Source organism: Protobothrops mucrosquamatus, unplaced genomic scaffold, assembly GCF_001527695.2.
Source record: "Protobothrops mucrosquamatus isolate PMUCROS unplaced genomic scaffold, P.Mucros_1.0 scaffold342, whole genome shotgun sequence".
Taxonomy (NCBI): Eukaryota; Metazoa; Chordata; class Lepidosauria; order Squamata; family Viperidae; genus Protobothrops; species Protobothrops mucrosquamatus.
The window spans coordinates 213,317-281,268 of NW_015386679.1; the positions used below are offsets into that span (position 1 = coordinate 213,317).

At 53.0% G+C, this 67,952-nt stretch overlaps 4 protein-coding genes across 4 annotated transcripts; 3 read left to right on the forward strand and 1 right to left on the reverse strand.

Moving 5' to 3' along the window:
- Nucleotides 1-767: 767 nt before the first annotated feature.
- Nucleotides 768-6,696, forward strand: BRAP (BRCA1 associated protein). The gene is made up of 12 exons (XM_015815444.1): nt 768-849; nt 1,430-1,591; nt 2,291-2,492; nt 2,829-3,018; nt 3,335-3,448; nt 3,758-3,906; nt 4,026-4,101; nt 4,224-4,362; nt 4,728-4,837; nt 5,043-5,132; nt 5,603-5,706; nt 6,336-6,696. The coding sequence occupies exons 1-12, from the start codon at nt 768-770 to the stop codon at nt 6,694-6,696; spliced, it is 1,779 nt and encodes a 592-aa protein (XP_015670930.1).
- Nucleotides 6,697-19,653: 12,957 nt separating this feature from the next.
- ATXN2 (ataxin 2) lies at nt 19,654-39,073 on the forward strand. The gene is made up of 23 exons (XM_015815445.1): nt 19,654-19,713; nt 20,941-21,012; nt 21,700-21,850; nt 23,557-23,681; nt 23,975-24,066; nt 24,391-24,588; nt 24,730-24,908; nt 25,187-25,393; nt 27,214-27,423; nt 28,008-28,205; nt 28,954-29,067; nt 29,449-29,519; nt 29,628-29,935; nt 30,609-30,672; nt 30,933-31,085; nt 31,313-31,373; nt 31,528-31,712; nt 32,216-32,348; nt 34,920-34,973; nt 36,290-36,435; nt 36,918-37,145; nt 37,558-37,729; nt 38,292-39,073. Exons 1-23 carry the CDS (start codon nt 19,681-19,683, stop codon nt 38,318-38,320), a joined length of 3,183 nt encoding a protein of 1,060 aa, XP_015670931.1. The 5' UTR covers nt 19,654-19,680; the 3' UTR covers nt 38,321-39,073.
- Nucleotides 39,074-41,931: 2,858 nt separating this feature from the next.
- On the reverse strand, nt 41,932-57,134 carry SH2B3 (SH2B adaptor protein 3). Its single transcript, XM_029284045.1, has 7 exons — nt 56,388-57,134; nt 45,612-45,713; nt 45,059-45,147; nt 44,231-44,335; nt 43,590-43,764; nt 42,748-42,919; nt 41,932-42,245 (listed from the first exon to the last, which is right to left on the reverse strand). Exons 1-7 carry the CDS (start codon nt 57,132-57,134, stop codon nt 41,932-41,934), a joined length of 1,704 nt encoding a protein of 567 aa, XP_029139878.1.
- Nucleotides 57,135-67,010: 9,876 nt separating this feature from the next.
- On the forward strand, nt 67,011-67,823 carry PHETA1 (PH domain containing endocytic trafficking adaptor 1). The gene has a single exon (XM_015815446.1). The coding sequence runs from the start codon at nt 67,011-67,013 to the stop codon at nt 67,821-67,823; it is 813 nt and encodes a 270-aa protein (XP_015670932.1).
- The last annotated feature ends 129 nt before the right edge of the window (nt 67,824-67,952 follow it).

Sequence of the window (67,952 nt, forward strand, 5' to 3'; positions counted from 1 at the left end):
CTTCTTATGGGCCACTTGAAGATGGGTGGACGTCAACACCCAGAGGTCCCTTGCCAGTGCCGGCTGATCGGGGAATTCTGGGAGTTGAAGTCCACCCACCTTTAAGTGGCCGAGAAATACTGTTATAGTAGCATCTTCTATCTATTCTAGAGGCTCTCAAAACAGCTTCAGAAGATCAGGGGTCACCCCAGAACACAGGGGGAACCCGGGGGCAGATCCCGCTTGGCATCTCCGGCCAGTCGACCCCCAGGAAGGGCTTCCCCGGCCGACCTCAGCCTTCCTAGCCCCCGACCGAGGCGCTGGACTCCAACTCCCATTGTCCCCAGCCAGCCACCTCTTCTGCCTCTCCCCTCCTCCTCCTCCTCCAGAGTCAATCAGGGCTCTTTAAAGCAAAGGACATCGTGTTTGGGGGCAACTACACCGCCCATCCTCCGCAGCCAAGACGTCCCATGCTCCACTCCCACCCACCCCCCGTCCGGGGAAACCTTTGACCCGAAGCGCGTCCACGGCGGACCAGAGGAGCCCTTCCGGGTTCGGAAGAGGAGGCGTCGTCGGCCACGGCCACGCCCCCCGCGTGACCTCACGGCCGCGCGCCCCCCTGCGGCCCACGGCGCCTGCGCGCCGCCATCCGGCCCCGTGTCAAAGGTCACGAGGGCGGAGAGGCGGAAGCGCTCGGCAGTCCGAGGCGGCGGAGGGCTCGCTTGCCCCGTTTCCCTCCCGCCCGAGCTGCGGCCCCGCAGGCCCGGCACCCTCCGCGGGGCGGCCCTATGAGCGTCTCCCTGGTGGTCCTTCGCTTGGAGCTGGCCGAGTCTTCGCCCGTGCCGGGCGGCTTCTCCTACTGCGGTGACGGTGAGGGCCGGGGGGCCTCGGGGCGGCCGAAGGGAGGCTGGGGGGGGGGGGAGGTGGGGACAGGGAAGGGGGCTAAAGGGGGCAGGAGAGCGGGCGAGGGGGGCTGCCAGGGGGGTCTCGGCCGGGTAAATCAGCGTTTTTCAAGCTGGGGAACTTTAAGACGGGTGGACTTCAGTTCCCAGAATCCCCCAGCCAGGACAGCTGGGAATTGGAGTCCACCCGCCTTAACGTTCCCAAACTGGCTGGGGAATTCTGGGAGTTGAAGTCCGCCCCCTTAACGATTTAGATTCTAAATCGTTAAGGTGGGCGGACTTCAACTCCCAGAAATTTTAGAGCAAGGTTTGTCTGGTCCTCTTTGTGTATGTGTGTGTATCTGTACACACACACACAGACACACACACACATCTGGCAAACTCGGCTCTCAGCCCTTTTATAGGCCAAAGGATGAAGGTGGAAGTGGGGGAGGAAGGGAGGTGTCCAAACAGCCTGTGGCCTAACTAGCTCGGCTTTAGCTGGTCTGGTTTGGCCAGGTTGTGTTGTGCGGAAACTCTTTAATAGCCACATCAATCCTGCTTCTCAGCTACTGAGATGTCTAATGAGGCCATTCAGGAGACGTCGCTGGCGGCCGCTTCGGTGAGCTTGGAGGGCAAGGCGCCCGTGGAGAGGGCGGCCATAATCCACCAACACATTGGCCGGCGGGAGATGACGGACGTGATCATTGAGACGATAAAGCCGGATCCAGGTACCTGTGACGTGCTGCTTTGTGCCCCGATGCCAAGCGGGAGGAACGATGCCTTTCTCTAGAGTGTAGAGGGTGGTTGGCATAAGCACTATTTGATTGGAATTATGTTTATTTCATGGTGTATATTTGTATATATGTGTATATGTCTGTCCGTCCACCCATCCATCCACCCTCCCTGCTTAATAAGCAGCAGCTGAAGGGCTGACATAACCTGCCTTCTGAGGCCAGCTTGGCATCCAGCTGCTTAAGCAAGAAATGTGAGGGTCTTTTTTTTTCCAGAGCCAGGTGGGCAGTCAGGTGGTTGAACAGATTCAGTCGCAAGCAACTTTTTGTGAGCTTGTTCGCAAGACACCATTTCAAGTGGTTCTTGAAGTCTGCTTATTAATTTTGTATGACCATAGGAATCAATGATCAGAAATTATACGTCACTCTGAATTGTTACTGGCAAGGTTTGGTCTTCTCATACAGCATCGCTCAGAAATAGGAGCTGATCTTCCGAGCAGCTGTTCTGGATTCAAAATGTTAAGGGGCTGTTTATATACTGATAAAACATTTTTAAGAATTTTTCTGCCACTCTTCTGCCCGCTGCCTCAAGGCAGTGCCTTGCCCTTTAATGAGAAAATATTTTAAATTAAATATGGATTGCAGTTTGGAAAGTGTCAGGTTTCTAACTTGCCTGTTTTTGGATTTGTGAAAAAGATGAGGTGAAATCGATGATGGAAAAAGCTGGCGCAGCGGAGGCTTCCTCCCCTGAGGATCCCAATAATCAGGACGGCCAGAGTGGAAGCATTGGGAGTACACCGGATTCTCCGTCAAAGCAGCTCCCTGACCAGATTTCCTTTTTCAGTGGGAATCCTTCTGTTGAAATAGCTCACGGCATTATGCACCTGTACAAGACAAAGTAAGAAAGCAGGACTCACCCTAAACGCTTTAAGGCAGGAGCCTCCAAAGTTGGCAACTTTAAGACTTGTGAACTTTAACTCTGGGGAATTCTGGGAGGTGAAGTTCACAAGTCTTAAAAGTTGCCAACTTTGGAGAGCCCTGCTTTAAAGGATCTGGAAAGCTGCCCTTACTATGAAATTCCTCTTCCTTTGAGAAGGAAAAGCTGTGGCTGAAGGGGAACTCTGGGAATTGAAGTCCAGACATCCTAAATTAGTTGAGATTGGCAAACACTGCATTATAGAGTCGAAACAAAAAGGATGGACTTGCTGACTGGTCTAATTCTTCCCTTGTGCAGCAAAATGACCTCATTAAAAGAAGAAGTGCGGCGTAGCGCCATGCTGTGTATTCTCACAGTCCCTGCCACAATGACCAGCCACGACCTCATGAAGTTTGTGGCTTCTTTTTATGATGTCATTGAACACATGAAAATCATCCGAGATTCCACCCCAAACCAGTACATGGTCCTCATCAAGTTCCGGACCCAGGTAAGAACAAAGAGCGACTCCAGCTTTGGGCTGAAGGCTCCTTCCACGCCTCCTATCTGGTTCTGATCCAGAAACACCTACGCTGCGTATCTGCTCTTGCAACTCAGGGAAAATTAGAAGTTATTGGCAGCGGGACTAGAAAGTCCAGAATCTGAGAGAGGCGGGGGCTTTGTGATTGAGTGCCAGTGGCCTGGGAACTGCTCTACTTGCATGGTTTATTTTTTGAGGAGGGGGTGGATGGTTGGGGGAAGCGGGCCTCTGATGCATTGCAACAATTGGTGCCCCTCCAGACCGCTCTCCTCTGGCTTTTCTGCAGGCAGATGCGGACAGCTTCTACATGGCTTGCAACGGTCGGCAGTTTAACTCCATAGAAGAGGACGTTTGCCAGCTCGTCTATGTGGAAAGGGCAGAGGTCTTCAAGTCAGAAGATGTGAGTGGTCTCTTGTTCTCCCTTTCCTTTCTAGGGGGTGGGGTCTCTTCCTAGCTAGCAGTCTTCCAGCGCAAGGTGCAGCCCTGCAGATCGGGGGAGTGACAGTGGGGATAATGCGATGATAAGGCATTATAAGCCCTTCCTGGTACTCCAGAGGAAACCTGGTGGTGTCCTAGGCTGCCTGGCAGATCAGCTTGCAGAAGATTCCAGTCGCTGTTCATTGCTGGCTGGGGAATTCTGGAAGTTGAAGTCCATATACCTTCAAATGGCCAGGGAAACACTGAGGTCAGGTGTCGTCTCCTCTTGCAGGGGGCCAGCCTCCCCGTCATGGATCTGACCGAGCTCCCCAAATGCACCGTCTGCTTGGAGAGGATGGATGAGTCGGTCAACGGGATCCTGACCACGGTCTGCAACCACAGCTTCCATAGTCAGTGTCTGCAGCGTTGGGAGGACACCACGTAAGAGCCTCACGGGGGAGGGAAGGTGGCTCCGAGCAGGGGCAACAGGGATCCAGAAGGTCAAAGCCGAGCGGCCTGGTTTGGAATCCTCAGGGCCTTCTCTTGTCTCCCTTCTCCAGCTGCCCCGTCTGCAGGTACTGCCAGACTCCAGAGCCTGTGGAAGAAAACAAGTGTTTTGAATGTGGAGTCCAAGAAGTGAGTGAGTCTGGGTCCATGTCTGTTCAGAAATCAGCAGTGTTGCTTCTTCAGAAATAGGATCTGGGTGTTTCTTCTTTTCTGCCCTGGACATCAGTTGCGTTGCTCCTTCTGTTGTGCAGAACCTTTGGATATGTCTCATCTGTGGGCACATTGGATGCGGGCGTTACGTGAGCCGGCACGCGTACAAGCACTTTGAGGAGACACAACACACCTACGCCATGCAGCTGACCAATCACAGGGTCTGGGACTACGCCGGCGGTAAGCCCTGTTCCATAGGCCGGTGAGCCACACCTCAGAACGGACCACCTCCTTAACAAGAGGGGGAGACCGTTGGTCCGTCTGGTTTGCTATAAACAGAGTTGGCTCCGTTTTGGGGGAAAGACCAAATCTTGCAGTCTTTGGGTGGGGAGAAGTTAAGTGTGACCAAGACCGTCTCTTTGCCGCACGGATCTGGAAAGGAGCTACGAGCTCCCCTTTCCAAGTTCTCAGCCAGGTGAATCTTCTCCCTTAACACACACCTGAAGGCGGGCGTAGTTGGAGGTGGCACCTGAGCGGCTTTGACTTGGACCTTGATTCGGAACTTTGCCTCAGGACGACCAGTTGGTGTTTTTTCTTTTCCCTAGACAATTACGTCCACCGTCTGGTGGCCAGCAAAACGGACGGGAAGCTGGTTCAGTACGAATGCGAGGGGGATGTGTGTCAAGAAGAGAAAATTGATGCCTTACAGTTAGAAGTAAGTGTACCTATTGCTCTTCCTAGGTGGTGTGTGGAGATTTTCACGGCTAACTTGATGGAGGCTCCGTCGAACCTTTTTCATAGTCTAGGGTTGTCTGTCTTGAGTGTAACTTGGAGATGGGAGAGTTCTGGCATGAGATTCCATCTCTCCTCTAGAGAAAGTAAGGACGGCTTGTCCATTTTTTCTCTTCCTCTGAACTCAGTATTCCTACTTGCTAACCAGCCAGTTGGAGTCCCAGCGCATCTACTGGGAGAACAAGATCGTCCGAATAGAAAAGGACACAGCCGAAGAAGTAAGTTCCTTCTGAATGCTTTAATTCCTCTGGACAGCAGGAACCAGGTTTCAGGGTCAGGCTGGGCTCCTTCCATTTTTGAATGCATCCCAGATTCCAGTCTCCCCCTTTGCTCCTGGGTTCTCTGTCCAGCCAAGAAGCCCATTGTGAAGGGCCCAAGAGCTTGGAGGTAACTGTGCTGGGCTAAGGAAGCCACTTCCTGGGCTGGTCTCTCTCTGTTCAGTCTGAGTTTCCTCTTCCAAAGCAGAGTCCATCCTTTTCAAAGGGAGCTCCAGGAATATTCTTCCAAGGAATCGGCGAACAAAATGTTAGTTTCCCAACCCAAAGTATAACATTTCCCTTGGCGATTACTGCTAACCCAGAAAACCTCCAGAGAAGGCAGTGGCCCTGGTGACCCTGAATCAGATTCTGAGCCATGCAAGAGCACCCATCTGGACCTTAAAATACCTTTTTTTATTAATTATTTACAGATCAATAACATGAAGACAAAATTTAAAGAGACCATTGAGAAATGCGACTCGCTTGAACACAAACTGAACGACTTACTGAAGGAGAAACAGTCGCTCGAAAGGAAGTGGGTAACTTTCAGAACTTAGTAGTGGATCCGGGTGCAAAATGCATCTTGTCTGTGATTTTGACTCTAATCCACCCCTGTGGATCAGCAGGTTTTCCTCTTGGTCAGGAATTAGCTTCCTTAGGAGCAACATACAGGAGTCCTCAACTATAACGGAGCCTGCCCATTAATGTCACAAAACAGGCCAATGACGTGACCCGGGGTTTGTTTTTGCAACAGCCAGCAACCAAATGCCGCAGTTGTGGAAGTGCCAGCTTTTGGCAAAACCCTCATGAAATGCCCTCACTTGATTGCAGAAGGCTTCAAACAGCCGTAAATGAGGCCAGGTTGCCTTGCGCTTGAGTTCTGGTCATAATGAATTTTGGGGAGGGGGGTGCAACTTGTCAGAATTTCAAATCTGAGTCATAATTCCCCTTTTTTGGATCAGCTGCTACTTCTAACCTGTCAAAAGTTGAGGATTACCACCATTAAACCCTGGAGGGTGGAAGAGCTCCCAGTGCACGGGGTGGCTAGACTTTAGAGAGGCCGTGTATTTGGCAAGACAGATGGAAATTCCTGCTCCTCTTATATCTCAGTAAAAGCTTTCGGCTGCCGCCGCCTCAGTTTCCCCTTTTCCCTGCCCCTTCCAGATGCGCCCAGCTAAACACCAAGCTGTCCAAGCTGACCAGCGAGCTGAAGGAAGAGCAGGAGATGAACAAATGCCTGCGGGCCAACCAGCTCCTGCTCCAGAACAAGCTGCGGGACGAGGAGAAGCTCCTGAAGGAGACCTGTGAGCAGAAGGACCTCCAGATCACCGAGATCCAGGAGCAGCTCCGGGACGTCATGTTCTACCTGGAGGCCCAGCAGAAGATCAACCACCTGCCGGCGGAGGCCAGACAGGAGATCCAGGACGGGCAGATCAACATCCCCGTGGCCTCTTCGGCGGGTTCCTCCGCGGGGGGCAGCGGGAAGCCCCCCTCCCGCAAGGGAAGAAGCAAAAGGGGCAAGTGACCGAACGACGCCGGGGCAACGGAGGTGACTGCTCTTGGGCACAGGAAGGGTGTCCGGAGGGCAAAACGAGAGTTGTCTGTTTTGGCAAAAATGGGCTGGAAAACCTAGCCAGGGATGAGTGTCCAGTTTCTGGGTCCTTTGCGCTAAACCCTCGGCCAGCGATGGCCGTGAAGGCGCCTTTTCCTCTGCTAGCTAGCTTGCCGTAGGCTCTCCGTAGTGATCTCCAAACCAGCTGCCGGGCCTCCCTTCCCTCCCCCCTCTCTTCTGCTTCCTTGGGAACGCCCTCTTTCAGCTCCAGATGTTTTGCCCGAGACCCTCGTTGAAAACGAGCGTGGAAACCAAAATGCTGGCCGAGCCGTAGGTTTTATTTTGGAAGCAGCAGGCAGGGCTGTCGCTGCCGCTGCTGCCGCTTGACGTCCAGTGGGGGCTGAAAGTTATCCCCGAATGTAGGCTTCCCTCCCCAGGATGAGGAGGGGGGGCAGTTAGTGGCCTTGGGGAGAGGCGGGCTCAGCTCAGATGGAAACCTGAAATGGTGCTGGAGAATATCAGGGCGGAAGTCCTTTGACTGGGGCATCTGCCAGGGAAATGTGCCCCCCTTTCTTGATACGCTGTTTGTCCTTGTGGGGTCTCTCACGCTCTGGTGTAACAGTGCCAGGGCTTGCTCTCCCTCCCTCCCTGCCTTCCTGCCTCCCCTTTCCCTTCCCTTCCCTTGCAGCTAACTCTTTCCTCCTGCCGTGGTGGATCTCTGGCCGTGCATTTTGTGGGGTCCTATCCCATCTCCTTTTGCCATTTAGGGGGCAGATTTATAGTGAAGAGTGTTTGTGCACGTTTGCCTTGCTCGCACTTCGGAGTTTCCACTCGGTCCCGTGCATGTCCATGGCAGGACTCCGGGCGTGGCGTTCTGCCGCAGTCGGGCCCTTGGAAAGCTGTTCTCCTGCCCCACCCCCAAGTCTCTGCCCCAAGCCCCCTTTTCTGAAAAGGAGGAAATGGGCACTGGGGTGTTGGTTCTGGCCCCTTCCGTGCAGGCATCCCCCAAGGAAGGATGCGAGGCCTGAAAGCTTAGTTTGCGCAGTAGCTCGCAAGGCACCCTGGTCCTTCAGCGCAAAGAGCCGGTAGTCACACTTTTCGTGGAAGTGGGGTTTTGATTCTTTAGTGTGTAAGAGAAGTAGTAAGTTATTGATTAGTTTGGAGGCCCCCAAGTGAAGTGGCGCCTCCGTAAGGAATCTTGCTTAGTTTCTGCAGTCGGGGCCTAGCACCTGGGTTTGTTCGGCCGCAGTTCCTGGCAGCGATCAAGCCAGCTTCACGAGGCCCTGGGTTCAAGGTTTGCCCTGGTCTATGAAATGCCTTCATCCCAGCCTCTGCATACAGGGAAATGGTTTGCTTGGCATCTGGTCAAAGGCCAAGATCCTGGGGGGTGGTTTTCCTTTTATAAGCCAGAGCCAAAATCCAGGGCTTGCTCTTGGCTTATAAGAACCTCGGCTGCTTTGGCAGCAGCCAGTCGGGGTCCTGGGTTTTGGCCGCAGTAAGCCAACCACGTTGCTTGCAACAAAGCACCCCAAACTTTCACAAACGTGCAGGGTCTGCACACCCCTAATTCTGAGCTAAGGTGGCCCCAGCAGTCTTTCCCTGAAGTCAGGTGGGGGGGGGGGAGAGGCTATGCCATGAGGAGGAACTGTGTGTGTGTGTGCACGTGTGCAACACCAGCATGGAGCTTATTGATCTTCCCACGCCCTAGTTTCTGAGCCTCTTTAGGTCATGTTTTTCCTAAAATGAAAGCATGGGACAAGTGCATTTTAAAATTCAAACTGCACAGGGCTATCTCAGAGAATATAAGAGCCATGACTTCCGCCACACAGCACTTACTGAGGTTATTTTTTTTTTTAAAGGATCCTGGGATTTTTTTTCTTCTTCTTTTGCATTGCCTTGATTATTGCCGTGTTCACTTTTGCTTCCTCATCAATGAGGAAGTGAGCGCGTGGCCACACGGTCGGGCATGGGGAAGCGGATTCTGACGGAGAACAAGAAAGGAAGAGGGGATGAGTTCAGAATTAACAAAGAACAGAGTAACTTCAAAAGTACATTTTTATTAGCAAATTTGTCATTAGTCAAGCATTGGGGGGGGGGCTGAGAGGCTGCTCTCCTAACTGATCAAGCAGTTTTTAGAGGCGTTTTCGGTCCTGTTTGTAACTGGAAAACGCCACTTACGTACCGAGGTAGAGCAATGAAAAACCCTTCCATGGGCTTAGCTGAGAACAGCCCGTCTTATTCAGGGGTAGCATGCAGCTTGACTGGCACGCAAAACACCCATCAATGTCTACTTTCAAAAAAAAAAAATCTGGATTGTAACATCAACAATGAGAGTATATTAAACCGGATAAAAGTCAACCTGTTATATTTGTGCAAAATATGCGTATTTGGTGGTGAGGATGCAGCAGCCAGTCACAAAGTTGTCTATTACACGAAACTATGATTGGCTCAATTATAGTTTATTGGCACACTCCAGGTGGCTGGCTCTGCGTAACAGAACTACAGAAACTGTAGTTTATATACAGTACTGAGATCTACAGCTGATCAGTTCTTCACTTTACCTGTCTCTCCTTAACGCAATTCCTTTCTAAGTCTGGCTTCTGAAGAAAAGGACCTTTTTGTTTTTTCTCAAAAGCAAAAGCAGAAAAAAAGAATTTCTGGTAAGAAAAAGCTCTTCTTGTAACTATTAACCCCAGAAGAGAGTCCAAAAAGAGAGTAGGGTTCAGTGGTCTGTTTGCAGCTGCTATCTTATAGGATCCCTTCTCATTTGTAAGGGGTCCCTGAATCATCGGATCTCCCCCCCCCTCGTGCGCAGGGATCAGTTTAGCTCCTCTGACGGATTCTCCTTGCTAACTCTACTGATAAAGCGACTTTTGTGAGGGAGGAGGGCCGTGCAGACAATGGATGCCAAAGAGGCCATCGGACAAAGGACATATTGAAACCCAGCAGCTGTTCCATCCAGGGCCCAGGCCTTTGTGGTGCTGGAGAGGAAATAGGGCCAGCTTTCCCTGTTGGGCACCCCGGGCACTCTTCGCCAGTTGATCAAGTGGGCACAGGGTGCAACGGTCCATCGCCTCTTCTGCTGGGGGCAAAGGATCCTCAAGAAGAGAAGGACGAGGGGGGACAGGATAGCAGTCTTCCAGTATCTCAAGGACTGCCACAAAGAAGAGGGAGTCAAGCTGTTTTCCAAAGCGCCTGAAGGCAGGACAAGAAGCAACAGATGAAGAGAGAAGCAACCTAGAACTAAGGAGAAACTTCCTGACAGTGAGGACAATTAACCAGTGGAACAACCTGCCTCCAGAAGCGGTGAATGCTCCAATACTGGACATTTTTAAGAAGAGACTGGACAACCATTTGTCTGAAATGGTATAGGGTTTCCTACGTGAGCAGGGGGTTGGACTAGATGACTTCCAAGGTTCCTTCCAACTTTATCATTATTATTATTATTATTATAAGTCCCATTCTGCTCTTGAAGGAAATAGAACAGGGGTCCTCAAACTTGCCCACTTTAAGACATGCTGGCTGGGGGATTCTGGGAGTTGAAGTCCACAAGTCTTAAAAGTTGCCACGCTTTGAGACCCCTCTAGACTAAGGAAGATACCAAGGAGTTGCAAAGTAGTCCTTTCATCCTCCGAAAGGCCATAAATAACGGGGGGGGGGGGCTGTGGCTCTCTACAGGTGGGTCAAGCCCATCCTCTGTATGCCCCCCCCCCCGTGAATCTGTGTCGTCTTTGCTCCATTGGGCGACTAATGGGCAGAGCCCCCTTGCAACCCTCTTGTCCTATCGATCAATTTGATTTTTTCAAGAGAGCTTTATCTTTGAACAGCAGGGTATAAATTGTAATTTGTTTCATGCCAATCTGTTCGGCCACTTTCCTTGCCTCCGTCCCTTCGAAATCGTCTGCTTAATCCAGTTGAGTTTGAAGTCCCCCTTTGGCACCTCTTTTGCTGAGCTGCAGGTTTGGGAATGAATTCTGGAGAATCACAAGATCCCTCTTCTCTTTTTTTGTGTGTCACAACAAAGATGTCACCTCTCTGGGTATTTAATCAGTTCCTCCCTTCCTCCAGCTAGCTTCCAACTAAACAGGAAGCAAACTCAGCTTTCTTACAACTAATTAAGCAAACCTCTATTAATACATAGTAATCTTACTGTATACATTATTATATACGTAATTCACACATTTGGTTTTTCGATTTGAAACATCCATTTCCCAGGGACCTTTGCAGATTTGAGGGGTAAGAGATTTGTTCCTCCAATCTCTGAGGAAAAAAAATACATATTTTTTGGCATCACTAAACCATTTGTGCCTTCTGAACCCAATTTTCAGTTGGTTGCTTCGCATCCCCGTGTGTGGAATCGGGCGATCTGCATATCGCCCTCTATTGCTGCCACCAATCCGGTTTTATTAAACAGTCTAATTCATTAATAAAGACCCCTCCCCAGTAGGAAAACCGCAGATCCAGAGGTCGGCCGAGTTCAGAACGGCTGGGTTGAACCCGCTCGCAAAGGGAAGCCAGCCCGCCGCTGAGATTTCACGTGTAGGGTTTGCGGCTTAAATCTGTTGTGTGAACGGTGGCTGGTTTCGTCCGTCGGAATTAAACCGGGGTCTGTTCCTTCCACCCTGAAGCGAGCCGCCCTGAGGAACGAACGCCTTCCCCCCCCACCCCGGTCAAACTGGAGCGGGCCGGGAGCGACCCGGGCTGCCGCCGCCCTCCGAGACCCTCCGGAGAGCAAAGCAGCAGCGCCGCTGTTGCAACCGGGCGCCCGCCGCGCTTCGCCCCATCGCCCCGCGGGCGCCTTCCCGGCTCCTGGGAGGGGAGGCAGCCGGGCAGGTGGGGGGGGGGCTTTGCCTACAGGTTTCCAAATGGGGGGGGTCGCTACAGAAAGGGGGGGGCTTCTCCAGGCTCCACTCTGCACGTGCTCAGGGGCCGTCCGCTCCGCCCGGGCTGGGGTGCGCGCGCAAGAGCTTGGCGGAGGGACGGTCGGCGGGTCGAGAGCGCGCGCGCGCGTGCCCGGGCCCGGCGGCGGAGGAGGAGGAGGAGGAGGGAAGCGGTTCCGGGGCCGGGCGAGCCGAGCCGAGACCGAGCCGAGCGGAGCGAGAGAGCCAGGCAGGCAGGCGGGCGGGCAGGCAGCCGTCCCGCCCGGGGGAGCCGCCGCCGCCGCCTCCGCTCCGCCCCGCGGCCGGATCCCTCCGCGGGCCTNCCGGAGAGGCCGCTGCCCTTCAAGGCCGGCCGGGAGGAGCCTGGCCGGGCAGAGGGCGCCGCCGCGGCCTGCTCTGCCGCAGGGGCCGCGGTGAAGCGGCGGGGGGGGGCTCGGCCCAGACCCCGGGGACCCCTCCCCGAAAGGCCGCGGCCAGCAGGACGGCGGGGTCCCCCCCGGGCTGAGGGGGCGGCCTCAACCCCGCTTCCCGCCTCAGGAGTGCCCCGGCCGGGAGAGGCGCAGCGCGCAGAGCCTGGCCGAGGCCGGGAGCGTCCCCGGGGTCTGCCGGGCCCCCAGCCTCACCCAAGGGGGGCCTGCCCCGGAGGAGGGCCGCCGGCCGAGGCCGCCTGCATTGGCGCTCCGAGCGACCGGGGGGGGGAGGGAGGTGGGAAGCGGCGTCTCCCTTATCGTCCCCCTGCAAGGCCGGGCGGGATAATCGGGGGATTCTTGTGGTTTTGCAAGGCTGGAGAAAGAACTGGAATTTTCTCGCTTTGACATCCCGAATTTCAGCCTTTCAGCTAAGCTGCTGAGGCGGGGGGGGGAGGGGAGGGGAGGGGGTGTCCCTGCCTGCCTGCCTCCCTCCTTTGGGGGCTTCTGAGGGGAAGAATAAAAGTGGTTGCAAGATCCAATCTGGGTGGGTCACCGGGACCAGAAGAGACCACCCTGCCTGGTACCTGGTGACCGACCCAGATTGGATCTTGCGACATTCCCCCGGGACACGTGTCAGTCATCCTGAGGAAAAAGTTCTCCCTCCTGAGGCTGCAAATGCTGCAGGTGGAGAGGGGTTCAAGCTTGCATTTTTTCAGCTGGTTGGGGGTCTCTCCAAAAAGCCTGTTGTGCATCTGGGACCGAGGGAATATCGATCCCTGGGGCGGCCGGTTGGCTCTCCCAGGTAGAGCAGCTGTTGCCGCTACCCCCCACCCTCAAATACCTTTTCTGGTTATGCAATGCCGTAGTATTAATTTATGGTATACTGTTACCCCAGCAAAGGGAAACACTGGTCTACTTGCTATTCCGAGGCCGGTTTTCATATTTTGAACGTGACTAAATTCACCCTCTTTAGACTTCCAGAGTAAAATCCGAAGGAAATAGAGGTAAGCTTATTCCACTGTCCTGAATGGGAAACGCTGCTCCGTTTGCACCAAAAACGTTCCCAGGTTCCTCTCTTCTAGGAGAGGTTTCCGTAGCGGGTTGATTTGCCAAGGATTCACTTTTTACCTGTTAGCAGAGACAGGCACAGGAGCACCGCCTTGCAAATGGGCTTGCTGGGCTCGTTCTGTCCATGACCCTTATAGTGACCCGCGGAGTCCTGTTAATCCCCTGTGCAGGTCAGCCCTGGGACAGAGAGGAAAGACCACCTGGGTGAGTGAATGGGCTGAAAAGGGACAGTATGAATTGACAAGGTCTCCAAGCATTTCTGAACGGAGCACAGATTCTCTCTCCTCTAAAGGTGGGACTTTGCACTGCGAAGACATTGCCAAATGCTTCGGATCCTCTTCCTTCCAGTTTCAAACTCAGTTTGACATTGGCTTCCTGCTACTGAAAGCCACCAGCCATTTCTTTGCTGGAAGACAGGGTGCCTATATGTTAAGGAAGAAGGTGAGCCTGCTCAGGGGCTTGGTCCTCAGTCCGACCTCTCTGGGGACAGCTTGGAAACACTCCAAGCCCCAGTAATTTTGGCTTTGTGTAAGACCGTTTTCTTAAGGACAGAGTGGACATCAAACTAAATGTGTGGCCTGAATTGAAATATGCCTGTAAAGCATATTCTTCCCATCTTATCATTGATTCCCCAGTTCAGGTTTAGCATTGTTGACTTTTAAAATGTAAATTGGTGCCTAACAACAGAGCTTCAGTTTTGGCAGTTATTATTTTGGTTAGAAGAACATGTGTGTATTATTGTACCTGTGCCTATCTGATCATGTTTGGAAAACTTCTGAGAGTTTTTATCCCAGGCCATTTAGCTATATTTCTTTTATCCCTCTCTGGAGCATGGAAATCCAGCGTGCTCAGTCTTGATTGCATGAGAGATAAATAGTCAAACTATTTTCAATCCTCTAAGAAATTGCAGCAATTCTGTCTGACTGTCCAGCTCTTAGGCCGCTTAGGGCTGGATAAATCCATCCATGTTTTATTATCAGAAGCATTTCTGTCCTGTTCTGTTCCTCCAATCTAGCATTTCTCAACCTTGTAACAGCTTTAAGATGTGTGGACTTCAACTCCCAGAATTCCTGGCTGGGGAACGCTGGGAATTGAAGTCCACACATCTTAGCTGGGAAACTGTTCTAATCTACAACCCTTTTAAGTAAAGCAAGGATAGAAAATAACAACAACAACAAAGGAGTCATGTAATTACGAATTTGAGATAGTATTTCAGACCGTATAAATTGCAAGAAAGGATTTAGATAGTCCTCGACTTACAAGAGTTCATTTAGCGACCAGGCACTGAAAAAAGGGACTTATGGCCATTTTTCACCCTTATGTGATCCCCGCGGTCACGTGATCAAAATCCAGCTGCTTGGCAGCTGACTCATACTTACGACCATCGCTGTGTCCCAGGGTCACATGATCACCTTTTGACAAGCAAAGTCAGTGGGGAAGCCAGATTCACATAACGGTGGCAAGAAAGGTCGTAAAATGGGGCAAAACCCACTTGACAAATGTCTCACTTAACAACAGGAGTTTTGGGCTCAACTGTGGTCGTACGTCAAGGGCTACCTGTAGTTAACTTGCTGAGAAAGACTTAAATGGGTAACCTTGGTGTCCTTACTGTTTGGGGCCTGAGAGTCATAAAGAGGGAATTTGCCACCTGGGGCCAGCCCAAAGAGCTTTGTCTAATAAAGCTCAGTTCAAATTATACATTCAATTTTTTTTTTGCACAGCGATGCTGGGACAAAACAGGAAAATACGTAAGGAAGCTGAATTTGAAGGCAATCCCAACGTTGGATGAAACAAGCACTTCCGTTGTGCATCTAACGCTTAAAAGAGAATCGGCCCAACTTCCTTGGAAAGGGATTCTGTAAATATTTACAGTACTCCGAAGAGGTTTGGTAGCGCCTGATCCAACAGACCCATTTGATTAAAAGGCAGGCGCTTAAGTGAGCTTGCAGCTCATAAAAACGTAATAATGCCTTTTAATAATATTTCGCGGGAAAAGGTGCTGCCAGGATCCTGGCCCGGCCTGGCCCTCCTCCTGCAGTTTGGCTCCTGTTTTAACCACGTCGTCCTCGGCCTTTCTTTCCCACCCCTGCTAGGAACTTTAGGGTAGAAATTCCCAGCTTCTGCTTGCACAGAAATCTCTTTACAACATTTATTGCTCCGGTAAGGCCACCTTAGGTAGACTGACCACCTACAAGCAACCTTGGGTTTGACTTCGGGTTCAGATCCTTGGTAAATTGTGGAGACGAACCTTTTTCAGCACAAGAGACAGATGGAGTTGGTCCTCAGCGAGAGTTCGTTTAGGGACTGTTCAAACTCACAACGCCCCTGAACAACGGGACTTAGGGACGTTTTTCACAGGTACGACCTTTGCAGCGTCCCCAGGGTCACGTGATCAAAATTCGGACGCTTGGCGACTGACTCATATTTATGACCGTTTCTGTGTCCCAAGATCACGTGATCCCCTTTTGCGATCTGACAAGCAAAGCCCAGGGGGAAGCTGGATTCGCCGTGTTACTAATTGCAGCGAATTTGGCTTCTCCCATTGCGGCAAGAAACGTCGTAAAATGGGGGCAAAACTCACTTAACAAATGTCTCAGCAACAGAAATCTTGGGCTCAATTGTGGTCGTAAGTCGAGGACTCTCTGTGCCAGCGATGGAAGGTAATTGACGAAGTGATCCATACTGAACCAATTTTTCCCATTAGCCAAATGGCCCAGAAGCAACAGACGCTTTGCAGGCAAAACCATTGATAGATTTAAAAGAGAGAGAGAAAGAGAAAGAGAAGGAACCCACCCACCCACCCCGTCCTGGGACTTCTCTCGGATGACTTTCTGAGTTCGGTCAAGAGCGCTGAGAAGTTAGCAGCCCAACCGGTTGGCTTCCCAGTGCATGAGTCTGGCTGTTGTGAGGGAAAGGAGCCCACAAGAAAGTTTTGTGGGTGCTGCCTCCTCTGGTGTTTTGGTTACAGGAGTTCAGAACACGCCACAGAGTTGGGGGGGTCCTCTCGCCAAGGACCACCTGTGGCTGCTCCAGCTTCTCTGGTGGCCAAGAAGCGTCTGCTGAAGTGGGAGCAGGCTGGCATCTCGGGGGCTTCGCTTAGCCTCCTTCCAGAATCCGAGAGAGGGAGGACGTGGCAGCTGGTCCAGGAACATCACCTTGTTCTTTTTCCTCTGGGTTGTGATTTGCTCGGAGGGAAGAAGAAGGGACTTGTAAGGCCGTGGCAGTGAGCAGCTTGCCTTTGACAGCCATCTTATGGAGAGCCCACCCGAGTCCTTGTTGGGCCCAGGCTATCAGGGCAAATCTTGAAGGCCCTTCTGGATTCACTCGGAGAGCTGCTGGCGTCCCCTTCAAGAAATATTTTCTAGGAGAAATCGCTGGTCTCTTTGGTGGGAGGAGATCCGTGGGTCCCAGCTGGCGACTCCTTTTTCCAAGCCCTGATTTGCTTCGTCCAAAGCCCAGGCTGGTGGCTCTTCAAACTTGCAGAGTTGTTGCAGAGGAAGCCCCCGTGAAAATTCTGGGGTTCCACTGAGAGCCACCGTTAAGACGGTGAAGCTCCCAGGACCTCACTGGTTCCTGCTTGGAAGTTGCCACCAGCATCTCGGCTGACCTACCAGCCTTTGGAGAGAGAAGTATCCCTCGGAAGTAGAGATTTCGAGAACCCCCATTTGGTTGGGACCTCCCCCCCCGCCTGTTTGGGTCATGGGCGAGAGGTTGAGGCCTCTGGGAGGGAAGACACCACCGTGCCCCCCCCTCCAAGGCTGAACAAGGGCTCCTGGTCACATGACTGAAATTTGAGTGTTTTGCTCCTGGTGGTAATGCAAGAGGGAGGACCTGGGTGGGGAAGTTACACGGAGTAGTTTGTCTTCTAACATTTACTTAGCAATTCTTGTTAATGCTTCTAACCGAAGCTCAGTTGAATTTTTGATAAGCATGCCCCTCTTAAAAACCGGGATGGACGTAGAGGGATTTTTACTGAAAATTGGGGAACTTTCTAGGCAGGGCAATCCTAAAGGAAACTGGAGTTTTGGAGCTTGCGTAGCAGAGGGGCTCCGTAAGGGAGCAGGACAGCTTCTGAGCCCAAAGCGAAATGCGTTGAGTTAATTAACAAGCTTTAAGTATTATATTGGTTGTCAAATGGGCGAGAGGCTTTTATACAGGGAGACATAAGCATAAGCATTTAATTACTTGGGAAAAACGGCCCAGAAATGTCTATTCTCAGTGCTCAAACCCATAGATTGGGAGGGGAAAAAAAATCACGATAGGAAAGCAGCCAAAGGTTTTACACAGAGCTCCTCCTGTTGCATCTTCCTACCGAAGGGAGTTGATCAGCATGTTGTGGGTGCCACATTCCTGGGCTTACTGGACTACACTTCCCAGCATTCCTAGGAAACCTGGCCGGTGGTGATGAATACCGAGCATTGTTGTCCGGCAAATTGGGAGTGTCACGGTGGCTTGTTCCTGGTGCATCGAGAGCTGCAGGGCACCGGAGGGTTCTGCAACCTCAGCTGGGCTTGCAAAGCATTCAGGCTTCCCTTCTGCATGGAAACACTGGAAGGGGGTATTTAAATATTTTTAGCTCGCCAAACGCTGCTCGGGAGGTTTGTTGTGCTGTGTGTGCAGCCTGTCGGCTCCTCATGACCCCCATGAGCTGGATGGTTGCTGGTTTGGGTCCTCACATTCCAGCCAGGAAACCTTTGTTTTATTGTGTTGAAATGGGACCACGTTGTGCCTCTTTAGACGGGCGTTTTATGTGGTGGCTGTGCGTTTGAATTCTGGTTCATCGCTTCTTCCTTCCTTGTGGGTTGCGCTGAAAATTGCGAGGAGGCGGATCAACTTGGAACGATGCTCGTTTGACCTGCTGCTTTTTAAGGGATGTATTTAAAAAATGATTTAAAAAATGGCAAGCAAGCCACCTTGGCAGCGACTTTAGCTTAATCCACACTGAATCTGCGCCAGCGTTTGATCTGTAAAAAAAATATTCCTGTTAACTAACGGTCCCCATGCCTTGAAAAGTCCTGGATTTTGACGTTTCTTAGCCTTTTCATTCCTAGGGTGAAATTACAGTTTCGGCAATGATAATAACTCTTCCATTTGCTCTGATCTCATCTCTTTTTTATTATTATTAATTTCAGAGGGCGCAGCAGTGGCAAAGGGCCCCCTCAACCACCGGTAAGTACAACATTTCATTTTTCCGCTTCCTTGACGCTTGTTGGTTGATTCATTCTTTATAAAAGTCAAAACTCAAAATGTGTTTCATTGTTTAGAGCAATGAAAACTGCCTCATAACGGTAAAGACCTCGTCCCACTTAATGTCACAATGCCCATCGGTGTGTAAGGGCCTATACTGCGCCTTCAAATTGTCACATGGAAATATTTCCAGAGATAAATATTAATTATTATTATTGCGGATATTATTTGCCATCTATAGGTTTTTGGTGTTTGCTTGCCACGGCATTTGTTTTTAAGAAGCCCAGTTATATATCGTTACACCTGTAGAGTTTCTGTCTCGACCTTTGCCCCAGGAAGCAGTTGGGTTTAGAGAGTCTCTCCCAACACCCTTAATGGAGGAATATGTTTAGTCCTCTGTCCTGCAGCCCTTTCTACTCCCCTGGGGCCACACCAACCGACCCCTGCCAACCTCATGCAGATTTTGGAGGAGTAATAAGACCCAGCAAGCCAAAAGCCACATTTTAGCCAGGCTGCCCCTTCACTGAATAGTTTCTCCACCACATTAATCAGTGATGTCACAAACCCCAGGCTACTTCAGTGTAAAGCAGGGGTAGACCCCCCCTCCTCCCCTTTAGCAGAGTAGCCTGGATCACAGCCAGCCAGAGGAGACACTCAGCTGCCCAAAAGGAGCAAACGATAGGATGGAGTTTTTGTTCTTCTTCTTCTCTGGCACACGAGAGTAACGTCCGAAGGGGGGGGGGAATGGAAGACGGTCCCAGTTTAGAACCTCTGACCACGCGACAAGGACGGCTGTGCAAGCCCACCAGAAGCAGCTCCATGGGGGACACTTCCTCTTTGCCCAGCCTGGGTGAACGAGGACCAGACGCTTGGAATGTACGTCCGTACGGAGTTCCATTGAGTAGTAGACCTCTCCCTACGTTCCTCCCCACCTCCCGGGAAGACTGTAGGCACGTTGACGTGGTGGTGAAGTCCTAGGAAGGCTGAGAGTAGGCAGAGACAGGTGGTCGTGTTCCCGTGGTACGCCTGGACTGATGGCAGGGGTGTCCAACCTGGACAACTTTAAGACCTATGGACATCAACTCCCAGAATCCCCCAGCCAGTTGAAGTCCACAGATTTTAAAGTTGCTGAGGTTGCACATCCCCAACGTGAGCTGTGGCTGCCTTAAGAGTGGGAGGACGTCCAGTAAGCAGACCTGGAGTTTCTCAGGAATGGCTCTCGATGTGTTCAGGTAGTCTACATTTACAGTCTTCCCAGCCTCCCAAGATTTTCTCCTAGTGTCACCTCCGCCACTCCCAACTCAGAGCTTGCCGCCAATCCCGTGTGTCCGTGTGCTGTGTGTAGTTGTGCTCTCATGCGTACCACACTCTTTCTCTTCTTTCAGATCCCCTTTCAAGGCATATACGCAAACATGAGAATGGTTCACATACTCACATCCGTTGTCGTAAGTTATGGCTGCCTCTTTCCTTGGCGACGCTTCGCTTTTCATTAGAAACGGAAACTTCTAAATTCAGTAATCTAGCAATTACTGGGTTTGTGTGTGTGTGTATGTATGTGTGTCGGGGGGGAATCTTTCTCTTAAGTATGCTGACATCCGCTGCTTCTTTATTTTGAGGCTTACAAAGTTTTTTGCATTTGCTGTTCGGGCGCAAAATTCAGTGTTGCTCCCAATATCCTGCGAAGCAAAAAGCAATTTTATTTTGTTGCAAAGAAGAGGGGGGGGGAGGAGAGAGTAGCCAGGCTCCTGGCTTCTGTTTCGTGTCTTTGTTGGAGTGAAGTGAAGTTTAGTGGAAGAGAAGGAAGGCTGAGTAGAAGCACTCCTCGACTTAACAAGAGTTCGTTTAATGACTGTTCAGAGTTACAAAGTCACTGAAAAAAGGACGCACAACCATTTTTCACACTTATGACAGGGCAGCCTCCTCATGGTCACATGATCAGAATTTGGATGCTGGGCAGCTGGTTCATACTTACGACGGTTGCCGTATCCCAGGATCATGTGATTCCCCTTTTGCCACCTTTGGACCAGCAAAGTCCAGATTTACTTAACAACCAGGTTACCGGCTTAACAATCACAGTGATTCACTTAGAAAAAAATGTTGTAAAATGGGGGAAAATTCACTTAACAAGTCTCACATTTTGGGCTCACTTGCGGAGGACTTTTTTGAAGCGTCGTTGAGCAGATCAACCCGTTGTAGGACTCGGAGCAACGTTGGGTCCAGTGATGAAGATGGCCGGGACCCAGATTCCCTTGTATTGTACATTCTCTTGTTTTTTTTTCTTCACGGTTTTGATTCTTGAGAGGTGTTTTTGCCCTTTGCCTTCTGTTGCTTGGATTTTGCTTCCATTATTTTTTGCCTCGTTGGATAATAAATTCATAAACTCAAAGCATGGGGAGATCCTGGTAATGTTGGGGGTGTCGTTTTGTATTGCCAGGGGTGTGTGTGGAGGCTGAGTCTTAGGGCCGGGCTCTTTAGGGAAGCATGAAAAAAAAATTAAGGTCAGAGGCTAGAGAAAGAAGTCGAGTTTAGATCTTGCCTATAAATGGATGTAATTTTTATTTATTTGTAAAATGTATTAGCTGCTCCTCTTACCGCATGGTAATCTTAATCCCAGTCTTAAAATGAGACTTTCTGATCATGATTCTTCTCTTTCCCCTCCTTTTTCCACACAGGGATCAAAATGTGAAGTACAGGTGAAAAATGGAAGTATATATGAAGGAGTTTTTAAAACATACAGCTCTAAGGTAAATAACATTTTCCTTCCCTTTTCTCCCTCCTTGCCTGACCCAATCAAACGGATCTAAATCTTCTGGCTGGGGATCATGGGGCCTGGTGGGTCTCAGGGTTGCATAAGGTTGGGCTAGTACTGGAAAGAGCCAGGATTGGGACCCTTCTCAGCCACGGAAACTCAGAATTTTCAGGCCGTCATTCTCTCTCGAATGTCGTGGCAGGAAGCATGAGAAAGTTGGAGGGTCTGTTTCGCCATCTCGGTTCTTGGAGAAAGTAGAAATCACGTGAAACAAAATTAAGATAAATGGCTGGACCTTGAACTCCTTTAATTTCATTGCTTTAGAATAGAGTTTCTCAACCTTGGGCACTTTTAAGACATGTGGACTTCAACTCCCTGGCTGGGGAATTCTGGGAGTTGAAGTCCACATGTCTTAAAAGTGCCCAAGGTTGAAGACCCCTGAGTTAGTGGCTAAGGGAGGGGAGAGCAGAGAAGTCCTTAGTCTTGAACTGGACCTCAAATGTCCAGCCACAGCTACTCTTCATCATGCACCTTGATATGTCCAGTTGCTGACTGTTTAGGGGGCCAGTCAGACAGTTGACATTTCGCTGGGGGGGGGAATGTTGCTTGTTATGGTGTTGCTCCGTGACGCTGCTGGCCAGGGAGCTGGGCCTGATTCTGTTCGCCCCCCCGTGTCTTCCAGTGTGACTTAGTGCTGGACGCCGCTCATCAGAAAACGGCGGAATCCAGTCTGGGGCCCAAACAAGAAGACATAATTGAGAGCATCTTGTTCAAGTCTTCAGATTTCGTTATGGTGCACTTTAAGGACATGGACTCCAGCTACGCCCAGAGAGGTAACGGAATGAGGGGTTTTAATATATTTGAACCTTTTGGAAAAAATGGATCCACTTTTAAAATAGCAGCTCTTGCTCTGCTGGCTTCCGTTGGCCAGCATACTTTTTATCTCTTAAAGAAAGTCCGAAGCCAACGTCACCTACTTGGACTATGGCTAGTTTAGAGAAAAGAAGGAGTGGGGGGAGGGATTGTATTTCAATATCTGAGGGGCTGCCACAAAGCCGAGGAGGGGGTCAGTTTATTTTCCAAAGCCCCAGAAGGCAGGGCAAGAAAGAACGGGTGGAAACTAATCAAGGAGAGAAGCGAGCCGGAATTAAGGAGGAATTTCCTGACAGTGAAGAACAATTAACCGGTGGAACGGCTTGCCTCCAGAAGTTGTGGGTGCTCCATCGTTGGAGGTTTTCAAGAAGAGACTGGGCAGCCACTTAGTCTCAAATTGTATAAGGTCTCTTGGTTGAGCAGGGGGTTGGACTAGAAGACCTCCAAGGTCCCTTCCAGCTCTCTTCTGATTGAGTTAAAACAGTTGAGAGTGCCTAGGAGAGGAAGTCCCTTTGGGGGCTGCTCGGTGTCCTCTGAACTTGCGGGTTTCAGCCCTGAGCTACAGATATTCTCCTTTATTGGAATTCCCTTTCTCCCCCCCCCCTCTGCAAGTCGGAAAGCCTTGTCCAGGTGCTGCCGAACACCTGCAGCCCTTGTCTGGCCCCGGGAGCCCGGCCTGCCTGGCAGAAAGAGATCAGTTTCCCCGCTTGGTGCCCAAATACAGTAGCCGAGTGTCTCTTCCTCAGGAGGAATGAAGTTGGTTGAGCCTGAGCGTCTGCTAAGTAACCGCAAAGACTTTTCTTGGACTGGTTGAGCAGGAAGTTCCTTTGAATAACAAAGGGATTCCTGAGCATCCAGGATATTTGTGGGGGCGGAGAGGTAGCTGCCTGCCAGCCCTGTCAAAGATTGCTCTCATACAGGAAGAAATCACAGGTTTTGGGGTCAAATGCACGGACCTCTGACACCTTCTGATCTTTCATGATTGACTGAGGGCCAATCAAATTCTGAGACAGGAACCTGGGGACACCGGGGGCTGTTTCACCAAAGAGTGAAGCTCAGAACTTCTGCTGTGGCGTCAGGAAAAGGTCCTTCTTGACTCTAAATTCCTTCTTTCTGAAAAAGAAAGATGAATCTGAAGAGGTTCCTGAGGTTATGCAGGGATGGCAGTGACCATTGCTCAGACGATCAGATTCTAACTCTTGTTTTATCATGGGTTACTATGCCTCCTGTAAACTCTGGAGGTCCTGAGGGGTCCTGATTATGGACTGGTTGGCTAGAACTCTGTTCTAGGGTCCTTGGTGCTCTCTGAGCTGGGTTCTTTTCTTGCAGACATTTCCTTACCCAGCTAGGTAACATCATCAGTGCTAGAAGGGAGTGGGGTTTGCAGGCAGGAGGAGGAGGAGGAGGACTGTGGGGTCCTTGGTGCTCTCTGAGCTGGGTTGCTTTCTTGCAGACGTTTCATAACCCAACTAGGTCACGTCATCAGTGCTAACCTCTGTGCTAGGTGGCTGTCCCTTAAAGTCTACCAGATTTTAAGAGGGTTCGCTTCTGACTCTTGGCCTACTGTAGGTAGGATTCACAGGGCTTCACTTTAGCCGTCACTTGCCAAAAGGTAGAAGATGCTCCAGGAGATGACGTTTTCTGATGCTGTTTCCTTCAATCACAGATGCTTTTACCGATTCTGCCATCAGTGCTAAAGTTAATGGCGAACACAAGGAGAAGGATCTGGAGCCCTGGGACGGAGGAGAAGGCGCGACGGCGGAAGACCTTGAAGCTTTAGAAACGGACGTTGTAAGCCTCCCTTGACTTGAGTTCCAGAGGGCGTGGGGGTCTTTGAGGGGTTTACACCCGTGGCCCCAGAAAGAGAATTGCCTCTGATGACTGTCTCCCCTTCCCTCCCGCTTCTTAATTTCATCCAAGTCAGAGGGACTTGTTCAAGGGATGAACGTTGACCTGGGTCTTCGGCGACAGCTTTGGTTAAAAGGTTTAGGAAGATGCAGGGAGCTTTTAAATGCGAGAAAACTTATTTTTGTACCCATGTGCCATTTTAACCCTTGGACTTCTTTCCTTTTTTTGCCTTCTAGTCCAATGGATGGGATCCCAACGACATGTTTCGCTACAACGAAGAAAACTACGGGGTGGTTTCCACGTACGACAGCAGTTTGGCTTCCTACACGTACGTTGCCATCGGTTGCCTGGTTTTTACAGGGCTGCATCAAGGTTTTGGCCTAGAACTAGCCGTTGTAAGAGGGGTGGGCTTCAGTCCCCAGAATTCCCCAGCCACCACATCTGACTGGGGAATTCTGGAAGTTGACGTCCACCCTCTTAAAATGGCTTAAAGTTGAGAAACGTTGACCTAAACCCTTGTGTTCCTTGTGCTGTGTATCTCATCATCCACAAATTCCTCCGAATTTTATCCTAATGTGTTTAATCCGTGGAAATATATATATACATACTCTGGATCACAGATGGATCCCCTTGTCTCTCGCCCTGGTTTTAGGGTACCCCTAGAAAGAGATAATTCAGAAGATTATTTAAAACGGGAAGCGAGAGCGACCCAATTAGCGGAAGAAATCGAATCCAGCGCTCAGTACAAGGCTCGGGCGGCTTTGGAGAACGATGAACGCTCCGAAGAAGAAAAATACACAGCAGTTCAGCGGAATGCCGCCGAACGAGAAGGAGCCTTGGCAGCCCCCAGGTAGAGCCAGGGGGAAAGGGGGTGGGGTGGGGAACCAGGGACTTCCTTACTTCCTTCCTTCCTTCCTTTCTTTTCCATCCTTCCATCCATCCCTCTTTCTGTCTGTCTGTCTATCTAAAATGGCACCTCTGTCCTTCCCAGGGAGAACAAGTACATCCCTCCCAGCCAGCGCAATCGAGACATCCTTCCTTGGGGTGCCGGAAGGCAGAATGCACCGAGGGCCGGCCCGTCTGGATCGGGCCCCTCCGTGTCCAGACCCGGGTCTCACTCGTCAGACTACAGCCTCCACTCGGGGACCGACCAGAGGATCGTTAACGGAGGCAAGTATTCCCGGGGACCTCAAGGCCAGCCTTTGGGGAGACGGCCACCGTGGTGCCCCGGAGGTTGAGGGTGACCTTCTCGAAGACGATACTCTGGGATCAGATGCGAACGGCCTTCCCCAGGTTTAGTGTGAGCTGGCAGAAACCCCCAATACGATGAGAAGCCATTGTGGTCATCTTTACTTTCCCCCCTCACCCCCACCCTGTTCCCCCCCCCCATAATTTTTATTTTGCTTTAGTTTTTATGCTTTCCTTCTTCATATCATTTGTTCTGTCAGGTGTTCCCTGGCCATCGCCTTGCCCATCTCCTTCCTCTCGCCCACCTCGCTACCAGTCAGCTCCCACCTCTCTTCCACCACGGGCAGCCACCCCTACACGGCCGCCCACCAGGCCCCCCTCGCGCTCCTCCAGGGCCCCGTCTCACCCCTCTGACTATGGCTCTCCAGCTCCCGTCTCTACTCTGCCTAAACGCATGTCTTCAGAAGGTACCAAGAGCACAAAACGTTTTGTTTGTTCACGCGTTTGCGTTTTTATCTTTGTGTTTCATTTGCCCCCTCCCCTTTTTCTGCGAGTGGCGGGTCAGAGAGGAGCCGGGGCTCTCGGAGAAGAGCGGAGGGCGCTGGGCTGGCCTGCCGGCTTCCTCCTCCGTTGGCCTGGAGTGAGCCGGAAGAGGCGAAGAAGCACCATTCACGGTGTAGCAAAGCCCATGTAGATGCGAGAGCTCTGGCTGTGTGATGGTGGCTCCCAGGTCTCGTGGCTTCCCCAGTCCCTTGTTAACCGTAAGGAGGCTCAGGCGTCACGTGGCCCCTTGCCACAAGCCGTCTTCAGGGCTCCGTGTTGCTTCCAGCCAGAGTGGACGGTCCATTCAGATGTGAGGTTCAGCTAGTGTTTCTCAACCTTGGCCACTTCACCTGCTGGCTGGGGAATTCTGTTGAGTTGAAGCCCACTCGTCTTAAAGCGGCCAAGCTTGAGAAACTGGGTTAAATTGAAAACCCAGTTTATTTTCTCTTTAGGATGAATCATGAATTTAGTTCCAGAAAGTACCCTAGAACAGGGGTCCCCAACCCTGGCCACTTTATGACTTGTGGACTTCAACTCCCAGAATTCCTCAGCCAGCATGGCTGGCTGAGGAATTCTGGGAGTTGAAGTCCACAAGTCATAAAGTGGCCAAGGTTGGGGACCCCTCCTCTAGAAGACTTTGAGATCAAATAAATAAATTTATTAAGGGGGATACTGGATGTTGTTTGGGAAGTGGGAGATTATAGGTCAAATTGGAGAAGATTTGGAGGATTTGACTGTGTAAGTTTCTCTCCCCCCCCCCCCCGCAGATGAGAAGATTGTGTATCTCTGTCCTCACAAAGTGACGTTGGCTCCCTCCACCCTTTTGTCACAAAATTTTCCTCCTTTCCTATTTGCACATTCATCAGAAACGTCCTCTTTCAAATTTTAATCCCGGCAAATCCCCGTTGAAGAGCCTGGTTTTCTGGGAGAATAGATGAAAGTTAGGTAGAATTTCATGGGGTCTCTGTGTTCCCTTTAAAGTTGTGGTGGTTTCTAAAAAGTCTGTTTGGCCGAGTGGAGAAGGGAGAAGGGAGGCCTGTTCAGTAGGGGAGCATCGCAAGCATCACAAATTTAGAGAATCGGCATGCAGCTAAATTTACGTTTTGGAGTAGCGGTGATCGGTTCACCTGAAGGATAGGATCAGGCTGTGAAATAGTCGTGCTGAAATCCTGTGGGGAAAATATTGGAGATCCCTTTCGTGCCGGGCATCATAAAATAAGAAAAACATAAATCGAAACTGGGCTTTTTCGGAAGAGACGTCCCGGTTCATAACTGTATTTTGCCAATTCTTGGAGAGCCGAAGGCAGGAAGAGGCTTTAAAATCCAGTGAAACCTCATAACAGATAGTCCTTGGTTTACGACCACAATTGGGCACTGGAACTTCTGTCACTAAAGCCACAAGGACATTAAGTGAACCGTGCCCGATTTTACGACCTTTATTGCTTTGATGGTAAGTGAATTCAGCTTCCCCCATTGAATTTCCTTGTCAAAAGCTGGCTCGGACAGTTGCAAATGGCGATCCCAGCACACACACACACACACACACACACACACACACGAAGCTGCAGTGGATCCCCAGGTGGGGAAAAACGTCATCAGCCACTTTTTTCAGTGCTGTCCTACGGTCGTAAATTGAGGATTACCTGCATGGCCACTTGGCTAAAATGCTGCTGCCCTGGTGGGATGTGGTTGAGGGGGCTTTTGTGTGGTATACACAGTTTGGGGGTTGTGTTGCTTTCTCCAGGACCCCCCCGGATGTCTCCCAAGGCGCAGCGGCACCCGCGAGGCCACCGAGTCCCGGCAGGGAGGGGCGTCATCTCGAGCGGCTTAGAATTTGTCTCCCACAACGTGCCGGGTGAAGCCGCCGGCTCCTCCTCCTCTTCCTCCTCCTCCTCTTCCTCCTCAGCCCGAAGCAGCTCTTCAGGTGGGACGTGGTCCTCGGTGGTCATGGGGGGTAAGTGAAGTTTTACTCACGATAGGAATGTCCTACTCCAAACATTTGGGCTTAAAACAGCCCTGGGTTTCCACACCGGCCTCCTTGCGCCCGGCGGCTGTCGGAGATAGGCCGTTTTGGGGACTTAACACAATGTGTACACCGAGAGACACACACACACACACACCTTGTAACCAGGAATCCTTTGGCCAGGCTGGCTTGGGATTCTGGCAGGTGCCTCGCCGCTGAAAGGGCCACGTTGAATCACGGGCTGTCAGCAAACGTGTGACCAGAAATGCTGCATCACGCGTGTCTTAGGAAGTTAGGAAGATCCTGGTCAGACGGTGGTGGCATTGATGCCCTTTGCTGCCACTTTAATATCTCTGTCTAGATCAGGGTTGGCCAAGCTTGGCAACTTTAAGGCTGGTGGACTTCAACTCCCAGAATTCCCCAGCCAGCGTTGCTGGCTGGGGAATTCTGGGAGTTGAAGTCCACCAGCCTTAAAATTGCCAAGCTTGGCCATTTTGGGCCCAGATCCTAGTGGTAGGTTTGCCTGTGGAGAGCTGGGGAGCCTCGTAACAAACTGTCCTGTCCTCTCTTTCTAGTGACCAGGTCGTCCCCCAAGGCGCACAGACCCCGGTCTCCGAGGCAGAGCAGCGGGGGAGGGATCCCTTCCGGCCCAGCCTTGTCTTCCCCCCAAGCTGGCTCAACCCCGGCCGAATTTGCAGCCACCCCGGTGCCCGCAGCCTCGCCCACCCCCACCAGTCCTGCCGCCAACAGAGCAGGCACCCCATCTGCGGAAGGTAAAGGACCCCCCTGGCTGGCTTCTCAGCCTTTCCCAGGGCTGAGCCTGGCTCGGGAGGCACAGACAGAGGTTGATCTCACGCCGAAGGAAACGGGGAACAAGGGGCTTCCCCCAGTTTGGGCCTTAGATGTGAAGTGGGTTTACTGGTTTTCTGGATGAGGATCGGCCATTTAGGCCGACATTTAATCTCTGGACTTAGAGTGCCATCTTTTCCTCTAGGAAATAGATGGAGCAAAATTTTGTTGGTGGGGTCCTTGGTGCTCTCTGAGCTTGGCGGTTTTCTTGCAGACGTTTCATTACCCAACTAGGTAACAGCATCAGTGCTAGAAGGGGGGGGTGATTTGGGGAGAAGAAGAAGAGAGGGAGGAGGACAAGGACTGGGGGCTTCTTGGTGCTCTCTTGGCCTTCTTGCAGATGATTCATGACCCAATTCCATAACAGTGTGAGGGAGTGTGGGGTTCGCCACATTCCGTTGCACTGATGATGTTCCCTAGTTGGGTCGTGAAACGTCTGCAAGAAAACAGCCATGCTCAGAGACCCCCCAAGGACCCCTCATTTCAACCCTAAGCTGCAAATATTTTCTTCTATCGGTCAAACTTTCGTTCGGTAGACTTTTTAAGTTGCACGACAATCTTCTAGTTTGCCTGCCTGCATGCTGCCACTTGGGTTGTCAGAATGCCGTGCGTGGAAAATCCAGCCGGGCGTTTGACTCACACCGCTGAGGTGACCCTGGTTTTCCTTCCTAGCGAAAGACTCCCGGCTTAACGAGCAGAGGCAGAGCTCTTCCCCTGCGGCAGCCAAGGAACATCTCAAGCCCAGCGAAGTTTCTCCCAATTTTAGCAAGCCGGAAGGCGGCAAAGGTGAGGCCTGGCTAAAGCTTGTCTGATTCTCTTCATTTCTGGACCTTGAAAAAGGCACATTGGTAGGTGAACAGGCTGTGGAGGCGGCAACCTCCGAGGGCATTTTCAGTGGGAAGAGAGGAAACGCATCTCTCGGTGTTTGGGGAAAGTCTTGAGTATTGGAGAATAATTTGGGGGAAGCGTCAGTACAGAGAGTCCTCCCCTTATAACCGTTTGTTTAGTGACCATTTGGAGTCGCAATGGCACTGAAAAAGGTGACTTATAACCGGTCCTCCCCCTTAACGACCGTTGCAACGTCCCCACGGTCACGTGATCAAAAGTGGGGCGCCCGGCCACCGGCATTGGTGCACCAGGTGATGGGTTGCGTATTTGCTCAAACAGGAGTTTCTCCGGCTGTTCTAGAACACAGGAAACAGATTGACGATTTGAAGAAATTCAAGAACGACTTTAGGGTAAGGGCCCAGGCGGCACCCCCATTCCGGACGGTCTCTTCCCTCTGTAAGTCTCAGATTAGGAAATAATTCCATTTCCCCCCCTCCTCTTTCTCTCTTTTCCCCCAGTTACAACCCAGTTCTACCCCTGAAACGGTGGAGCAGCTGCTGAGTAAAAACCGAGAGGGTGAAAAGCCCCGGGAGGCCCCCAAGGAGAAGGTGGAGCCCAGCCCGAAGGACTCGGCGGCCGAACCGGTCAGCAGCGCGGCCCCCTCGGCCGGCGGGAGCAGCTCCCCAAACAGCCCCAGCGCTTCTCCCGCCAGCAGCCTGTCCGAGCAGAAGGCCGGGCCGGAGGTGACCTCCCAGGGCGTGCAGACATCGGGCCCTGGAGCGAAGCAGGAGAGGGAGGACAAGGAGGAGAAAAAGGAGGCCAGCGAGTGAGTGAGGCGGCCTCGGGTCCAGCCGGCCGGGCCTGGGGGTGGGCGAGACCCCGAGGGGCATTGAGTTCTCTGCCAAGCCTTGCTCGGTTCAGGCTGGGGGGGGAGGAGGGAGGGGGGTCTTTTATGCCTCTCTTTGGAGGAGCATTTTTGTGGGGGGGTTTCCATGCACACACACACACACACACACACAAGGCATAGGTTGATGAAGGCTAGGTGAGTGGGCAGCTGCTTGGTTTGTCCACTAGGGGGCACCCTGCTCTGTCTCATTTGTGGACCAGAGAGTCCTCCTGGCCCCTCTAGTGATTGATTCAATTTCTCCTTTCTCTTCGCTGTATTAAATTCTATTTATTTTATACCATGCCTGTTTAGGCCAAGGCCCTCCCTTCCTTCCTTCCTTCCTTCCTTCCTCCCTTCCTCCCTTCCTTCCTTCCTTCCTTCCTTCCTTCCTTCCTTCCTCCCTCCCTCCCTCCCTCCCTTCCTCCCATCCATCCATCCATCCATCCATCCTCTCCATTCCTATCCCTCCCTCCCTCCCTCAGATATTTACTTTCAGTGGGGAAAGGGGAGGCTCTATTGCCGTGTGCAGCCTCAGGTCTCCTGAAACAAGACCAAGGTGTGTCTCCCTTGCCTTCTTGTGCATGTGTGTTTGTGTCTTTTGTCCCCTCCTCAGGCAAGTCAGAAAATCCACGCTGAACCCACACGCGAAGGAGTTCAACCCTCGGTCTTTCGCCCAGGTGAGCCTGGGGGGGGGGGTCTGAGGGGGGACTGAGCCCCCCAAAAGCAGAGCTGCTCCTTTGGGGCTGAGGCCAAATGGGGCAAAACCCACTTAACCCCTGCCTCGCTTAACAATGGGAATTTGAAGCAGAATGGTGGTCCTGCCAGAAGGAGAGCTCGGAGCTCTCTGTGTCCACACAGGGTGTGTTGGGCCCCACGGGAGTTGCTCCTGGAGGGGTCATCTTGCCCGTGTCCCCCCCCCCCGTCCTGTCTTTGGCAGCCCAAGCCTTCCACCACGCCCACCTCGCCCCGCCCGCCAGCCCAGCCCAGCCCTTCGATGGTGGGGCACCAGCAGCCGGCTCCTGTCTACACCCAGCCTGTTTGTTTTGCTCCCAATATGATGTACCCGGTTCCTGTCAGCCCGGGCGTCCAGGTAAGGGGGGCACGGGGGGCTCCTGTCTTGTAGCCCATTAGAGGGCAAGGGAAGGACGGTCTAGAGCCCAGGGGCCCAGACTCGGCCACTTGAAGGCTTGTGGGCTTCAACTCCCAGAATTCCTCAGCCTCATGCTGGCTGGGGAATTCTGGGGATTGAAGTCCACAAGGCTTCAAGTGGCCACGGTCCGGCTTGACTTCTCAGCGGCCGCCTGCTTTCTTTTCCAGCCGTTATACCCCATCCCCATGACCCCGATGCCAGTCAACCAGGCCAAGACCTACAGAACAGGTAAAGGTGAGGAGACCACGGTGGGGGGGCGTGTTTTTGGGCTTCGTGCAGAGGGTTAGGGCTCAGCTGGGCAGCAGCGGGAGGGGGCCAGGGCACGGGGGGGCGGCAGCTGAAGACGGTGCCCTACTGGAAGTGCCCTTCTCTCTCTCCACAGTGGCCAACATGCCTCAGCAGCGGCAAGACCCTCATCCCCAGAACCCCCTGATGCACCCGGCCTCGGCCGCCGGGGCCCCCATGGTTGCCACACCGCCCGCCTACTCGGCCCAGTACGTCACCTACAGCCCCCAGCAGTTCCCCAGCCAGCCTCTGGTGCAGCACGTCCCCCACTACCAGTCTCAGGTATGGCCTGCCCCCCCCCCGCAGCAACTGGGCCCCAACCTGCTGCAGAACTCGGATCTCCAGATCGCGGAGCACCCCCCCCACCTGCAGAGTGCTCCCCCCAGCATGGCTACAGGTGGCCAGAGACTTTCCTAGTGGGCCCCTCCCTCATTGCAAGGGGGGCCCGTCTGGAGGGAGGTGTTGGGGCAGCTTTTGGGTCCTGTGGGGAGGAGAGTCTGCTGTGGTTCCCACTGACTGGTCCTCCTCCATGCTGTGGGGACAAGCAAGGGGGAGGGGATTGTCAATACCAGAACGTTTCAGATGGGGGGGGGCTGGTCTGGCTTCAGATGGGGGGCAGGTCCTAGGCTGCCTCATAGGCACCTTCATGAGGGGCCAGAACCCACCCAGCAGTCGCCTCTGTGTTTCCAGCCCTCACGGTCTGTCTCTCTCTCTCTCCTTTTCTCTCTCTCTCCTTTTCTCTTTCTTTCGTTTCTCTCTCTTTCTCCTCCTCCTTCTCCCCACAGCACCCCCACGTCTATAGCCCTGTCATTCCGGGCAACGCTCGGATGATGGCGCCTCCGGCCCACCCACAGCCCGGCCTGGTTTCTTCTCCTGCCACCCAGTACGGGGCCCACGAGCAGACGCATGCGATGTATGGTAGGATGACCTGATTTGCATTCTTTTTTTAAAAAACAAACAAAAAAAACTTTTAACGCCCCCCACCCACCCACCCACCCACCCACCACGCAGGGCAGCGCGTTTGCGGAGCAGAGGAGAGGAAAGCGGCACTTTGTCTTTTGAGTTTGTTCAGGAAAACAAAACCACTGTTAAACAATGTTGGTTTGAAGAATAAAGGACAATTCTAAAGCCCCTCGTGGCCCCCGTCTCAGTCTCTGATCCGTCTCCGGAATAGTCAGAATATTTGCAGCCCCCCCTCCCCAGATGGTGGATTGTCCCTGCTTCTCCCCGGTCCCTCCCGGCCTGTGTGAACGTGCCAGTGCAGACCCCAGAGCCTCCTGGCCGAAATGGCCTTGCTGGTGGACCCCAGGGCCCCCTGCCTCTCTCCAGCCACAGGTACCTCTCCTGGCGCCAGGCGGCCCCTCTCCATCCTCCTGCCTCCCCCCCCCAATCCCTGCCTCTCGGCAGCTTCAGCTGGGCTGCTCACACACACACACACACACACACACACACACACACACACAGAGTGCCTGCAGGCCCTCTCCCCAGACAGGAAGCGCTCAGCCAATTCTTCAGCCATGAATAGGCCTGTGTTTGCCTCCAGTGGCCACGGGCAGAGGCTCCCCTGTGCTCAGCCATCCCCGAGGCTGCCTGTCAGCATCAGCTCCCCGGAAGTGGGGGACACCCTCACTCCGGCTCTTAGGACAGGAGGAAGGCCTGGGGGGGGGAGGAGGGGGGGACCATACATTCCGACATCTCTCTGCCTAACCAAATTCTTTATTTTGACTGATGAAGTTACTCGGATGAGTAACGAAACGTCTCGGGTTAACAAACTTTGGTTTAGTTGCCATGATTTTAACCTTTCTTAGGTGCTCCTCCTCCTCCTCCTCCTCCTCCTGGGGGTGGGATGGGGGCTCTGGGGCTGCTTCTAGACCGTTCCCCTCCCAGGCTTATGCCCCCTTTGTCTACGGAGAGGTTTGGGGCAGCTGCAGCAGGTCTGGGTTTTCTTGCGAAATTCCTGTGACCTCCCCCCCCCCAGCAGGGCCATTTCAAGTATGCAGCCCACTTGCAGGGAGGGTCCAAGCTGTGGATGCTCCCAGTTAGGGGAATCCCGAGACCCTTCTCTGCCTGATCCCCCCTACCCAATTCAGTCATCCTCGTCTCTAGGCAGGGTGCCTTATTTATCTATTTACCTAATTGGCCGCCATCTTGTCTGCACTGAAACTCCCCAGTGAAAATTCAGCCGTCTTGTCGACTGGGTCCTGAACACAGCCTGCCTGTTGGGAGAACAGAAACACCTGAAACCCCCCCCCCCATTGTCCCTAGGTGGTGAAACCACTTTAAGCCAGGTTCCCCCACAGACTGGCGAGAGGACCAGCATTTAGCTGGGGGGGGGCAGCTCAGCCAGCTTTTCCTTGACAAAAGGGTCTGTGGGGGAGATGATCCAGCCCTTGAGATAAGAAATTGGTGGGGGGTATTCTTGGGGCTTCAGTATTTAAGGATTGGAGGACTAGGATCTTGGCAGGGTGCCATCCTGGCAGTGATAGGATGCTCTTTAGCTTGTTGGAAACAGAGAAAACTGGTTAAAATCTCAAAGTCATCCTACGTTTTGGGGTAGAACAGGACTCAAATGAGCGTTTCTCAACCTTGGCCACTTGAAGACGGGTGGAATTCCAGCTCCCATAATTCCCCTTCCAGCGGCCAAGCTTGAAAAACTCTGCTTTAATGTGTCTCCCTGATCTCGGTACCGAAATGTTTGTCGTCTTCTGAACGTGTTGAAGCGCCGAAGAAACGCTAAGTACCCCGGTTCCTCCTTTCTCTGGAGGAAGAGCTGAGAGACGATGCTTCTGTGGCTCCATCAAAGTCACAACTAACCAAGGGAACGGAGGCCTTTGGCTCAGATTTAGTCCAAGTCTCCATTTAGATCAGGGGTAGGCAACCTTGGCTCTTTTATGCTGGCTCAGGAATTCTGGGAGTTGAAGTCCACAAGTCATAAAAGAGCCAAGGTTGCCTACCCCTGATTTAGATAAATCTGAACAACAGCAGGTTTTACACTCCTAAGAACCGAGCAGTTGGTTCCAAAGAGCATGCAGACCCTGAGTCGTATTTTGATTTTTCTTTTGACTTTAGTGCTCTCCTATGTCTGATTTTTCTCTCTCTGCTGGGAATCCAGTGTGATCAACCGACCAGGGGCTGAGTTTCCCCGGGGGGGAAGCAAGGGCTGGGCTTCCTGGATCATAATCAGTGTTATAATCTCGGTTGCCAATTGCTCGAAATACATTTGAATCCTGTGTATTTTTCCTGTTGTGTCTTAATCGTATGCGAAATGATTTTAATGGTGAACATGTTAATAGTAACGAATTCCGACTGACAATCATAACCTGTTGGAAACTTCTTAACTTTTTTTTTAAAAAAATTGCAAATTGGTTTGTGCATGAAAAAAAAAACAAACCACGATAATTGACTGTTAAACCTTTTCCAGAAGCCTGAAAGTGGTGCTTTTAATCTTGTGGCATGTGGCTAATTTCCCTTTTTATTTCTCAAATCCAGCATGTCCCAAAATACCCTACAGCAAGGAGACAGGCCCTTCTTTCTACTTTGCCAGTGAGTTGGGTTTTTTTTTTTTTTGTACTAACTTTGATGTTACACGTTGCACGAATCTTGTTGGTAAAAGGGGGATCAGAGGCCCTCTCCTCTCTTTGCACCAAACCTTTTCTCAAAGGCACAAGGAATCTTATTTTTCCCTCTGGTTGGTGAGGGGTAGTGAACTGGTAGGATATCCAGAGATGCTGAAGGAAGGAAGCTGTCGGAGGAACCTTTAGCAGAGAAGCGCAGGTAAAAATGACTCTGGGACTCTGGGAGTTAAAGTCCACAGGTCATAAAGCGGCTGTCGTTGCCCACTTTATCTGGGAAAGAGAGCCAGCCTTCCTACCCTTCAGGCAAAGATCTTGACCACCATCTAACCGGGTTTGGCAGTCTCCGGCCTGAATTGTGGTCAGGAGTTCCTCCCAGCTCATTTATGGAATCCCAGTTGAACTGGGCTGCTTCCTCCTCTCACCCTGTTCTTAAACCCCGGTTTCTGTTCCACAATTAGCCTTTCCGACTTTTCCTTTTCCTTCCCTTTCTTCTCCCTTTTTGCTGACTTTCAGTTTTTCACTTCTCGTGCAGAATTAAGCCTCCAGCTGCTTCCTTGAGAAGTCAGCTTTGGGGAGGGCAGCTGCAGAGAGCTGCCCTCCCTCCCCCCCATCACATTTCTGCCCCCTGTAAAGCAGCAGCATTTGCAGGCGCAGCTTGGAGATGCCAGGGGCCTCTTGATGCCTGGACTCTGCCCCTCTGCCGCCCCCACCCCCCTTTTTTTCTTTTCAGGGGCGTCTAGCAGACCAGAAAGTTAACTCCAAATGTTTTTCTAGTTGCCCTCTTGTGCACTGCGGGCTGGCAGTTTGTCGGCCTTGGCAGGTGGAAGATGGGTGGACTTCACCCGCCAGGATTCCCCAGCCAGCTTTGGGGGTTGGTGCACCCGTCTTCAAGCTGCCGAGGCAGAGAAAGGCTGAGCTGTTAGGGACCCCTGCCCAAGAAAAGCAGGAGGGTCTTTCAGGGAAGAGCATTGGCTCGGAGGACGAGGAATTGGGGACATTGTGCCCCCTTTTTTGGGGCTGCGAAGTGATGGCCTCCCCCTTCCATTGAAGTCCCCCTCCCCACCTTCCTCTGTGCACAAAGAGGAAATGGAAGGGGTGAAATCCAGGGGGTGAGACCCCCAGGGAAGCCCCCTCCCGTGTTTTAGATGAAGCAGGAGGCCAAACCTGCAAGTGGGGGGGGGGAAGTGGTTTCTTAAAAGCGGCGTCCGAGACTTCCGTTAGCCGCCTGAAAAGAGTGGGGGGGCCTTTTCCCATCCCTCCTGCCTTTTGTCTCCCCCTCCCCAGTTTCCACCGGTTCCCTCGCTCAGCAGTATGCCCACCCCAGCGCCGGCCTGCACCCACATAGCCCCCACCCGCAGCCCTCGGCCACCCCCACGGGGCAGCAGCAGTCGCAGCACGGGGGGAGCCACCCGGCCCCTAGCCCGGTGCAGGTAAGTGCTCCTCCCCCGGGCAGCAGGTGGGGTGGAAGGGGAGCCCCCCCTTTGGGCTGCAGCCCCCCAGGAGGACGGGCAGGGGCTCCCCTGGGAGAGGGGAGGGTTGCCGAAGACTCGGAGGAACGCCTGCCCGATGCAGATACTCCTCCCTTCGTTTAGTGGCCGTTCATTTTCACAAGGTGTGAAAAACTAGTGTATTTATGACGGTTGCACATCCTGGAGGGGGTGGGGGTGGGGGTCATGTGACCCCCATTTGTGGCCGCCTGGCGAGTAAAATCAACAGGGGAAGCCACATTCATTTAACGACCGTGTGATTCACTTAACCGGCAGAATAAAAGGTGGTAAAATAGGGTGTGGCTCACTTCACCACCGCCTCGCTTAGCAGCGGAGATGTCCCGTTGGTCGTAAGCTGAGGACCAGCTGAGTCTGGCGACGGCCGTGCCACTGTGTGACGTGTCCCCCTGCCCCTCTCTCCGCAGCCCCACCAGCACCAGGCGGCCCAGGCCCTCCACCTGACCAGTGCCCAGCAGCAGTCGGCCATCTACCACGCCGGCCTGGCCCCCACGCCGCCCTCCATGACCCCCGGCTCCAGCGCCCAGTCCCCGCAGAGCAGCTTCCCGACCGGCCAGCCGACCGTCTTCGCCATCCATCCGTCCCACGTCCAGCCGGCCTACACCAACCCGCCCCACATGGCCCACATGCCCCAGGTAGCCCCGGCCCTCCGGGCCCTCGCCCAGGACCCTCCCCGTCTGGCTGCTCTTGGGAGGGGGGCTTCCATCCACCTTGCTCTGAGCCGGCCGGCCCCACAGTCCCTTCCCCCGCTGGGTCTGGGGGACCTGCCTGGCGTGTCTGTCGTAGGGCTTTGGCCCACGCAAGCCGTTCTGCCCTGTGCCGAGGGTCCTGGCACAAACGGGGGTCCGACGGGACGGATGGAGGGAAACGGAGGAGACCCTCCGGCCCTCGCACAACCCAGATCGGCAGGTGGCAGCCCTTTGCGAGTCTCGACCGAGATTCCTCTTTAACCCTGGACAGGCAGCAGGAGCCCTGGGGGGTGATGGTGGCTCTTGAGGGTCCCCAGACAGAGGAGGGGTCTCCTGACGGCCTTGCTCTTTGTCCCAGGCCCATGTGCAGTCAGGCATGGCTCCTTCCCACCCCCCTACCCATGCTCCAGTGATGCTCATGACGACGCAGCCGCCGCCCGGTGGACCCCAGGCCGCCCTTGCGCAGAGTGCACTGCAGCACATTCCAGTGTCCACAGCCACACACTTCCCCTATATGACGCACCCTTCAGGTGAGCCCTGCGCCGTCCACACGCCTGGCCAGGAAGCCAGGAGCGAAGAGGAGGAGGTTGCGGGAGTTGTGCGCCTGAGGGAGGCAGGGAGGTCGGCTCCCGCTTGGCCAATGCCCAAACTGCTGCTTTGGAAGCGGGTCCAGAATGCGCCCCTTGCAAGGGGGGGGGGGCTGGCTCCCTCTGTTGGCACCTTTGGGGTTTGGGAAGGTGGATTTCCATCAGGGTCTCCTCGTCTTCCTCCTGGTTGTAGACCAAGAGTTGGGGACAGGAGGGGGGTATTGGACTGGGAGAGGGTCCGGAGACGCAAGCTGTTGACCAAGGGAGGCCCAAGTCCATGTTTCTCAACCTTGACCTGTTGAAGATGAATTCCCCAGCTAGCCTGCTTTAAAATGGGGAGGGGGGGGACTTCATCTCCCAGAATTTGTGGGAGTTGAAGCCCACCCAACTCCAGGAGGCCAAGGCTGAGAAACACTGGGTTAAACGGATGGGCTTTGGCTTGTTCTTCCCATTTAGATCTCAACATTTCTTGTTATTTTTGTTTTATTGTTTTTCTCTCTTGCAGTTCCCACTCACCATCAACAGCAGTTGTAAAGCTGACCTGGCAGAGTAACTGAGGCTGGATCCCTCTTTTCTTTTTCCTTTTCTTTTCTTTTTTTTTTTTTTTTTAAAAAGGCCAAATACCTTTCATTTTTTTTTCTCCTGCTTCATCCAACTTGGAAGCACAGAAACAAAACAAAAGCAAATGAAACAAACAAACAAACAAAAAACCCTTAGTATTTCACTTATTTTTAAGGCGAGAGCGAAAAACGATAAAAAACCAAGGTGTCACATCCGGTAGGGATGCTAATGGTTTCCAACCTTCCGGTGGGAGAATTTTTGGACCACTGAGTCACAGGCAGGTCGATCCCTCCGGGGGACGATTCCACGATTCCGTGCGTTGTGTCAAAGAAACTAAAACGGCCCCAATCCGCTTGCAGAAAAAGAGAAAAACAAAAACTGGAAAAGCTATTTATTTTTTAAAACAGCCCTTCAGAGTTACGAATTCATGAGCGTAGAGAACCCGAAGTAACAAGAGGTGAGTCTTGTTGCTGTTCTCACTAAAAATAATAATAGCAAATAGTAATTATGTAAATCAAGACTCTAAACAAACAAAAAAAAATCCCTTCTGCCACTAACTAAACTTAAAAGAGGTTTTGTGGGGGAAAGAAATCTAATAATGGTCAAATGGATATGGATTTATTATTTATAAAACGAAAATCATGTCTGAGGGGGAAAGAGAACCACTGTCCCAAGGCAGCGGTCTAACTTTTAAGTTAAGAGGAAAACTTACTTTGTAGATAATATAAAATAAAAACTAAAAAAATAATCATAAAAATAAAAAAAAGTTTTAAAAACTGACCTTTCCTGCTAGCATCTGTGTGGTATATTTGGTTCCCCTTTCTCTCTTTTTTTTCTTTTCTTTCTTTCTCTGTGGTATATTTGGTTCCCTTTTCTTTCTCTTTCTCTTTCTTTCCTTTTTTCTTTTCTCCTGTCTCCTTTCTCCAAACACTTTGGCACCTGGTTGAGTGGCTCAGCCTTCAGCCTCACAAGAAAGATGTGCTAAGCAACCTGGGTCAAATTTATACTGATTTTTCACCCCGGCTAGTAATGCTAGAAGCCCCAGGTCTTCCTATCCTAAGAGTTGTGACTGCCTTAATATTTTATCTTTAGTAGAAAGCATCTTTTGTTAAGATTTGACCAACAGGAGCACCTGGGAGTAGGGAGGAGAATTAAAGAGACCCTAGAACTAGCTGTGAACATCTCTGAACAGTTTATTTTAAGGAAAGGAGCACATCAGAATAACTTAGAAGGATTTGACCCGTTAGGCGTAGGGATGAGAACTTCTGTAAGTGAATGGAGAGGCTGGGGAAAAAAAACAACACACGGCTTTCTTCCTCAAAAGAGCAATTTGGTTTTCTTTATTATTTCCAAATTTATTATTTGAAAGAACCAAGCTGTGGAACCCATCCCACCTCGGGCGGGATGCTGTCCCTGTGGAGGCCAACCCTGTTGGATTGCAAGGCTCAAACCTGCAGGAGGCCAAACAACGTCTGCAGGTGGCAACTCTGGCACCCATCTGCCCATCCCTTCTTGCATGGAATACAACTGGACAGGCCCCCGTGTGTGCAGAGGTCATTCTCTTCCATCAGGGGTCTCCAAACTTGGCCCCTTGTGGACTTCCAACTTCCAGAATTCCTCAGCCAGCACGTGCTGGCTGGGGAATTCTGGGAGTTGAAGTCCACAAGTCTTTAAAATGGCCCAAGTTAGGAGACGCTCGCATTAAATCCTGGGTTCAATTCTCTCCAAGGACCCCGTTCCTCTCCCCCCCCCTCCGATGTATGTGACTTTAGAGGTTTTGTTGCAATAGTCCCGAAAGCTTTGGAGCTCCGTGTATTATCCTAAACACAAACTCTGAAAGATGATCTCTCGTGAGCAAGGAAAGGGACGAAATTTGAAACCCTGTAAGGTGGCGCAAGGTAATTTGAAGGCAGGGCGGCTGTGGGCCAGATCCCAAGCTGGTTTGGATCACCTCTGTTTGAGGCTCTGCTGGATATCGTCCTTTAGAGAGGCAACAAGGCACCAGATAGGGAAAAAAATCAAATATTGCTCTAAAACTTGTGTTTCTCAATGTTAAGTCATTTCACGATAGGTGGACTTCAACTCCCAGAATTCAGGGAATTGAAGTCCACGTGTCTTTACATGGCTAACGCTGAAAAAAGCCCACTGCTGTGAAATTTAGTTTCAGGCTTAATTCAATCTATCGCCCTACCGGGTGCCCCTCCAGCCTCGGGCTACCGTGTCTAAACGCTCCAAGGAGCTTCTCCATTCGATGTTTGGCGGACATCACAGGCCAAAGGTGGGTCTAGAAACTTCCCCCCCCCCCTCTTGGGGGTTCCTGGGACTTTCCAGCCCAAAGTCCTTCAGGGTTGAGCCGCTGATTCGATAAAGGCACTTCCGGTGAAAGGCACGTGTGAATTGGCTAAAAGGGAGCCAGGCCACGTGTGTGTTGGGCCTTCCCTGGGCACGGCTAGTTTGAACTTGCCTCGAATGCTGGAGGGAAAAAGCCCAACCTCTTGCAGAAAAGAGCAAATTCAACTTCCTCTGTTTGGTTAAGGGATGGCAACCCTAACAGGCTTATCACTTCCCCTTTTTCCTTCCAGCTTCCTGCTGACAGCTAGATTACGATGATTTGCGGTGGCTGCTTTTGCAGCCTAGTTCCTCCTCGAGGTACATTCGGTCCCGGTGGGAACTGGGAACTTCCCCCTCCTGTAACAGCCCTGGGGCACGTAGACCGAGGGCCCACATCGCCTCCACAGCCCACCCCAAACCCCCTCCCCCCCGTGGCAGGGGGCTGCCTTCTGCATCCCTAGAAGGGAAACAAGAATTCAAACCCATAATGCACCAAAATAAAGTCCTTAAAAAAATTGGCACTTGATCCCTGTAGGCTTTGTGCATTTTCCCAAGTTAGGCTTTCGGCTTCTGTCGTAGGCCAACGCATGGCTGACCAGCTAGCTCTTTGCAAAAAGGGGCAGAATTGGGCGGTTCCTGAGTTTCTAAGATGCTGGTTTTTAAGGCAGCCTTGCTGGTGGTTTAAAGTTATTTTAAAGCGGCCGAAGAGGTTTTTCTCAAGAGGGTTTTTGAAGGGAAGGAGCAGCTTCTGAAACACCTTCCCAGCCACAGCAGGACAATTTGACCCAGGAAAGAAAAGGAAGGAAGGAAAGGGAGGGAGGGAGAGGTGAGAGAAGGAAAGAAAGAAAGGGAGAATAGAGAGGAAGGAGGCCTTGTTTTGTTCTGGAACTGAACACGCTGGCTTTGTGTTTGGGTCGCCACAGCCAAACGAGGAATTTGCCTTTAACTACAGTTCTTATCCAAGGGCGTCTGGGGTAGTGAAGACCCCCCAACGGGCCACTGCAAGCATTGAGGGTACCACCCCCCCCCCCAAAAAAAAGCCAAATGCAAAGGAAGACGTGCAAACCGATGAGAGACGGGAGAGACACGCAGGCCGAGGGGATCCTGGTGGAAAAGTCACATCCCCCAAAGGGAGCCAGTGCCCAGCCTTGCCACCCAAATACTAAATAAATGCAGCTGGAAGAAGGCAGTTCCCGGCGGGGCCATCCAGTGTCCTGGGTGAGAGCCATCATGGGGGGGCTCCGCCAGCTGTGTCAGAGGGAGGTGTACTGGTTGCTGACCGCCCGGAGGTGCCCCCGGCTCTGCACCTCCACCTCGTAGTCACTGTCCCACCGGCGGCCGGCAGGCGAAGGGGCTGGACCGGGGGAGGCGCTGCTGGGGCCGGGCCGGAGGCCACCAGCCAGGTCTTCAGGTGGGGGCACCAGGTGGAAGATCTGCTCCACAGAGTGGCGGCGAAGGCTGTCGGCCAGGCGGGTCCGGGGACAGCCGGCGGGACTCGGCTGGAGGAAGCTGACCTCTGGCGTGCAGGCGTGGGTGGACGGGGGGAAGGCAGATGGGTGTCCGGAGGCTGCGGGGGAGACGGAAGGGAGGAAAGAAGGGGGAAAGGGAGGTCACCCGGGGCCCCTGCTTCAGAATCAGAAGACGGTTGTAAAACGGGGTAACACTCACTTAACAAATGTCTCACTTAGCAACAGAATTGTTGGACTCAGCTGGGGTCATTAAGTCGGGGACTGCCTGTATTTACTTCCAGCTTTTGGCCAACCGACCCAGAGCAAGAATTGGTTTGCTTGATCACCACCACAAAAAAGACCCTGCAATCAGGTCTGATCTGCTTCATGACCGTCACGATTCACGATCACGCTGGGCAGGGCTCTGTTGCAGTCGTATATGGAGGACCGGCCCCTTTTTAACCTTCATAACAAGGCTTTGGCCTCAGACAACCTGGACACTGCCCAGGCCAGCCCGAGCGGCCCCTGAAGCGCGAGGGGCCCCCGCGGAGGGAGAGCCCAGCCCGGGTGGCAAGAGGCCCCCTCCGGGGGGGAAGAAAATTCAGCAGGGGAGCCTCCTACCTTGCAGGGAGGGGACGACCACCACGTGCCGGGAGAGCTGGACGCTGCAGGCCGTGCCACACTCGAGGGGGATGGGGCAGTGCTGGAAGTGGTGCAGCATGTCCAGGACGGAGGAAAAGTGGAGGTGTTGAACTCGGCACTGGCCCCGCTCCGTCAGGGAAAGCCGCAGGTGCTGCCGGAGGAGCCACAAGAGACGTTACCCTTTGACACCCTTCCCCCCCCCGATTCCCCCTCCCCCAGCACGGCCCGTTGAAGGAACAAGCCCTTCGCCCTCTCCACTTCCTGCTTCCCTGGCTTTGAGACCTCCATGAGGACTAGAAGCTTTATCTCAGCAACCCTACACCTGGTTTCCCTTTTGGCACGAAGCATAAAAGTTCTTACAGGCAGTCCTCGACTTATAAGTGAAACGTCGGTCAAGCGAGTTTTCGCCCGCTTTATCCCCTTTCGTGCCACAGTGGTTAAGTGAATTTAGTTTCCCCGTTGACTTTGTTTGTCAAAAGGTCGCGAAAGTGGATTGCATGAACCCGGGACACAGTGACCGTCATAAATACGAGTCAGTTGCCAAGGGTCTGAATGTGGACGACGTGCCTGCGGGGATCCTGCAGTGGTCGTAAGTGTGAAAAACGGTCCTAGGTCCCTTTTTTCAGTGCTGTTGTAACTCTGGTCACTAAATGAGCTGTTGCTAAGTCGAGGACTACCTGTGTTTCTAAACAAACCGGTTCTGGTTTTGCGGACCGGCTAGAAGGCGCGAAGGCCCACCAGGGCTGCACCACCCAGGGTCAGCTTGTCTTGAGTCTGAGCTGACCTCCCTCTGGGGGGGGAGGGAGGGAACCTGGGCGTACCTTGGCTTTTCCTTGGAAGTTGAAGGTCAGCACGTACTCCCCCCGGCGGGTTTCGCTCTGCCGGATGAGGAAGACGCCGTGTCCGTCCAGGCCCTGCAGCTGGACCAGCTGGGCGGCCTTGACCCGGGAGATGGGGCCGTGGAACCAGGGGAAGGCGGACAAGAAGTGCTCCATCCTCTGGGCCGGCTGCTCGGAGGGCCTGGAGAGCAAGGCCCCTGGGGGAGGGAGGGGAAGGAGGATTTTAGCTGGAGCCGAATACCTTTAACCGATCACATATCTGGGTTTCTCGGCCAGAATTCTCCCAGAATTCCCCAGCCAACATGAGACAGAAAGAAGCCAGGCAGAAACACGAGATGTTTGCATTTTGTATTTCAGGCAATAAGCAAAGCCTTGCTCGGGATCGAGAGAGGTCCTACCAGCTGGCGGGGCAAGAGACCCCCCAGCTTAATCCTCACCGTTTTATTCTCCGTCGTCTGAACAAGCAGAATGAAACCCAGCTAAGGAAGGCTTCAGATCCATCAAGGTCTCTTTCCTAGGCCGCTCCCACCCTGCTCCCCCCACTCCATGATCATTAGGGATAGCAGGCCCCTTGCATGCTGCCCCCTACTCCCCCACCCACCCCCACCCATGCCACGCCCCACGGCCAGGCACCTTGGTGCAGGGAGTCGGTGCTGCTGTTGGCAGGGCTGGGGGTGCCGGCCTCCGAACGAGGGTCTGCGGTGCCCTCAAGGTGGCTGCCTTCCGATCTGAAAAAGAGGGACGGTGACGGATGAAACCGGCAGGTGGAGAGCAGGGAGGACGGGTGGAAGGGGATGTTTCACAGCAGTTGAGAATCCTAGACTTCACCCGGGCGAAAGCAGGTTTAAAGGTGCTCCCATCCCCCCAGGGCTTGGGTCTGGATGCAGAGGTGCACCACAGCAGAAATGCTGACGCTCTCCTGGGGAACACCCAAAGCCAGGTGAGCAAAGTCCTTAAGCCAGGGGAATCCTGGATGCTCTCTGGCCTTGGCGGTTTCCTTGCAGACATTTCATGGCCAAACTAGGGAACATCATCAGTGCTAGGAGGGAGAGGGATTTGCAGAGGGGAGGAGGAGGAGAAGGAGGACTGTGGGGTCCTTGGTGCTGTCTGAGCTTGGTGGTTTTCTTGCAGACGTTTCATGACCCAGCTAGGTAACACTATCAGTGCTGACCCAAAACCACCCAACTCAGAGAGCACCAAGGACCCCACAGTTCAGCCCTGAGCTACAATTGTTCTGTCTTTCAGCCAGGGTTTCTCAACCTCGGCCACTTGCAGATGCCTGGACTTCAACTCCCAGAATTCCCCAGTCACAAAGCAAAGTCCCGGCACCCCAAACATCTCACTTGAACAAAAATAAAAATTGATGTGGTTTATTCTGACAGCAGTCAAGTTCTAAAAGCCCCCCCCCTCTCTGGAAGGTTGCCTCAAACTTCTCTTCCTGCACGACTCACCTGGGGAGGCCCTGATGAATCTCCGCTATCCAGGCAGCCAGCTGCTGCTCGTCTCCAGCCTCGAATATTATTTCGGTGGAGGCGTTTACCTATTTGGGGGAGAAGTGAGGCATTAATCCCACTGCAGAGGCAAAACCAGGCACGCCCCCTCCCCAGATAAAACGGGGGTGGGATGACTTCTCGGGGGGGGGGTGTCCTCTAATCGCAGGAGAAAGTTTCCGCTCTCTTAAGTGAAAAATCTGCTCCGAGATCCTTTGGGAATGCACGCCAGAGGAGGGCTGTTTTCAGCCAGGCAGGTGGGGGCCACTTGAGTTGGGAAAAGCATCTCTGGGGCTGTTGCAGACAGACCCCCTGGCCCATCTCATGACGACTGCTATTTCTGGGGCTCATGGCTCCACCCCCCCGGTGCACGGCAGCAGCCCCCTCTGCTTTCTGGAGAGGAATCCTGCCTCTGGGCACAGCCATCCAGGAAGGTCCCAGAGCACCAGGTGGGGAGAAGACCAGCCCTCCCTGCTTGGGGCTGATGCAGCCGTGGGGGAAGGAAGCTGCTCACCTTGACCACAAAGGTGTGGAGGTGGTCGGGCATCTCCAGCCGAGTGCACGCCCGGGTCTCTTGGATCGCCAAGCAAGGGGACTGGAGTTTGGGCCGGGAGCTCTGCCAAAACAGAAGAACAAGCCAGAGTTAAACATGGTTTGTTTTTTATAAAGATTTGTGGGCTTCAACTCCTTGAATTGCCCAGCATGGAAGAAGCGGCGGGTCCAGAGGGAATTCACGCGGAGCAGGAATCCAGCCACGCCATGGATTTTCCAGGCAGGACATCTGCAGGCCCAGCCCCATGGCCTGGGGGGGTGGGTGTCCCACAGCGGAGAGTCCTGGCCTGCTGTTCTTGGCTCCAAGGGGCAGCATGATTCACGGGCGCTAAACCAACTTCCGGGAGAGGATCTGGAGCAAGCGTGGGCCAGGGCTGCTGGCAGCGGTGCAGGAGACGCAAGCAGCCCCCCTCCTGCCCCCCCCCCCCAGGCTGCATCCTGGCAGTGCCTCCTCCTCCTCCGGGGCAGGGGCAAGTTCAACTTCATGTCAAAGCTGCAGGAAACGTTTTGGATTCCAACATCTGTGAAATCCCTCAGGGAGGGAGGCCAAATCCCTGCTTCCTCCCCCCCCCCAAAAAAGAGGAGGGGGACTGGTGTCTTGCTCCCCAAAAGGCCAGCAGAAGGAAGGGAAAGGGCCGTGGGGAAGGCCGGATTAAAACCAGGGCTGGAAAAATCGCTCTTGAGCAACAACGTCCGGCATCAAATACCTTCCTTAAGCCTTTCTGTCAACGCAACGTTCTCTCGGAAAAAAAACACACTGCAGATGGTTAAAAGCAGTTTTTACACTCTTTTTTTTTTCTCCCAAGGTATTCAGGGCTCTGGGTGCAGGTCCGCTTTTACTGATTTTTCACCTTTCGCCTCTGCGTAAGACAAGCTTAAGAACTGGCCAGGCAAGGCTGAACTGGTAAAACTGGGCAGGCTGGGAATCTGAGCAATAAAGCCGCCTGACCGTATCCGGCAGATTCCCAGGGCATCCGGCCGAGAGGGCATCTAAGGCCAAATCCCAAATTCCAGTCCTACCAACAGATCCCAAATTCTAGTCCTACCAACAGCCCCTCAACCTGCCTCGATTTCCCCTTTGGGAATTCAGCCCCTGCACTGGGTGTCCAGCATGCAGCAAAACAAATCTATTAATAACCTGTGGAATCCGAGACACTCAGCCGTGCCGGGCTGAAGGGGAGGAGGGGGTGCAGCCAAGTCCCTTGGAGCCATAAAGGGAGGAGGGGGCTCCTCAAATAGCCTATTCCACCCTCCTCTATCTTGGGTCTCAGCCACTTCTGCTCCCTGTCTGGGTCAGGCAACGTCCGTTCCGGGTTTTGTCTCCTCCTGGGGTTTGTGGGCCCATGAGTCACAGCCGGTCTGCAGTTTGGAGCCAACTGTGAGAACAGCTGGGGGAAAATGGACTGTGTGTGTGTGTGTGTGTGTGTGTCCAGATTGCTCATGCATTGGGAGGGGGAACAGCTTCAGAGTGGAAGGCAAGGGAAGCCTCTTCCGTTTTGCAAGTTATATACACTCCGAGTTTGTTTCTCTTTGTTGGCTTCCAACATGTTTGGCAAATTTTCTTGCTGGAAAATCTGGTCTGAAAAATGTCTTTTATTGTGAAGGAAAAAAAAAGAAAGACATGAAATCCAGACAGGATGGGGCCCTGTTTAGGGGTCCTGTGTGCTCTGTGCCTGCAGGGGAAGTTAAGTGGGAATCCCAGCAGACAAACCAAGCATTTCTTCCCAGGGTCCCTGCGAGTGCAGGGTCCGCCTGAATACAGATACCGCCAAAATGTTTTGATTTGGCTTTAATCCCTGCAAGTAGAAAGCTAATGCCTCAGGGAAGAGAGAAATCTCTGGTGCTCTTTTCCCTGTGCACTTTTTTCTATTTGCAAGTAAACAGCTGGGCTCATTCAGAGGTATAAAATGCCCCCTCCTCAACCCTCACTCATCCCTAAAAAATTGGGTGTATTGACCACTTTACACTTCAGTTAAAAATAGGGAAAGGAGCCCTCAAATAATAGAGAAGAAAAGAAGGAAGGAAGGAAGGAAATGAATACATTTTCACTGGGCCCAATAAGAACCATCCGCTTTTGCAGACGTTCCTCAAAAGGGAATCCGGAGCAACAAAGCCTCTGAAAAGATGTTTGGTTGTGGGAGATAAAGAGTCCAGCGTGCAGCCTTAACAGATGCCTTGCAAAACAGAACAGAGCGTCCTTTGGGTGCACAAACAGCCCAAAACACCCCGATGGCACGAAAAGAAAAAAGAAAGGAAAGAAAAAAAAGAACAGGCAAGGGAAGAACCGGCTCCTTCGCTGTTAGCAAAGAGGAAAAAGCACCGCAACTGAAGGAAACCCCATGAAAGTGTCGCAATGAGTACAAATGCACAAAAGGAAATGGGGCATACGTTATTTTCTTTCCAGTCTGAGCTTTCGAACAAGTGGGCAGAGAGCGAAGGAGGAGCTAAAGTTAACCATTTTCAGTTTACTTGGGGAGTCCGCCTCGTTCTTAGACGTTCCTTGCAATATTTACCCTGCCAGAGCTGAAAAATAAAACCTCCTCCAGCCTCCCCCATGTGTGGGACTCCCTCGCCCCTCATCCCCCCCCCGCAGCCAGAAGCCTTGCAGCCCAAGGGAGAGCCAAGGGCCGGGGGACCCCTGTGCTTCCCAATGGAAGGGAGGGTCCTCAGAGAGACCGCCTGAAGACCCCCACCTGCACTGAGACCACCTCCAACAGACTCCAGCAGAAGTCCAAAAGCCTGGAGGAATCACCCTCCAGTCCTGGTGACCGACTCAGGTGGGATCCTGCAAGACGTAGATTTGCCTCCGTTGGTGAAGATTGTGGCCACTCTCTGGGGGAACTTTGGCCAGAAGCAGAGAAAATCTCCACAGCTGTCGGCTGAGGAGAAACAGCCATGGCTGACCAGGGAGAGATGCTCTGTGAGCCAGCAGCCAAATTCAACTTCCGGGACCAAAAAGCAGGGTTGAGAAAGATTTGTCTGGAAGTTCTGGGAAAAGCTCAGAGGCCTCCCTGGTCCAACAGTTGGGTTCAGAAGCCAGCCTCCCCATCCCAGGGTTGACCAGGACAGTGAGAGAACCAGGGGACAAACTGAAGCGAAGAAGAGACTTTAATCAGGCTGACTCAAGGGCCCCACTTCCCCAAGGAAAGGCAGTTTCCAGCAATCCTAGTTTGAACCACAACCTAGCATTGGAAGGGACCCTAAAGAGCAGCAGCCGAACAAAGTTAGAGTTCTCTGGGACCAGCACAGTACCCCACCGGCATCCTGGGGGTCTGGTCCAGCACCACCTGGAGATTCATGCTTCTACGGAGACTTTCTCCTGGGTTTTCCTGGCCTGCGTCCAACCCACGACCCTGGACAGGCTCCGACATTCAGCCGGAACCGAGGAAGGCAGCCCCGGTGTTCCCACAGTCCTGCCTTCTGCCTCCTTTCAAAGTCCTGCACGCTGGATGCTGAGCAAGGGGACCCACGGGTGACGACTACAAGCTCCCTGCACTCTGCCCGTTCACAAGAGCCGCCCTGGGGCCAAATCAGTGTCGCTTACGGAGTTACTGATGCGTGCCCAGCCCTGCCCTGAGCGTGCCCAAGGAGCAGACAAGTGGGCCGTCGGTCTAGCTCTGCCCCGGCTTCTGAATTCTTGGCCCGGCACTGTGTGTCACCTCAAAAACCACTTTCGGCCACATGTTTTCTTGGGAGGGAAGGAAAGGAACTAATTCGAAGAAACAGCGATTCAGAGAAAGAAGAACCTCGACACCCTTAGAACTGGAAACGGGGCAGAGAGAAAAGTAGGGGGAGCAGGCTCACAAAACGAGCACAAACACACAAGGTTTGCAAAGAATGAAAGAGGCCTCCGCCTGCTAAGAAGCTTGTGGCACGCCAGGACACCCTTTCTCCAGAAATCTGAAGGAAGCCATCAGCTTCAGAGGCTCTGAGTGGCACAGGGGACCTTCCCAAGCGACGGGTAGCTCATATTCAAGGTTTCCTACAAGATACCCGGAGCATACCCACAGTTTCTCCCTTAGGAGTAGTACATCAAGTTTCTAGTCCTCTCGGCTTGGTCCTTGAAGCTCTGAAACCAACACAAAAGATGGTAGCAGCTGAGCTAATGCTATTTATTTGACCCAGGTCAATCCAAAGCATCGGAATTTTATTTGCACAATGAGGCATGCTTGCTGGGTGTTAACCTTGGTTAGAAGATTTTTTTTTAAATTACTTATTCAGCCCATTCGTTCCATGCGCCTTAAATAACAGAAGAACAAGAGTTGGAAGGGACCTTGGAGGTCTTCTAGTCCAACCCCCTGCTCAGGCAGGAAGCCCTGTGCCATTTTCAGGCAAGTGGCTGTCCCGTCTCTTCTTTAAGCACCCAATAGCTTCTGAAGGCAAGCTGTTCCGCTGGTTAATTGGAAGGAGACGATATTGTGTGTTTTTCTTGAAATCACAAAAAGGAAAGACGAGCGAAAACCGCACACTTTCATCCTGCTCAAGAGCGAAACATCACTTTTTTTTTTAAGCCAGTGTCTCATGCTCAATTCTCTGTCAAAACAAAACTGTTTTCAGGGAGAAAATTTCATTGTGAAAAAAAAGGAAGGGAAGGGAAGGAAAGGGAAGGAAAGGGAAAGGATTGATTTATAGATTGGTTGCTTTATCGTATGGCGCATTCACATCACATCTCGATAAACAGCAATAAAAAATTCAGCGATGGGGACCTCGCAAGTCAGGAGCTGTTGCTGGACCTTGCCCCAAGGGCCAAAGGCGGATTAAAAGTCAGATTAAAGCAGATTTGAAAACGAAAGCTGTGTGGGGGGATGGGGAGGCTGCATGTTTTCGCCTATCTTTTTGGCAAACGGGGTGTCCCCAGCCGCCTCCCCCCCCCCCCGGCCTGCCTTCCCCGACTTCCGCCGATGCTTCTTCCCACCGAGCACATGACGGCCTTCAGCACGAGAACACAGGAAACAGATGGAGGAGCTGGGGTGTGCATCCCGGCCCCGAAGGAAGGCAGATATCCAGCCATGCAGGAAATCAGAAAAAAAGAGAAAAAAAAACACAGCCTGATCTGGAGAAAATATGTCCTCCCTCCTCGCTGATCGCCCTCCCCCAAACTGGGCCAGGCCCCCAGGCAGTTGTGCAAGAGGAGAGACACTGGCGGACGGAATCCACCGCCGCCGGATGAAGAAAACTGCTGAGACAGCAAAAAAAGATGTGTGTGTGTGGGGGGGGGGGGTTGGGTAGGAAGACAAGAGTGGTGTGTGGTTGGGGGGGGGGAAAGAAATCAGCCATTTGGGAGCAAACATCCAAATATGTGACAGGGAAGGCACAGATTCCGTGTCTTTGGTGGGGAGGGGGGCTCTCCAAGAATCAGACCCTGGATTATGGGCCACGGAGTCCCTAAGAGGAAGAGGTAGCATGTGCAAAAAGGCTTTTGAAGGGTGGGGGCACTTTCTGGGGGGGGGAACCCTAAAAGTCTGAAACCTTGCAGAGGTCAGGGATGGTCTGGGAGGAAGCAACCCCCCCCCGCCCTCTGCTGCCTACCCTGCTTGGCTGGCAGGCAATGGGGTCCAGCTGAGAGGAGGGGGTGAAGGCCCTGCTTCAGTTGTGCAAAAAAGCACCAGGGAAGGAAGGAAGGAAGGAAGGAAGGAAGGAAGGTAGGTAGGAAGGAAGGAAGGAAGGAGGGAGGGAGGGAGGGAGGAAGGAAGGAAGGAAGGAAGGAAGGAAGGAAGGAAGGAAGGAAGGAAGGAAGGAAGACCTTCCTGCTTATGGGAAGCAAAAGTCCCACCAGCCTCCCTAAAGTGACGGGAAACGGCAGCGTCGCTTCTGGAAACTTTCCTGGAAGGGCTCAATTGCAGCACTCGATGTTTTTGAAAACAGGCAAAGGCTGAGCTGTGTTTCCGATACCTGCAGGAAGTGCTTCCTCCGTCACACGGGGGTGGGGGCTACTTAGTCTCTGCAGATTAGGACATCCCGTGCTCAAAAATCTGTTTCAAATTAAGGATATTGTCAAGGTTTTACAGGGTGAGAGCAGAAAGCTTCGCCGTGATAATCTGTTGAGAAAAGGGAGGGCAAGGTGACACCCCAAGTCTCTACGGCAGGGATCTCCAAACTTGGCCATTTTAAGACTTGTGGACTTCAACTCCCAGAATTCCCCAGTTGCTGGCTGGGGAATTCTGGGAATTGAAGTCCACGTGTTTTGAAGTGGCCAGGTTTGGAGATCCCTAGTCTCAGGTTAGACCAGGCAAGATACCAAAGAGTTGCAAACTTTGCAAATTGGAGAGAAGCCGGGAGAAAAACAAGGAAAATGAGGATATTCCCACATCTGGTGCTTCGTGAAGCGGCACCATTTCTTTGAAACTATTCTGAATCTCTTTGCATTCAAGCCAGGCAAGCAAAAGTGAGCAGAGGCAGGAGTACACCTTATCAAATTCCAGTGGCTAAATTTACCAGCCATCACTCTGGACAACAAGACAGGCAGCATATAAATTTAATCAATGAATAAAAATGCAGTCATAAAAAGCGCTCCAGGTTAGATGGCATTTAGCAAACTTGCAGAGAGAGAGAGAGAGAAAGTAAGAGAAAGAAAAAGAAAAAGAGAAAGGAGAAAGGGAGAGGAAGAGCATGAAAGAAAGAGTGAGAAAGAAAGAAAGAAAGAAAAGATGAGAGAAAAAGAAAGGGAGAAAATAGTGTGAAAGAAAGAGAGAGACAGAGACAGAGAGAAAGACAGAGAGAGAGAGAGAATGAAGGGGGGGCATCACTTTGCCTAATTTCACAGGGTCCCCAGGGTCCGGCCGCCAGTGCCCCTTGCAGGGGGGGCTAAGGGTACCTGCCCTGCCTGGCACGCTGCCCCTCTGAAGCCCCCCACGTTACAAACCTCGGCCTTTTCCTCTCCTCTCTTGCAAGCAGGGCTAAAACAGCCCTTATGCAAACTTTCCATAACTTCATGATGTTAGAACAACAAATTGAACCGTAATATCCACTTTGCGCCTCGGGATACTGGAATTTTTTTGTCTATAACCCACGCATCCAAACAAGACAGGGAAAGCATTTTTTTGTTTTTTTTAAAGCCTGGAAAACTGGCCCCCACCCCGTCCCACCCACCCAAAAGGGCAGGAGTTAACAATTGTCTCTCTCTCTCTTTTTTTCTAGTGCCCCTCAGAAAACAACCAACCAGCCAACCAAGAAAACATCCAATTCACACACACACCCTCGGGGTAACCAAGTTTCCAAAATAAGCGGCCAGAAAACACACACACACACACACACACACACACACTTCTTCGGCAATGAACGGCAGGCCGGCTGTGTGGTTAGAGAGCTGGGTCCGACCTTCCCTGCCCCAAACGTCCTCATCCGGAAATGACCAAGGATGGAAAAAAGTTGTGGTTTAATAAATGACAAAGCTTTTGACACATCTTGCCTTGCTTGGGCTGCTTGCAAAACTCCGAAAGGAGCAGGCCGGCAGATGACACAAGCCCCCCCCCCCTGCCAGCCCTGGCGGTGTCTGCTTTCCTGGCGGCCTTCGAAGAAAGAGGAGGGACCTCCGCCCGCCCGGAGGTGGCCCAGGAAGGAGAGCGGCAGGTGAGGGCAGCCCCAGGACATGCCCTTCCAAAGACCCCCTCTTCCCCAGGACCCCAGCCTGGCTTTTTTTCTCCAGACTCCGAGAAAACTGAGAATCAAGGTGGATTTAAAATGCGAAGCCCCCCGCCCAGACTTCATTTCCTCAGATCCAAGACAATGTGGCTATGAACGCTAGGAGCAGACACAGAAATGGCAAGCAAAGGGATTTTGGGGAGGGGGGCTTTGAAAACTGCAGCCTAAAATAAGGGGTGTCTCTTGGGGCACAGTCCAGGAGGAACCCCACCGTCTGGCCCTTTGCAAGCAGACTGGCCTCGCTCCCTCCTGTCAGGGGTCAACCTTGCAAGAAGGAAAGTTGACTCCAGGATCTCCGATGGGGTTTGAGGGCCTCCAGGATGCTGGGAAACAGTGCAAGGAAGGATGAGAGCCGTGTTTTGAAGAAGACAGTCCATTTGCTATGGAAAAGAGAAGGAATTCTAAGCCTGGGATGGGGGTCACCAAGAGTTGTGGGGGGGGGGAAGAGGAAGAGTGATTCCTGTCTGACCCCCAGAGTAAAAAAGTCTCAAGACAAGGCCTCCTCCTCCTCCTCCTCCTCAACCTGCCTCTCACCAGAACATCTGGATGACATAAACAACTGCAAATATTTCCATCGGAAACGCAGATGTTCCTCGGACTTTCAGCTTGGCTGTAAATACTACCTTGGAAGCTAGCAAAAATGGACAAGCCAGACCTTGAATTGGCTGGGGGGGGGAGGGTGGGGAGGGGGGAAGAGGCCTGGCTGATTCCAGCCTCTTCTGCATTTGGGGCTGGGCTGGGCTGGGGGCTCCAGAGATGCTGAGGGCAGCCCAAGTAGCCCACGCAAAGCCCCCAGGCCTCTCCTGCTCCAGACGGTAAACTTTTATCTCCAATCCTGGAGAACCTCAAGGCCACCCCTGGAAGAAAGAACAACAACAACAAAAAAAAAAAACCTGGCTTTGCAAACTTGGCTAGACGTGAGTTGTGTAATCAAGTAATATCGAAAGTCTCCGTGTGCTGAAGAAAATGCCTTCAACGAATTTTGGAGAGGATGCTTTTGATACATTTCCTCTTTTTTTCTTGTCTCTCAAAGAAAAAGTGCTAACTCAGATTCGGTGGCCAGGGTGAAATTCCCAGGCTCTGCTATAAAACCTGACCAAGCCCCCCCCCCAAAAAAATAGAGCCCATGGAAGCACTTTCATCCACATACAAAAATCTGGAGAGGCCCCGTTTGTTCCACTCTTTACAAGGCATTTCCAGAGAAATGTAGACGCACTCTCTCAAAATGAGCGAGGGGGTCTTTCCAAGGAAAGATGATGTCCAAATTCCCCAGCTAAAATATTCAATATAATGAAAGGGTTTTTTTTTTTTTTTAATTATCTTAGGAATGGGGGGGGGAAAGGAGTAACAATCTGGGGCAAGATCTTGAGAATAAGAAAAGCATCATTTGGGATAACCCAACTGTAACAAAGGCGTGATAAAAAGAAAATAAATAAACACAATAGTAAAGTAACAAAGGCCGAATAAAATCTAATAATAAACAAACTGCCCTTTGAGGAATTGTGGATAAATTCAACCAGCTTTCCCCACCTGCTGGCTTTCAGATTAATCAGACTGGATGCTCGGTGCCCCCCCTTCTCCCCCCTTGGGAGCAGCTGCCTGACCGTGGCATGGAGTCCCAGGTTTGCCCACACATGTGATGCCATGCGTTCATGCGACACCCGGGCACAAACTCCAAGATCTTGACTGAGCAGGCAAACAAACCAGGGTAGAGCTACCCAAGCACTTTCTCCTCCTTAAGAGCCAGACAAAAAGAGGGGACAGACACACACACACATGCACACAAACCAAGGGAAAGCCACCCCGCTTTTGGAAAAGAGACAACCCAGAGCGCCATGTTTAGCATCTGGGAAGGGGGGCAGCCAGGAGAAGAAGGGTGGGCACCCCCCAAACCCGGAGCACTGTTTTCTGCCAAGGCTACGCCAGCTTCAGCTGAATCCCCCATTCACTGCCTGCCTTGAGGGATGAATGGATTTCTGTTCCCATCGCAGCTTTGGAAGAGATGGGAGAAGAGGCCGCCTTAAAAAAAAAATATATTCCATTTTCACCATCCATTTTCTCTCTAACTGGTTTTGACCTTCCTCGGCCGGTCAAAATAAGAAGGCAAGAGGGGGACAATTCCATATTTTTATTATTTGCTTTGGGAAATCCAGACTTTTTCAGCTTTTCGGCTTATTTCCTAGAGGCCGGTCTTGATGGAGGTGGCATCTAAGAAGCTTTAGTGAGGCTTCTGGCCTCCGGTCCTTGGCTTATGGGGGAGGGGCAGGACAGGGAAGGACCTTTTGCAGTCACACCAAGTCTGCAGCCTCGCTTGGTAGCCAAAGCAGGGATGGAAACCTGCAGGAATCCTTTGAAAATCCTGCCCACCATCAGTGGCACCAACCAAACTACAATCACCCAGGCAACTGCTGGGGGCTTCGGACTTCCCACCGATCTGGGTGGCCGCCCAGGCAAACGCGGCTAAGGAAACCGAGACAATAAATGTAACAAATAAAATAAAAAAATAAAATGTACATATCCGCCCATGATATTCAACTAAAGTAATATCTCAAAACAAGGAACAGACGAAAGAAAAAACAAGTTGAAAAAAGTTCTAAAACCCAGGAGCTTTTAAAAGATTCTCAGATGAGTTAAAGCAAGCCTTTTAAAACAGCTGTGTCAATTTGTTCCATGTAGATATCCTGAGTGGTTGGGGCCATCCAGAAGATCAACTTCCCTCCCCAAAAAAGAATTAAATCTCCAAAGAGCAAAGCCTCTGAGATAAAAGAGACAGCACTGAACAAACATTAATAAGGGAAAAAATAGTCTGTACTAAGCACAAAGTCTCCGATCATCCCAGTATTCATTTCTGAGATCTGTTACCCAAAGGATCACTCTTCAGCATCCAGCTGAAAGCCCGTGGCTACCAATATGACTTCGCTCGATTTCTCCAAACTGCTTTTAAAAGTATTTAAGCATAGTTCTTTGCCTACTTTTGGGGTCAGCAAGATCCCAGAAATTGAATGATCTGCTGAATGAAGAGGTTCTTTCTTCTGTGTGTCCACATCACAGATGTTTAGAAAAGAGAAGAGAGGGAGCAAAGATAGAGACCACTTACCTTAGGGGGATCAAACAGCGCCAAGGCATAACTCTGGCAGTCCGGAGGCCCTTCTTTGTATAAAACTAGCCGGCATTTCTGCCAGCGAGTCCCACTGTCCTCCGTCACCATCATGTATTTCAGGTTCCCTTCTTTCTGGATCTGTAAGGAGCAGTCCCTGGAGATGGTCCACGGGAAGATCTTTCTGGCAAGGCCAGATCTCAAAACCAAGTCCGCCATCTCCCCTTCGCCAGGGCCCGACTCCAAGGATCTCCGGCGGAACAAGCTACGCCAGCTCCTCCGTAGCCGGTCCAGAGAAAAATGTCTCCTGACGCCCAATGGAGAAGTGGGCGCTGCCAGTTCTTCAGAACTCCAGGACTTGGGAAGTCCACCAGAGCGGACCTCAGAGGCCCGGTTGACCTGGTCCGACAATTCCACCTCAACCTTGGCCCCAACCGTGCCCGAGGATCCCTCACCATGTTTCTGGCCTGTGTCCCGGTAGTCTCGCACTCTGCTGAAGGGCAGGATGTGAAGCTGGTCCGTAGCATTTGTATCCTTCACCTCGTTGCGGAAATATTGCTGGAAGAGGTCCGCAAACTGAAGGGAGAAGTTCTCAGCGGCCAAAACTTCATGCTGGGGGTTCTCGCTGACGAAGTGTAGGTACTCCCTGGCCAGCTCCCTGGCGGTGGTGATAGCGTGCTGCTTGCAGAAGTCGTTCCACCCGCCGGGGTGTCCGGAGTCGCCTGATGGGACAGCGTGTCCATTCATGGCCAAGTCTGGAGATTTCCTGGGGTTCTATAAAGGGAACGAGTTCCAGACACAGAGAACAGGGAAAAGAAATGGTGTGAGGATCAGACCAATTCAGGACAAATAGCAGAGAAGGCTCGTCCAGGCAGCCGGGGACCATATTGGAAAAGGATAGCCAACTGAGAAACTGAGAACTGAGCCAATTGAGAAACACAATGGGTAAGATACCATCACTACAGGCCACACGGACGTTCAACGATGACATATATAAGTGGTAGACCTACAACCAACTCAGTAAACACCAGCTAATCAAGAAACCGCCAAGAACACTCCCATCAATTTGATGGGGCAAGCTACTGATGATGTTACCTAGTAGGGTCACGAAACATCTGCAAGAAACTCACCAAGGTCAGAGAGTGCCAAGGACCCCATCGTTCAACCTTGAGCTACAAAGATGCCACTAGTATTATAACTGGTTAGCTCTGCAGACAATTCTTGGACATGCACCAGGGTCCTAATCTCCTCGGCCCAACTTCATCAAAGTGCATAAGCCATCCTGAGGAGCTCTCCCAGGATCTCCCAGGACCGTCTCCCAAAGTCGCCTTTACCCAGGTGGGTAAGCCACAAGGAGGGATCGGGGCCTTCAACAAGCTGGCACAGCTCTCCTACAGGCCCTTTTAAAACTGTTTGTGAACTCCTGGAGTAGAATCGAGGTGCTACAACGCTCTTCAAACATGACCTAGCATGTCCTGGACAGAGTGAGCAAGGAGGGGGACTGCCGTCAGCATTCCTAGATAGCAGCCTTCCACCGCTGAGAGGTGGAAGGGAAAGTAGAAAGACAATACAGAAAGAAACCGGTCCAACCGGCTCAGAATCAGCTCTCTTTTTTTTGCCAATGTGATCTACACCAGCATCGCAGTCTTTGGACCTACGGATGGTTTAGACCCATGTTTCTCCACCTCGGCCACTTGAGGATCGGAGGACTTCAACTCTGGGACTTGAAGTCTACCCATCTTCGAGTGGTTTCAGGTTCACCCCTCTACAAGTGGCATGGCTGCCTGGGGAATTCTGGGAGTTGAAGTCAAGTGGCCAACGTTGAGAAACACTAGCTAAACTGAGAGATCTGTGTTCCCATCTCTCCTTGCCATGACTGGGCGACCCTCAGCCGATCCTCTCTGCCTCGCCGAACTCTCTGGCTTCCCTAAACAGAATAACAGTTAGAAGAGACCTTGGAGATCTTCTAGTCCAACCCCCTGCTCAAGCCAGAGACATTCTCCTCCTGCATGTACGAATGGTGCCCGGCTGGGAAAAGACAGATTCTACACACCCACTTGCGGGATGCTGCACCACTAGCCCGATCTTCTCTCTGAGGACTGTCAGGCCCTGCAAAAGAAACCCCCAGCATTGAGGGGTCTTGTGGGTGTGCAAAACACCCAGCCGTAGCTCTGCCAAAGTGTGCGAGTGAGAAGTCCACTTTGTTCCAAAGTTTTTGCAAAGCTCCCAGCCCTCAGGCTTTTCTCTCTCCTGCAAAACGCTCTCGTTTTATCCTCCTCAGGCACGGCCGCTGAAACAGGAAGCCGGTTCGTTGTGCGGCCCCACAATGCCGTCTCCTCGTGCAAGCAGGCCCCAGGCCTTCCTCCCCACAGCAGCGTGGGCCGGCCAGGGATCACCTTGAGGAGGTCTTCCTGAGGGCGAGAGGTTTTTCCCCAAAGCAAAACAAAACCGGGTAACCGTTGTGGGGCAGCGCGCAGAATGCCTGTTTACTCGCCTGGAGACAGTGAGACTAGAGAACTGAAATGCAGGGAGCTTTTGACTGTGTACGTACACCAACAAGCCCACACCCACAGACACAGTGCTTCCAGCTTTCAGTTAAGCAACCCGGGCACTTTTTGACGTGCCCGAGTGAGATTAAAATCAATAGATTACTTCTCTCCCTTTCTCTGCACTGTATTTATACAGTCCGTGATTGTGTGCGCACCTCCTTGCTTGGTCATACCTGTGCAAAGCCCCCCCACCCCGATCAAAGGCGCCTCGATGACCTACTTTACACTAAGCCCTAACCTGAGGTTCACAGACCACAAGGTTGGTGTTGTGCACTTCCTATCCAGCCTAAGTAAAAGCGAGCATAATAAGGTGTGAAGCCGTGTCACACATGTATTGCCCTGATACGAATCTTTCACGTAATTCGGCAAGCTGATAGGAACGCCACTCTGCTAGCTCAGGAAGAGAGCAACTATTAAGTTCCATCGCCCAAAGAACGACGTCCGGACTCTCGCTTCTGGCTCATCCTTCTTCAAAGGGGAGCTGAACAGGCTCCTGAGCCCTGCTATAACCACTGGACCTCGCCCGACCCGTTTCCCATTCGGGAGACAACCCTGAATCCGGCTCTTGCCTTTTAGAGACGGGGGGAAACAGGCAGTTCACAATTCAGGGGCGGCATTTAGGACACAAAGTATGAAAAAAGGAACAGAATACCAGGATCTGGGCATTTTACCATGAGGCCCCCTTCCTCCTGATGGATGAAGGACCCCCTCCCAATGCTGGGACTACAGGGCCCCTGCAGCCCAGCCTGGCAGGGATGAGTGGAACTCATGTCCCCCAAGGTTTGGAAGATACCACTGTCTGGTTCTGGACTTTGGCTCTTGCGCATGGCCCCTCTGGCCCAGTCACGTGGCCGTAAAGGGCAGATGTCTGCGGACATCTCATGACTTCTAAGAGGAAGAAAGGGCAGCAGAAGAAAAACCCAGAGGACCACAAAGAGCTCTCAGCTCAGCCGAACGGCTGAAGAGTATTCGGCCCTGATGGGCTTAACAAGCAGAGGTTCCAGCAGGATCCCACCTCAGGACTTCTAAGAAGAAAGGGGGCTTGTAAGCAGCAGCAGCAGAGGGGAAACCAGAATAACAGAATGACAGAGCTGGAAGGGACCTTGGAGGGCTTCTAGCCCACCCCCCTGCTCAAGCAGGAAACCCTAGACCATTTCAGACAAAGGTTTGGCCAATCGAAAACCGTCCTTGCCAAAATAAAAACCACACAAGCTTTGTAAACCAACCGGAGAGACGCTGCAAGGAGCCGAGACTGCATGCCGCTGCGTAACGTGCTTCCAGGTGCCCGAGTCTCTTGCCCCCACGGGGCCCCCAGCTCTGGGTCTATCTGTCTGACCAGCCTGCCAATGACTCAGCACCACGCTTCCTCCCAGACGCAACGACAACGTCCTCCTGCCCCGCGGGCCAGGGGTCCCTGGGAAACCGAGGCAGAGGGGTGGGAGTGCCCTCCAGCCCGATCCCTCTACGGCTTTTGGCTTCTCCAGGACCCGCGGCGCCACCCTAGCCGCCCCTGCCTCCCAGAGAGGGGCCATCTTTGAATGGGCTTTTCCAAAGACGCAAACCGCAGAGAAGAGCAACTACTAGGAGGATTAAAGGCCCGGAGAGTGAAACGCATGAAGAGCAGTTGCGGGAACTGGGGAAAGAAACGCTGGGGGGGGGGGGGACAGGATAGCATTCCAATATTTGAAGGGTTACCATAAAGACGAGGGGGCCAAGTTATTGTCCAAAGCACCCAAAGGCAGGACAAGAAACAATGGTTGGAAACTAATCACGGAGAAAAGCAACCTGGAACTAAGGAGAAACTTCCGAATAGTGAGAACAATTAACCAGTGGAGCAACTTTCCCTCCAGAAGGTGTGGGTGCATCATCCCTGGAGATTTTTAAGAAGAGGCTGGACAGCCCACCTGTTTGAAATAATGTAAGACCTCCTGCTTGAGCAGTGGGGTTGGACTAGAAGACCTCCAAGGTCCCTTCCAGCTGCATTCTGATTGAAAACGCACACACGCCTGGCTGGGCCCCATTGCTAGAGAGAATCTGCCTGGCCCCAGATTCTTGCAAAAGTCTCGCTGGCCTTCCCACGCAATGAACACGCCCTCCCCCCAAGGAATGGGAGGCAGAGCCGTGCCCGTGAGACGGCCCTGGCAACCCAAAGTTACATAAGCCAGCTCCCGCGTCACAGAGCTGAGGATCTCTGTGGAGCCCGGCGGGCGGGCTGTCTCTCAGGGGCCAGGAGCAAAGCGGCCGCCTTTGCAGAGCCCACCAAGAACAGGACGCTTTGGGAAAGGCGCTTTGGTGGCTCCGGCTCTGAGCCTCCAGCCCGGTGCAGGCAGGGAGAAATCGGACGCACGTTTCTAGCAGCACGTCAAAAATAGAAGATTTCCCCCCCCCCCCCCGGCTCTCAGTTTTGTGCTTTGAAATGCACAATGGCTTTTAACTTGCACTATGGAAGGAAGGCCCCTCCCAAACTTCCCCTTGTTATGAAAGGCCGCTGGGCCCAGTGGGAAGGGGAGTTGCCATGTCAGCAGGTATGCCATGCGTGGGAAGAAAATCCACACAAAGACACTCACGTTCAATTCACACCGGGCACCCTCAAATGCCCAGAAAGACCGCCCGGAGCAGAAAGGGCAACGGGTGAGCTTTGCAAGGGAGCGATCTGAACGCAGCCCTTGGGTGTCTGGCTTGAGCAGGGGGTTGGATTAGAAGACCCCCAAGATTCAACTCTGATATTTATCTGTCCTACAGCTTGGCCTTCTTCAACAGAGCCCCCCTCTCCATCCTTTCTGGGGGGGGGGAATTAGGAAAAAGCGGAGCAGAAAGAGAGGAGAAGCCAGGTCTGCAGGGCCAAACTGAAGCCAAATTAGAGAGATTAAGGAAGGGAACAACCGATCCATCGTGTCTTTGTTGAACCCGGGGTTGTCCCAGAAGGGCTTCTGTTGGAGCAGGGAGGTTCCCTGGACCAATGCTGCACAGCACCACCACCACTGCATGCGAAGCGAGCACGCAACCCAGACCCAGCACGCCAAGCCCCACCGCCACCGAACGTACCCCGAGCGCGATGTTCTGATAAGCTTCTGAGAAACAGCAGCCTTTGCAGCGCAGCAATCTGGTCAAGAGAAGAAGCCAGGATGGTGCGTCTCTTTCAGATCTCAGTTTAATCCAGCGGGAGTCTAACTCTGGCCACTTTTAGACTTGTGGAGTTCAGTTCCCAGAATTCAGCAAGGCTGGGACATTCTGGGAATTGAAGTCCACAAGTCTTAAAGAGGCCAAGGTTAGACACCCCTGCTTTAACTCAAAAGTTTGCAAAAAAATAATAATAATATAGCAACAGCTACAAGTCTACAGAAAGGTATTTGCAAGCAAGGAAAGAGCACCATGGGCTTTGTGGTTGGTCCCAACTTAAAAGTCTTTGGCATCCAAAAAGTATTTCAGCCTCTTTGACAGCCTGTCAGTTTTGGCCCCATCCTGACCAACACACACACACACACACACACACAATTTTTTTCTAAGCCCAAGCAAGTTCCTTTTCTTTCGCATTTATCCCTTCCATTCCTACAGCCCCCCCCCCGCCCAACTCAACGCAGGAACTCTGCGGCTCCTCGTTCTCAACCTTAAAACGATCAAAAGAAATAAAATAGCAAAACCTCACGCAGTGTCGGATTCCCCCTGCGCCCCCCTCCTCCCCCCCCCGCCTAAGGGAGCCTGGGCCTCGTTCTCCGATGTTGGAGCGTCCAGATGTGGGGCAGCTGTTTATAGGCAGCCTGCTCCCCCCTCCCCAGGTGCAAGTCTTCCTCGGGCAGGGGGTGGCCCCCTTTCCCGGACGGACCCCCGCCTCGATTCGAGCTGCTCCGATCCCCAAAGTGCCCCCGGGGGCGACCAGAGGGGGGGGGCGCTGCCCCGGGACCTTCCGCGGACAGGCAGCCGGGAAGAGGGGGGGTCGCTCCCGAGGCTCCCCCCGCAGGTGCCTCCGCGCAGAAGCCCCTTCCCGCCCAGGAAAGCGGGGTGGGCGACGGGGCGGAGGGGCTCGCACCGGCCCGCTCCCACCCAGGGATGGCGACCCCCCAAAAAGAGGCGCCTGCGGTCCTCTGCCCCCTCCCTCCTGCCTGCCCCCTCCCGGGCGAGCGCGGGCACTCTGCACATGCTCCACCAGCCCCGCGCCCCAGCAGCGGGAGCCAGAGCCGCCGCGGAGCCCGCCGACTCACCTGCGCGAGAAGCGGCGCCCCTCGGCCGCCCGGCCCATGCCGCCCGGGCCCGGAGCGCCGCGCCGTCGGAGCCGCCAGCAGCCGGTAGGAGCGGGCGAGCGGGCGGGGCGCCTGGACGCCGACCCGGCCCGACGCCTCCCTGGCCGGCGAGGGGCGGAGGCGGAGGCGGCGCCGGGCGGAGGCGGCTGCCGCGGCGGCTGGAAGGAGCGGACGGGCGAGGGAGGCCGGCGGGCCGGGGCGGCAGCGCGGCGCCCGCGGGCGCTTTCGCTTCCTCCAGATGTGCGGCCGGGGGGGGGCAGGTGCGCCTCGCCCACAGCCCGCGCGGCAGCTGGAGGAGGCCGGCCTGGGCGCGCGTGGGAGCCCGTCCAAGACCCCGGCCCACTCGAGGGCGAGGACGGCGGCAACTTTTCATACTTGTGGACTTCAATTCCCAGAATTCCCCAGCTGCTACCTTGGCAACTTTGAGATTGCTGGCTGGGGAATTCTGGCAGTTGGAGTCCACAAGACTTAAAAGTTGTCAGGGTTACTACAGACCCCACAGCACTCAGTTGCAAAGGCCGAGACTTTCCGTTCTTGAAATCACCCATCGAAGCCACCGAGGACACGGCCAACTTCATTTGTGCTATTGGTCCAAGCAGTCAGAAAGTCTCTTTTTTTTTTTAAGGGGGGGGGGGCTGCAGAGCCTTTGGTCCTCCCAAGCTGTTTGCCTTTATTTTATTTTAATGGCGCCAGGATGAAAAATAAGGGCTGTCTTTAACTACCCAGCTGTCTCTTCTAAAGGCAGGAGGAGAAGACACTTTTGGGGGGGGTCTTCTTGCTAATTTGGGGGCCAGATTGCTGGGCAGGTTAAACAGGGAAGGATCAAGATTCTGGAATGGCCCAATTATTCACGAAATTCAGAGAAGAACTCTCAAAAACTCCGGCCAAGCTGTGTATTTGACCATTGCAGTTTGGTTTAAGAAAAACCGGTTCTGATTGTGTCACGCAACACAGCCCACCCCCCAAAAAACCAAATGTTTGTCTTGTTTTGTTTCCTCTAGCCTTTAAGTGTACTGTGTCTTTTAAGCCAAACTTTCTCAACTTTTAGGCCTGTTTTAAGCATGGGAGGTTGACAATGCTTGGCGAGGCACACTTCGCCCGTTTGATAAGCACGCTTTGAAGGATTTGTGTACGCCTTAAAAAAAAAAAAAGTATTACAAAACAACTCTGAAGGCCCTTGGCCTCTTCGCTCTAGAAAGGGCCCTCGCAAATGAATGCAATGTGGCTCGAGCGCCATCGAGTGGCCAGATCGATACCTACCTTGAGCCAATCAAAGATATATATATATATATATATATATATATATATATACATACATACATTCTATATCTGGTCTCCTCCAACCATGGCGACTTTACGACTTGTGGACTTCGACTCCCAGAGGCCTCAGCCAGCGGATGCTGTCTGAGGAACTCTGGGAGTCGAAGTCCACAAGCCATAAAGTTGCCACGGTTGGAGGAGCCTATTCTATATTGCCCTGCCTGGAGACTTAGCATAATCCTGGTGTGGCCACATTCACACATTCAGACTCGATTCTGTATTTGGGAATCTCACATTTCAGACCCAGATTAGCTGCTGAGGCTTCCCTTGCAGCTACAGTCTTCTTTGCTCTGCCTGGAAGCGCCGCAATAGAGAGTAATAATTACAATAGGTAGATATATTGCCCATATACATAATAAGTGGTACAGGCAGCCCTCAACCGTGGCAAGATAATTCGTAAAAGGGTGCAAAGCTCACTTAACAAATGTTTCACTTAGCGACGTAAGCGTGGGGACTCGATTGTGGTCGTAACTCGAGGACTGAGTCCCTGTATTGCAAAAGCAAAAAGGAGTTTTATTGCTTCCTTGCTGGCTGGCAAGTCTGGCAGTTCATTTACGCGGATGGCAACCAACTTTACTCTAAATCCGGCTTAAGCCGGGCTGGCTCCCCCCCCAATCCAGCCCCCCCCCGGAATTCCGCAGACGGGAGCCCCCCCTGAGCTTTGCCCGGAGGCCACCCGAGGAAAGGCGGCGGGGGGTCGCCAGGGCTGCCCGGAAGGAAGCGGAAGGCCGGGGGCGGCCAGAGGCGAAGCCAGCCCAGCCTCCCCCTTCCCGCCGCTGGAGGAGCCGGAGGAGGAGCGCGGGAGCGGCGCAGGAGGAGACGGAGGCGCCGCCCGGTCATGGCAGCGCCCAGCGCTCCCGCGGACAAAGGCAGCCGCCGGGCCGGGAGCTGAAGCCGCCGGGGGAGCCCCCGAGGAGGCGGGCAGGTGAGTGCCAGGCTCCGCGTGGCGTCCCGTCCGCCCTGGGCGGCCTCCCCCGCCTGGCCCGGGCGCTGCGAGCCGAGCAGAGGGCCGGGGGAGGGTCTGCTCGGCCGAGGGTGCAGGCGAGAAGCCCCCCCCAAAAGGCCAAATGCGCTCCTTGCGATAATGGGGGGGGCAGGGATAGAAGCCCATTAACCGCGCGCCCCCCAAATCTTCCCCAAGCCCAGCGAGCGCTGTTGGTCGGTGGGAGGTGCTGGGAGAGCCCCGTCTGAAGAGCCAGGCTTGGGGTGGGGATCCCGGGGATTTCTGCAGAAAAGCCCCCGTCTGACCCTCTTTCTGGGGGGCTCCCGGAATAGAGCTCCGATGGGAAGGGGCTGCCTGGGACGAGAAGGGGCTCCTCTTCTGCCCACCCCCAGCCCAGGAACCTCCAGTCCGTGGGGCGGCTGGTTCTCCAAGGCCCGGCCCTTGCTGCTGCTTCTTCCTTGGAGACCCCCCCCCCTTTGCTCTCCCAATGGATAAATCATCCTCGTGGTGATTTTGTCCAGAGGCTTTTGAGGAGAGCCCCTGGGGTCAAGCGATGCCAGTTTATAGACAAATGCCACGTGTATGTATAAATAGATCCCCCCCCTCGCTCCTCTGAGCTGCCTTTGGTTTTCTTCCTCCCATTTCCAGCAAGCAGGCCAAAATCAGAACGGCAGATTTTGAGGGCTGCCCCCATAGCTTGTTGGTGGGACACACCTTCGTGTCTCTTGGGCTTCAGAGACGGGTGCAAGGCTGGCCTTGTGTGTTTTCTGCCCTGCGGGTGCCTCGGTGCCAGGCCAGGCTGGCTCATGTTGGTCTGCAACTATCTAACAAGGTTGCTGCTTCCGAACAATTAAGTCGACATTCAAACTCCTTGCCCCGACTTCGCTTCAGCAGCCGTTACTTTGGAAGAGGATAAATGTGGGTGGCAAGCAGGAGAATTACTCAGTCCCGGGTGGACAGGGATGGTCCGGAGGGGGGAACTAGCTGACCAGCGCTCTGCTTTGCTCCCTTGCTAGGTTTGGTGGAATCACCGCCAGCCACATTTTCCCCTCCTAGTCATGAGGCTGTCACGGCCCTTCGATGGCCCGGGGGCCCCTGGATTTATTTATTTCCCCTTATTACTTTTAAGTAACTCAAAGCAGTGAACATACTACATATAGTTCTCCTTCCTCTTCTTCTTCTTCTCCCCATAACTCTTATGAGATGGTGAGAGGGATTGGCCCAAAGTCCCGCAGCTGGCTTTCATGTCTAAGGTGGAACTAGAATTCACAGACTCCCAGGGATTCCCCCAAAGTCACCCAGATGATATCTGGACTTCAACTCCCATAATTCTGGAAATTGAAGTCCAGACACCTTAACTGACCGAGGTGGAGAAACATGCTATAGAGCACGGGTAGTCAACCTTGGCTCTTTTATGACTCGTGGACTTCAACTCCCCGAATTCCTGAGCCAGCTAAGAGGCAGCCATTTGGGGGGCTGCAAGACCCCAAAGGGCCCCTTTCCCACCTGGTGTTGATGGGGGCTGCTGGGACCCACCCCCCTCTCTCGCTTTCCCTTCCCAGGGATGCCCACCATGAAGCTGAACGAGAGGAGCCTCTCTTTCTACGCCACCTGTGCCTCTCCGGCTGACAACACCGGCTTCCTGCACAAGAAGGGCGAGCGCAACACGGCCTACCACCGGCGCTGGTTCGTGCTGAGGGGGAACATGCTCTTCTACTTCGAGGACCGGGAGAGCCGGGAGCCGGTGGGCGTCATCATTCTGGAGGGCTGCACGGTAGAGCTGTGCGAGGCCACCGAGGAGTTTGCCTTCGCCATCAAGTTCGACTGCCCCAAGTCCCGCACCTACGTGCTGGCGGCCGAGAGCCAGGCCGCCATGGAGCTCTGGGTCAAGGCGCTCTCCAGGGCCAGCTTTGGCTACCTGCGCCTGGTGGTGAGGGAGCTGGAGAAGCAGCTGGAGGAGATGCAGAAGGCCATCCCGGGCGCCCAGCCGGGGCCGAGACGGCGGCTGCTTTATCGGAAAAACAGAACGGCTCCCAATTTGGAACTGGCTGTTCTGCCGCGGGAGAAACCGGCCCTGCCCGTTTGCATCCCCGGGAAAGAGAACGGCTGCGCCTTGTGGAATAACTCGGAAGCCTCGGCCAGCTTGTCTCCTGCCTGCTCCGGCGGGGCCAAGAGCTACGATGGGGGGCTCAAGCCACCCCCGTTGCCCCCTCGGAGACGGTCCCTGCCGAGCGGCTCCTGCGGGACCAGCGGCCCGAACTCAGACAGCCCCTCGTCTCCAAGTGCGGTGTGTTTTTCCCGACTGCATGACTGGTATGGTCAGGAGATTGCTGAGTTGCAGAAGGCTTGGCTGGAGGGTCAGAAGGATAAGGACAGCAGCCTTTGAACCTTCCCCCCCCCCCCGATGGAGAGGCACCTCCTGGAAAAACTGAACTGGCTGAAAGGCAGCCACGCTTGGAAACCCACCAGCACCGTCCTCTTTGGCAGAGGCAGCTGCTGGGAACTTTGTCTTCGG

Bases quoted from the DNA above. Each gene is read 5' to 3' on its own strand.
- BRAP (XM_015815444.1), top strand. From the start codon at position 768: ATGAGCGTCTCCCTGGTGGTCCTTCGCTTGGAGCTGGCCGAGTCTTCG. The intron at 3,449-3,757 runs GTGAGTGGTCTC...CTCCTCTTGCAG, and splicing joins AGGTCTTCAAGTCAGAAGAT to GGGGCCAGCCTCCCCGTCAT. The intron at 4,102-4,223 runs GTGAGTGAGTCT...TCTGTTGTGCAG, and splicing joins TTGAATGTGGAGTCCAAGAA to AACCTTTGGATATGTCTCAT.
- ATXN2 (XM_015815445.1), top strand. From the start codon at position 19,681: ATGAGAATGGTTCACATACTCACATCCGTTGTC. The intron at 21,013-21,699 runs GTAAATAACATT...CGTGTCTTCCAG, and splicing joins TTAAAACATACAGCTCTAAG to TGTGACTTAGTGCTGGACGC. The intron at 31,086-31,312 runs GTAAGGGGGGCA...TTTCTTTTCCAG, and splicing joins CTGTCAGCCCGGGCGTCCAG to CCGTTATACCCCATCCCCAT.
- SH2B3 (XM_029284045.1), bottom strand. From the start codon at position 57,134: ATGAATGGACACGCTGTCCCATCAGGCGACTCCGGACACCCCGGCGGG. The intron at 45,714-56,387 runs GTAAGTGGTCTC...CTGTTTTGGCAG, and splicing joins CGCTGTTTGATCCCCCTAAG to AGCTCCCGGCCCAAACTCCA. The intron at 42,920-43,589 runs GTACGCCCAGGT...CTCCTCCGGCAG, and splicing joins ACTTCCAAGGAAAAGCCAAG to CACCTGCGGCTTTCCCTGAC.
- PHETA1 (XM_015815446.1), top strand. From the start codon at position 67,011: ATGAAGCTGAACGAGAGGAGCCTCTCTTTCTACGCCACCTGTGCCTCT.